This window comes from Pinus tabuliformis, chromosome 7, assembly GCF_031772625.1.
Source record: "Pinus tabuliformis cultivar Carrire ecotype Pingquan chromosome 7, CPIR1, whole genome shotgun sequence".
NCBI classification, from domain to species: domain Eukaryota; kingdom Viridiplantae; phylum Streptophyta; class Pinopsida; order Pinales; family Pinaceae; genus Pinus; species Pinus tabuliformis.
Window position 1 is genome coordinate 103,473,069 of NC_142293.1, and position 72,089 is coordinate 103,545,157.

General features: G+C 38.3%; 1 pseudogene; it reads right to left on the bottom strand.

The window, feature by feature from the left end:
* Positions 1-34,769: 34,769 nt before the first annotated feature.
* Positions 34,770-47,876, bottom strand: LOC149245484 (protein MEI2-like 4; annotated as a pseudogene).
* Between the last annotated feature and the right edge of the window lie 24,213 nt (positions 47,877-72,089).

Consider the following 72,089-nt stretch of genomic DNA (forward strand, 5'->3'; position numbering starts at 1 on the left):
CCCCCCAAGCTTCATTGCATGCACCTAAGTAAACTACTAGGTACTAACAGGTGGATGGAATGAAGGTTCATTTATGAGATCAATGATCAAGTGCTCAAAATTAGCCTCAAAACTCAAAGTGGCAGAATATCGCTAAACTTAGCTTCAAATCAAAGTGCTTGTCATCTTGATTCCAACAATGTGAACTGCACTCTAATCCGAGCTCATATGGAGAAGTTAGAGCAAGTCAAATTTCAGGTCTGACTTGGACACATGGCTAGAGTGGATGACATGGCAGGACCCTTTAGCAAATGGGGAAGCGCCAAATGGCAGGCCACCATTGGCCCCGCATTTCTCAAATCACATGTCGCAGGTGGGTCGACATTAAAGAATCGGCCCCAAAACAAGCCAGGATGCGATGCGATGAATCAGCCCCTAGCGTACCCAGGTTGCGATGTGATAATCACAATCGCACATCGCAGAAGTGTAGAGTCCCATATATCTGTCAACCCCTTGACTCCATCGATTGTGAATTATGATGGATCATGGATACGATAAGATTATGGGTCCTAGTTAATAGTTCCGTTAGGTCCGTCATATTGCAATCACATATCGCCCGCTGTGTTCACAAACCTTAAGACCATTGGTTCTCCATAGATTGCAATTTGCGATGGAACAATCTGTGTTGATAAATTATGGACCACTTCGCAGTGAAATTTTCACCCACTTAGTGCGATTTTGGAGTGAAATTGTAGGTTCGTGTTAGAAATGGTGCAATTTGTGAAGTGAATATTGGGATAACTAGGAAAGCTCATAAATTCTTCAAGTTTCCACTAAATTTGATGCAAAAAGAGGTTAGAGAGCCATTTTTAGACGTTCTAGACTCATTGGAGCAGGTTTTAGAAGAATTTGAGCATTGTAAACACATCGTTTTACACTTTTTATCATAATAGAGAGGCCCAAGCCATTAGGAGTTGGACCAAGGAGACATAGCCCAGGAGGGGTGAACTCCTTTATCATATTTCTTTTGTAATGTGTTTTGATGATGTTATATACATGTTTATGTTGTTGTTCAGTCCCTTATTTGTGTTTAATTTCTCATAAAGTTAACATAAAAACTCATTTTTCACTTGCAAAATTCATGAATCCTTAAGCACAATGAAAGAATTTTGTTTCTAATCTGAGGAGGATCTTAGCACAACAATCTAATATTCTAAATTAAATCAATTTTGGTATCAAAGCTCTAGGTTTGCTTTGTGAAAGAAGGATTTAACTATTCTCAAGTTTATGTCATGATTACAAGGTTAAAACTTAAAAGAGGAGAAGGGAAGCTGGTTGGAAGCCCTGAAGTTGAGTTAAGGGGAAGGAGAGAAAGGTTACCACAATCTCCAACATCATTTTATCCTCGAGTTGTAGTTGAGACTCCAGAGATGAAGGAGAACCTACAAACATGACAGAATATGAGAAGACCTTTAGAGAGTCTTTCTTTGATATGACAGAGATGGTAAAGGTCCTCTATGAAGAGAGGAATACTAGGTTGCAAAGGGAAAGTTCCAAACCTCCCAAAGGTGAAGGATATTTAGGAGGAGGTAATGGAAATGCAGAAAACCTCCACCCGCTCCACCATCTTCTTCATCTTATTCTTCAAAAGCATCTTCACCCTCTTCCACTAACACAACCCTTACTCATACTCATCATCATACTTCAAAAGGAACTCGTAAATCACCTTTTTTAAAACTTGATGTTAAATTTGAGCTGCCCATGTATAATGGTGAAGTGAATGCTTTGTGAAAGAAGGATTTAACTGTTTTCAAATTTATGTCATGATTACAAGGTTAAAACTCGAAAGAGGAGAAGGGAAGCTGGTTGGAAGCCTTGAAGTTGGGTTAAGGGGAAGGAGAGCAAGGCTGCCACAATCTCCAACACCATTTTAGCCTCGAGTTGCAGTTGAGACTCCAGAGATCATTTCTCATGAAGGAGAACCTACAAACATGACAGAAATGAGAAGACCTTCAGCAAGGCTTTCTTTGATATGACAAAGATGGTAAAGGCCCTCTATGAAGAGAGGAATACCAGGTTGCAAAGGGAAAGTTCAAAACCTCCCAAAGGTGAAGGATCTTCAAGAGGAGGTAATGAAAATGGAGACAAACCTCCACCCTCTCCACCATCTTCTTCATCTTATTCTTCAAAAGCATCTTCACCCTCTTCCACTAACAAAACCCTTACTCATACTCATCATCATACTTCAAAAGGAACTGGCAAATCACCTTTTTTAAAACTTGATGTTAAATTTGAGCTACCCATGTATAATGGTGAAGTGAATGCTTGATAATTGGATTCATCAGTTGGAGGTCTATTGCATGATTCAAAACCTTCAAGAGGATGACATAAATATTTAGCTAGCTTCCTTGAGAATGGAGGGTGCAACACTAGTATGGTGGGAATCAAATACCCAAGAGGAGATTAAAAAACATGGTAAGATCTCAATTTCTTGGAATGACTTCATTGTTGCAATCAAAAGATGATTCTACCCTCTATCTTATATGTAGAATGCCATCATGAATTGGAAAAATTTTAGACAACTTAAAGCTCAAAATGTGCAATATTACACCCAAGAATTCAGAAAAAGGTCTTTGATGTTAGGTGTAGATTTGCAATCACAGGACACATTGATGAAGTACATAGGGTGTTTACACAATTACCTTATGCATACTATATTAATGTTTGATCCCAATAATCTAGATGATGTGTGTGTGAAAGGCACTCATCTTGAGGCAAAGAGGATAAAACACCCCAGAAGAAGGTAGTAAAAATCCATTTAAGAGTAAAGGAAAGGAAAAGGATTTCAAAGGGAAGGCAAAGCAAAATGTGTCTATCAAAAAAGAAGGAGAGAAAATTACATGAAAATATTGTTCCAGAGAGGGTAACGATGAAGCTCATTTATGGAAGCTTCATCCTAAAATGAGACCAAAGAAAAGCAAAAGCAAGGGAAAACAAAAATCAACTACAACCACTCAACAGGATTTGGGATTCGATTTGGGTGATGAAACTAAATTCATAGCCATGGGGTTAAGAGGAAAAGAATCCATTGCTGGAACTAGTTCTTCAAACTCACAAAATGAAACTCCAAATGAAATAAGGATAATAGAACTTTTTCACATAAGGGTGATATCAAAACACAACAAGATTGATACGCTTTTCGATAGTGGCTCTCAAGCCAATCTTATCTCTTAAAACATTGTCAAAAGTTTAAACATGGAAATTGTTCCACATCATAAACCATATCCACTTGCATGGGTGTGTGGCAATGCGCAATTGCAGGTTACTAGAAAGTGTAAACTGAGATTCTCTATTATTGCAAATTTCATAGATGAAGTGGAGCTTGATGTTGTGTCGTTATATATTTGTGGGATAGTTTTGGGCAACTCAGAACTTTACGACAGAAAAGATATCTTCCATAGACATGAGAAAAATATCATTTATTCAAAGGTCGAGTAGAATATATTGTCAGAGTTCATAGAAAGAAAATAAATCTTTCGCTTGTTAATGCAGGGCATATGAAAAGACTAGTGAATTCGAGCAAGAATTTTTTGCTTCTAATGATCAAACCCAAGAATGATGTTGATAATGAAACTATTAAAAGTTTTGATTCAAATTTGAAATTTGAATTGGTTGACGTAGTTAACCAATAATGATGAGGATTTTCAGGAACCAGAGGGATTACCTCCCAAGAGAGGAATCCAACATGAGATATAGTTGCAACAAGATTGTCCTCTTCCTAACATCGGCATTTACAAGATGTCAGTGATGGAAGGCGCAGAAATGAAGAAGAAAATTCAAGAGTTGTTGAATAAAGGGATCATTAGACCATCTTCCTCGCCATGTGGTTCACCTATTTTCTTGGTGCCAAAGAAGGATGGAACATGGCGCATGTGTGTGGACTTTCATGCATTGAATAAAATTACGGTAAAGAACCATTACCCACTGCCTAGAATAGATTATTTACTTGATAAATTGAAATATGCAAAGTATTTTACTAAGCTGGACTTAAGAAGTGGCTACCATCAAATTAGAATAGCTGAAGGAGACATTTTAGGAAAACATTCAAAACAAAAAAAGGTTTGTTTGAATGGCTAGTTATGTTGTTTGGTTTATGTAATGCTCCCGCTACATTCATGCGTGTGATGAATGATGTGTTGAGGAAATTTCTTGAGGATTTTGTCATAGTCTACTTAAATGAAATCTTAATTTTCAGTAAATCTCATGATGAACATGTCATGCATGTAGAAAAGTACTTGATGTCTTGAAAGAGGAACAGTTGTATCTTAAGATGTCAAAGTCCGAGTTTAGATAAAATTGTTTAGTTTACTTGGGTCATATTGTTGGAGGAGGTGAGTTGAAAATAGATCCCTCCAAGGTTGATGTTATTGTGAATTTTCCAAGGCCCAAGTCAGTTACTGAGGTAAGAAGTTTTTTGCGACAAAGCCAATATTGGAGGAAATTCATTGCTAATTTTTCTCTTATAGCAACTCCTTTTCATGCGTTGACAAGTGTGAAAAAGTTTTTTCAGTGGGGAGGAAAATAGGAAAAGGCCTATGATGCATTGAAGGAAAAGATTAGTACAGCTCCAGTACTTTCACTTCCAGACTTGAGACAGTAATTTGAGATTCAGACTGATGCTAGTGACTACGTTATGGGTGCAGTCCTCATGCAACATGGTAAGCCTATCTGTTTTCTTTCAAAAACTTTTAGTGGTGAAATTATTAACTATCCTACATATGACAAGGAATTGTATGCATTGGTGCAAAGTGTGAAAAAATTGAAACACTACTTGATGGGTAAGGAAACAGTCATTCACACTGATTGTCAACCATTGCAATATTGCAATCTTGATCAAAGTTGCAGCAATCAAGGCACTTCCGATGGATGGGTTTTCTTGAATAATTCCACTTGGAAATGAAGTATAAGAAAGGTATCTACAATAAAGTTGATGATATGCTTTCCAGGCCTATTGTTAGTGCAACTACTTTACTCAAGCATAATTATGTTTTACATGAAAGTTATATTGAGAAATATACATTAGATAATGAATTTCAAGATGTTTATGCAAGCTTGAGTCAAGGTAACCAAGTAGAGGAATTGGATTATCATTTGCATGATAACTTGTTGTACCATCTTGGAAAGCTTTGTATTCCACAGGGGGAAAGAGTTAACATCATAAGAGAGGCACATACTTCTCTTAATTTTGGTAATTTCGGTGTTAGTAAGATGGTGGCACATCTACAGAGGTATTATTATTGGCCTAATATGATTGAAAGTGTGTCTCATTTTATTAAAGTATGTTAATTATGCGGAAACAGTAAGCCTAGCAATAGGAAGTTAGGATTGTACACACCACTTCCGGTTCCTTCACGGCCGTGGGAGAGTGTTTCTATGGATTTTGTAGGAGATCTTCCATTATCAAAAAGAGGTCATGATTATTTATATGTAGTTGTGGATAGGTTTAGCAAAATGTGTATTTTGATGCCATGTAAAAAGCAAGTTAAAGCTGAAAAAACTTCTTAGTTATTCTTTCAGAATGTTTGGGTGCATTTTGGATTGCCCAGATCCATTGTTAGTGATCGAGATTCTCGCTTTATTGGGAATTTTTGGTAAAGCTTGTGGGGATTCATGGACACCAAATTGAAAAAGAGTACATATTTTCATCCACAAACAGATGGTCAAACAGAAGTGGCGAATAGGACAATGATACATCTTCTTCATGGGTATTGCAGCAAGCATCCTAATTTTTGGGATGAACATTTGCACTATATTCAACATGCTTACAACCAATCCAAGAACTCTTCAGCTCAAACTTCACCATTTGAGGCATGCTTGGGATACTTGCCTAAATCTCCTTTGGATTTTATTTTTGGAAAAGATATTTCTATTGAAGGTCATAGCGACATAGACAAAGCAACAAAGTTCATTGAACAAATCCAATTAGTACACCAAAAGGTTCAAGAATAGCTTGAGAAAAGCCAAGGCAAGTACAAAGAAAGGCACGACAAGCCTCTTCAAGATCACAAGTTCCATGTTGTTGATGAATTTTGGCTTCACATTACCAAAGAGAGGCTCCAAGGAGAAGGTAAAAATCTAAAACCAATTAGATATGGTCTATTCAGAATTTTGGAAAAGATTGGTAACAATGCCTTCAGGTTGGATTTTCCTTCATATATGCAAATTTATGTTATTGTTAATGTTGAGAATTTAAGGTTGTATGAGCCTCCTTTGATTAAAGATCAAGGAGAGAATATGGAAAATTTTACGGGCGAATTTTGGCCCTTGGGCTAAATTAAGGGGTTTTGTATTTTTATTGGGCAAATATTTTGTACTATAGTACATTGTTACAAATCGCCTCAAATTTATTTTATAAAAAAATTAGGTATGGAGGTTAGCCCACCTTATTTTAAGGGAGAGGGTAAAAAAAGTAAATTTAGCTCTTGAAATTAAGAGTTACAATCTTCCATTCGCCCTCATTTTCAAGAAAATGTATTTATGATAGTTATAAATAAAAATATAAATACAGTGGAGGTATGGTAAATAAATAAAAAGTTCTTTTTATACTTACTCCAAAGGTATGGTAAATAAATAAAACCTCTTTTATATTTAGTCCATAACTCTCTTTCTATTGGCTCTTTTTTCTGTTATTTACGGTATCTAACTTCCATATGTGGGTTGTTTTCCTCATCGAGGAGACCCAAGAGTAGATAGGCAGGCGATCTAGAACTTGTCATTTTTGGTTTATATGGCATGATTGTAGAAAGTAACCGGAATGGGTGCTAAATCTTATGACCCAGATGTCCAGAGTCACTTCCTACTTAGTTTTTGCTACAGAGAAGGTAGACTCTTCTCTGGAACAGCTATAGGACTTGCTCATACAGCAAACTGAATGCATTTTCATATACTTATAACTTTTTATCGATTATATAAAAAGTTCGATTTTTTTCTTTGGAAAAAAAAATAACCCTCTTTCTATTTAAGAAGGCTAAAAAACGAGGTTTCATTTAAGTGAATCCTATGGGACAAATACCATATTTATAAAAGAGGTATGGTAAATTAATAAAAATATAAATAAATGAGAGGTATGGTAAATAAATAAAACATTTTTTTATATTTAGTCAATATGTCACCTTATATTTATGAACACTCAAGCGTGTAAATAAATAAAAATATAAATAAAGTGGAGGTATGGTAAATAAATAAAACCTCTTTTTATACTTCAAAGGTATGGTAAATAAATAAAAATATAAATACACTATAGGTATGGTAAATAATTAAACCCTCTTTCTATATTTAGTCCATAACCCTCTTTCTATTTAAGAAGGCTCAAAAAGAGGTTTTATTTAATTGAATCCTATGGCCCAAATACCATATTTATAAAAAACGTATGGTAAATTAATAAAAATATAAGTAAACGAGAGGTATGGTAAATAAATAAAACATTTTTTGATGATGATGATGATGATGATGATAATGATGGTTAACGTCCATTGAGACCAAACATTGGTCTATCGGACCTAAAGAAACAAATTATTTATTTTGATTTAAGATTTTATTCCTATGCTCAAAAAGCTTGGAGAGAAGCCTCCCGAGCTCACTATAATTTTGACATTGTAAAAGGCTAGGAAGGTTAGTATTGTAACAAAGATTGTGAAACTGAGATCTAATGTGGTTGTATGCAGGGCACTCTCAGAGGAAGTGGTTTTCATCCTCGACGTTCCTATTCTCACATCTATGGCAGATCCTTTCCATCCATGGTGTTTTAGGAACTGCCCAACGACCTGTTTCACTATGTAGCTCATGAGAATTCGTTCTAATCTTTGCTATATTAATTTTCTTCTTTGAGCTAGTTAAAATAGAGAGATACTTTTGATCTTCTAGGGTGGGGTTGATGACCTTCTTATAATAACTTAATTTTCTTTTAGCCGCTAAATCTTTCTCACACCACATTTTTTCTTTGAACTTAGAAGTAACAATATCTTTAATGTTATTTATGTTTTGCAATGCATCATTCTCATTGATCTCCCAATAGTTTAACCGGGCCCTTGTGTCTTTATGCCACCCCTGATTGAGCCTTAGGTGGTTTTGGCTGGAATTTAAAGCTAGCTTAGGACGTCTATGATCGTCTATGTTATTGAGTTTGTGCTTGTACAACAAAAACCTAATCATAGCTAGGCTCTCAATAGGGGAAATACCTGCTTCTATAAGGAGAATAGGATAGGGTGTATTACTTTTAATTTTCAAGTTATAAGTTATAAAACGCTTCTGGATTTACTCAATCTTTCTCCATGATTCTCTGGAGATGCTACAACCCCAAACCTCATAGCCATATAAGATAACAAGAGTGACTAAAGTTTCAAATAGGAACTTCTTTTTATCGCACATTACGAGGTTTGTTGTTTTACAATTATTTTCAAGACCAAAATAAGCTTTCCACCCCCCATTAATCCTTTTCTCAATGCTAGGGTTCCAGTTGAGCTTGTGATGAATATCAATTCCTAAGTACTTGTAAGAATACACTTCCTCCAAGTTATTATTGTCATACATAAAATTAGCATAAGGGTCCTTCTTGGATTTGATAATCATAACTTTTTTTTTTTCAATGTTAACAGTCATACCCATGGTAAAGCAAAAATCCTTAAGAAGCCTAAGTTGCTTATCAAGATCAGATGGACAACTTGCCAAAAGATCAATATCATCAGCATAGAGAAGAAGGATGACTGTTGTGTGGAAAAATGCCTATGCAGGACGATCCTATCCACCTAAGGTGTGACAGTGCCTTAGCAACAAACAGAAACAGCTATTCTAGTATTCTTCCTTTATGAATTAAGAATGAAGAGAGATGGATGGACTAACCGGTGTCTTCTGTTTGTCCCTCGATCTGGTTTCTCTTCTCTTTGGGAGCTCCCAGCTACTTGCCTTCTCGCTCGCCCAGCTTCAACAAGTTCTTGCAAGATCACAAGAAGGGAACACTACACAAAGACATAGATTCATATTCATAACTAGTTCAGGATTAGAAATAAACTAAATATACTAATGTAATCATACATCAAAGACACATCAGCATATAGGAGAAACCAAGATAGCTTTATTGATGAATAACAAGGTTCAGGAGGAGATACAACCAAGAGAGTTCCAATCCAGCATCTACCTCCCAGCGAATGAAATCCTTTCTTCACCTCCCTTCAAAGCATTAAGCACCCAATGATCTCAATCTCAAACCAACAACAATTCTTTGCAATAACAAAATTCCAGCCTCTAGATCTCATGGAGGAGAGATCTATATATAGATGTTTGGAGAGAGGATGAGTCAGCTTGAGATCTGACTAGTGTCCTCTCTCTCTGTCAGTTCTTGCTTCCACTTGGAGACTAAGAGCCTCTTACTCATCACTTAGTCGAACTCAGCAAGGCAAGTGTCATGGAGGAAGATTCTGGAAGCTTCCACAGTCTTTACACCTCGCACAAAGGACCCTGCCATTTGTCATTTCCCGCTCAGCGCACCCTGGTAGTGCTTCCACCTGCATTGCAATGCAACTAGCTAGTGTAGCCTCTGCATTTCAACGCAGGAAGCTAGTGGAGCCTCTGAATTGATCCTGAATTGACTTGTTTTTGAGCAGTTTCTGGTGGAGAACTTCTGTGAATTGCTGTGGTTTGTAAGCCTTGTTCCTCTAGGGGTAGGAACAACATGTTTAGGGACTTTGGATCCCTTGGATTATGGACATTTCATGGTTATAGCTGTAAGGCACAAAAATGTCTATAACAGTTGCCCCCTAAAGTATGAGGCCGTTTATGGGGTGAAATGCTTTATTAGGAGGATCCGAAGTTCTTTCAATGCTGGGAGGAGACCTGTAATACAATACAATACAATACATTATTTTCATACTGTTTTCATGATCTAGCTGAGGCGGGCATTCCCATGCTCAGCTTTATAAATTCATTTTTATGTACATATAACAGACAATCGTCTGATGATTCTGATAGAGCCATCATCCTTTTGGTAGGATGATTATCTATGCTGCAAAGATGTACATTTCCATGTCTTTATTTTCTGAATATATGTCGCAGCCCGGATGGATGAAACTAGATCCGGGGTCTTCAATCTCGTCCAATCTTCACTCTAAGTACAAGTCGATCCATGTGAGAATTGCTCTAAAGTCGAACGGAAAGACATCGCTTGATTACCAGTCAATGATGTAAACTGTTAACAAGCGCGAGAGGAATCACCGATAATGATGATGACCCTCAAGGTACTGCAGTACAATTCACATGGTGTGAATAGAGGACTTGTCGTCGAACACCACGCGAAATCTTTCGGTCGAAGGTCATTGATGTATACCTGTCGCCGGAAGTGAGAAACTTGCCATTGAGGCATGCAAGCTTCAAAGTACTGAAGGGGTTGTTCCTAGATCAACTTCTTGGATAATGAGCTGATGTTGACAAGAAGCGATCCGTCAAAGGAGGGCCTTAATGAATCCCACATCGATGACACGGAACGGAGCTAATGATTTTGATGGAGGCGAAAAACAATCTGATGACATATGATTCAGGGTGGCGGTCATGAAAGAGTATAATGTATGGTAGTGGATGGGACACAGGTGACTTCTCTGAACGACTTCTCTTGAACATATGGTGACACTTATGCGATGGATTGGTAGCATTACCCCAAATATGGATGGTATGGCGAGACCATGGTGATGTGACTGGTGAATGAAACAACCCAACCCGATTGTGGTACGAAGGAAAAGTGTCATGTTCAAGAGCGACTTACTACCATCAAAGTTTCTTTGAGTTTCTCCCAATTTTTCCCCAGTCATTGCTGACCAGTACCTCTTTATTTTTGTCAAGCTTGAGGAGGATAACATATGCTTTTTCTATAACTTGCCCTTCGGGCAAGCCCATCGCTATGTTTTAACGAGCCTAGCGATAGTGAAACTCGTTCTCGTCTAAAGACAAGTTTGTCGCTATTTCATGCATTTAACGAGTCTAACGACAAGGATAACTCGGTCCTTTTCATTTTTAGAGAGTCTGAAAAGGTACATAAAGTTAACTCCGAAAGTCCTTTTTCGTCATCTAATCCCTTAAGTCCGTATAAAACAATACAGAAGGGATGGATTTTCGATATCTTTAACGAGCCGAATAAAACAAGCGCTCGATCTTTTTGTGCAATAATCCCTCAGGTCCAAAAAGATTAAAATCTAGAGGAGGGATAGCTCTTCCGGTCACTTTAACGAGCTGGAAGGGCGAAACTCGGCAATCTTTTCATATTTTACGAGTCAGATGAAAAGAGCTTAAAGAAGACTCGTCTTTTGAGGAACGAGTGATAAAAAAGGGTAGCAGCTGATTCCAGGGAAGGATTGGAATTTCCAAATCACGGCAGTGCCACAAGGATGGCTAGTGAAATCACTCTTCGCAGCTGTTCCTCAAAATGGGTAAACAATCATATGGAGGTGAATGATCGGCCAATGGAAAAGTGGAGGTGATGGGCAAACACGACCAAGGCTTTAATCGCTGATGTCGCTACATTCACGGTGGTTATTTACCGGAATAGTTCATTTTTTAACGAGCTTAAACACGAGTGGAAACATTTGCTCGATCTTATGTTTATTTTTTAACGAGCATGAACTATGTGCTAAAACTGCTCTGATCTTGCGTTTATTCTTTAACGAGCATGAACTGTGTGCTATAACTGCTCGATTAATCCAGTCATATGATAAGAATGTCTCATTGAAGATGCTATTTTTTATGGAGCTTAGATCTTATAAAGCTTTGCTCCGAATCCTTCCTTTATGCAAGTTCGGAAACGACTAATCTTACGAGTTTAAAGGGTTAGCCTACAGGTTTAAAGGGAGGACCTAAAAATTTAAAAAATAAATAGCGCCCCTTGCTTGCACTCCAAAAGGTTTGCATGCCCCCAAGTATAAAACATAGTTTCGAGGTCTCCCTCTATTCGAGCTGACAAAACATTTGCTTTATCAGGAAGGGTCACCCTTTATTCGAGCTGACAAAACATTTGTTTTATCAGGAAGGGTACTACCTCTTACAGGTCACCCAAAGATTGTTCTGTTAATCTTTCAAACAAAACACTTCTTCGGCGATGTCTACCGAGATAAACAAAGGTGAGTGACGATGCCCGCCAACTCACATGACTTTGACAAAAGAATCCTATTCTAGAATAACCCCTCTTCCAATCACGGACGGGGTACAGACTAGTCATATTCTCCCGCGGAAACCTACCTTATACCCAAAGTTTTCCTGCCGAAGCAGAACAGGATGCATGCCCCCTGGGTTCCAGTCATATCCTTCCGGATTACTCGTGCTCATCGGGAGGACGGACCGTGGGTTGAGACATTTCTTGCGTGAAGAGACCATTTAGGGATGGTGTGTGACTATTTGCGATGCGTGATCCGGGAAATGAAAGCTGGTCCACGAGCTTGACCATTCTTCCTTCGTGCGGAAAACACATTACGCTAAAGAGTGAGGAGACGATGGCTCCCATGCAATATATATAGTCTCATCCAAGGAGTAGGTTGTAATCCAAGGGTCCTTGAACGACCATCACGTTCATTTGAACGGTCTTCCCTTTCAATGTTATGGGCACATTGGGAAGAATCCCCAGCGGAGTCGCCAATTTGTTGTGGGGAAAAATGCCTATGCAGGACGATCCTATCCACCTAAGGTGTGACAGTGCCTTAGCAACAAACAGAAACAGCTATTCTAGTATTCTTCCTTTATGAATTAAGAATGAAGAGAGACGGATGGACTAACCGGTGTCTTCCGTTTGTCCCTCGATCCGATTTCTCTTCTCTTTGGGAGCTCCCAGCTACTTGCCTTCTCGCTCGCCCAGCTTCAACAGGTTCCTGCAAGATCACAAGAAGGGAACACTACACAAAGACATAGATTCATATTCATAACTAGTTCAGGATTAGAAATAAACTAAATATACTAATGCAATCATACATCAAAGACACATCAGCATATAGGAGAAACCAAGATAGCTTTATTGATGAATAACAAGGTTCAGGAGGAGATACAACCAAGAGAGTTCCAATCCAGCATCTACCTCCCAGCGAATGAAATCCTTTCTTCACCTCCCTTCAAAGCATTAAGCACCCAATGATCTCAATCTCAAACCAACAGCAATTCTTTGCAATAACAAAATTCCAGCCTCTAGATCTCATGGAGGAGAGATCTATATATAGATGTTTGGAGAGAGGATGAGTCAGCTTGAGATCTGACTAGTGTCCTCTCTCTCTATCAGTTCTTGCTTCCACTTGGAGACTAAGAGCCTCTTACTCATCACTTAGTCGAACTCAGCAAGGCAAGTGTCATGGAGGAAGAACTGGAAGCTTCCACAGTCTTTACACCTCACACAAAGGACCCTGCCATTTGTCATTTCCTGCTCAGCGCACCCTGGTAGTGCTTCCACCTGCGTTGCAATGCAACTAGCCAGTGTAGCCTCTGCATTTCAACACAGGCAGTGGTTGAGGGGAAAGTACCCCTAGGGTCCTTTGGGTTAAGACTCTACCAGACTGAAAATTGCTTATTCAAAGAAACACACACACAACCATTATCTTTATTGTAAGCAAATTCTAATGTTTAGGGTACGTACCTAAGGTCCTACGTTCGAGAAGGCCTTTAGGGTCCAAACCCTTCTTAGAGTTCCCTTCTTCTCCTTTGACCTGAAACAAACAAATCAAAGAATGCAGCAATATATGGACAAATACTTATGCATAAATCATCTTCATGCTATAAAGTTAGTTATAAAAATCTTTGAGTAACTACTTGCATAAGAATTCAAAACATGAATCTCATAAGCATAAAGAAAGATTGTTTCGGGAACCAAGACGTGTTTCTTTATATAAAGGCAAGTAAAGTACATATAACGGAAAGATTTCACCTGAAACACCTTCAGCAGGCTCCAAGCAAAGCTTCCTCCCGGATTCGTTCCAGCCTCAAGCCTCCCAACAAGAGCTCCTTCCAAGTCTTACTCAATGGTGATATAAAGGATGAATGATCACCAATACACATGGAAACAAGGGTTTCCTATGCAAAGTGGGGGAAGTGCAGAAAGCACCAAGGACTTCAGACCTGGTCTAAGGGAAAAATCTCAGCATAATAATCTTGCTCTCTTTTCTCTCTCCCTTAGGCCTTCCCTTTGATGTCTTTTTATACCATCTCCAAAGTAGTTTTTTAGTTAGGAGTTGGTTGGGAACAGTTGGGCCACGGGCACTAACAGGTGATCCAGCAGGTAAAACCCGCGATCTCCGCCCGAAAATAAGGAATTATTTATTTTTTTAAGTGTTTTAATACATACACGCGGGTAGGATATACACAGACCCGCGTGTACACGCGTTTAACTCAGGGCAATGTCGCGTATAGGGAATAAAACACTGTTTTTCAAATTTTAGGACCAGGTCTGGAAGGAGGGGTTGCCCTAGGCCATGAGTGCAGCATCACAAACCATAAGAGTGAGATTTGGAGCTATAACAGATGCCCCCTAATATATGAGGTCAGAAGGGGAACATGATGGCCGAAATATATTATATAAGTACAAGGAAAGGAAGTCTTGTCGAAAAACCGAGGAGGACTTCACCGGAATTCAGCCTGCCAAGCCACCAAAAGGAGATCAGAAAGAAACACTGTCTGAGGCGGGCATACCCATGCTCAGGAAAAGTAAAGCATGTCCGCATATCAAGTACAAGCGGATCCACTAAGTATACAAGTATAAATGACTGGAAGATACATAATGGATCATCTGATCATAATGAGTAAGTACATGTATGAATATCACATATAAGACTGTCAATGATGCTGAAAGATGCAACGGATCACTGATATCAAAGACTGATCCCAAAAAGGTACCAACTGAACATGATGGAATAGGATGGTACTACACTGCAAACTCAGGTGCCAGCATATAGAATGTCGCCGTGACTGACTGCAACATATAAGGTGGAGTGGTATCAACTAACAGCAACAGGAGCAACTGTCAAGTGAACCAATGAATGCTGATACAACCTGAGGTCTTCACCGACCACCGTGGTACATTTCTACACCATGGGAATAAATGATCTGAAGTCGACCATGTGAGAAATCGTTTGATTACCGGTCATTGATGTATACCGTTAACAAACGCGAGACTACTCACCGATAATGATAATGAGCGTCAAGGTACCCAGTACAATCTAACAAGTGTGAATAGATGAGCTGAAGTCGAACACCTGTAAGAATCTATCGATCATGAGACAATGATGTTTTCCCACTGTCGATAGCGAGGAATCTGCCACTAATGACTGCAAACCCCAAGGTACTGCCAAATGGACTCTAGATCTTTGCCCCAGAGCAATGAGTCGGAGTCGATAGGGAAAGATCCGCTAGAAGGAAGGCATTAAGGCAACCTCCATCAATCTAGCGCGAGTGTAACCCGTAGGCCAATAATGTGGAAGGAATCAGACGAAAAAGATGTAGTAACCCAACCGAAGTACGTTTCCGGCGTACACAAGATGTGGCTAGCGCACGGCAGAAACCCTCTGAACCAACCAATAATGAAAGCTGACACAGAGGCGAGGTATCCACCAATAGGGTCAAATGGAAACCAAGGTACTGCACGAATCCCAATGTGTTATAATGTATGCTGACGTCGAACACAAGGGAAACCACTCAGTCAAAGACCCATGATACTGATCGATGCTGAGCACAAGGTGACCTATCAATAATGAAAATAGGGCCAGGGTGCGGCTCTAGGCCTGTCCTCAGAGCAAGGTGTCGTCGTCGATAAGGACAAGACCCACCAGCAAGAAGTCAATGGGGACCTTCTCAAACCGGCACGAGTAAAGGACCAATATAACTGATGTGATGATAGACATGATACTGACAACCAGGGATGGCCGACTGAAAAATGAGTCAAGAGACACCGCAGAAAGGCCGACTCAGGCTAACTTCCCTTGAACAAAAGCACGACTCAATGTGACTATGTGGCAGCATATGATGACTCTGTATAGGTTTGCCATGCAGGAGGCACAAACGAACCCTCCATATGACTGGAAGAGATAACCAATCGGGGGAGAACTGACTCAATAACAAGGTTATGGCATACCTAAGTCAAACTAAATCCCACCCATGCGGAGGAGACTTTGTTTTGAGTGCTTTGTTCAAGGGCGACACGACTGACTCTAGCTGCCAACAATAAATGGAAATAACGTCCCTGTTCCCGCTCTTTTTGGAATATTTAATTTTTTTGTCTTTTTCTGATAAGCCAGAAAAAGAATAAAAGAATGCTATGGTACAGTGGAAAGAACGAGTGTCGGTGAAACAGATGATCTAGTTCCTGGGAAAGGAACATTCCTATGCTCAATGTAGGGAGGTGAAAACTGGTCAGTGACACTCAGAGGTATGTTCCTTCCACGGATCAGGGTATGTCAAGCTGCAGAAGTCAAAGGTATGCAAGGTTGATTTTGCAAACGTCATGGTCAAAAGTTGGCTTAAACATGAGTCCAAGTGAAGCCGGCTCTAGGCAAAAGGTGCAAACGGTCAACATGCAATGCAGAAGTACAACTCGACACACATAGGAGCCTCTAGGGTATAAGGCCAGAACGAAGCGAAGAAGCAAAGAGGAATGAGTCTTGATTGCATAAGTCATGGCGGGACTACAGAGGACTCCCGAGCCTAGGGATGAAAAACAGCATGAGTGCCAAGTGACAACAACGTACTAACTAGGGCACCCATGATAAGGTAGGCTCTACCACACAAGTCATGATACTTATAAGCAATGAGAAGGTTCCGCACCATAACTTGGTGGGGTCGATCCTAAGGCAAAATGGGAAAGGAAACTGATAAGTGCACAATGCAGGTGGAAAAAACCTAACCTATATGCCAGTTTCGAGAACCAATACCTGTCAGAACGGACCAACCATAAACTTCCAAAGGAGAAATCTTCCAAGTTCTGTAAACATAAATAGGAACACTAGACACGAAGTTAATACATCCCAGATATAAACTCCATATAAAATCTTTGTGTTATAGGATACAAAACTTGAAAATGCGTACCTTATATATACAATATGGTACAGGGGACCACGCAGCCTTGCGGCTTACGCATAATAGTTCTTCTGAACAAACCCCTTGCAGGGCTCAGGCCAAGGGCTCCTTTGGTAGTCATAACTCATGGCTTCAAAAAGTTCCTCCTGTGAAGGCAAAACAAGATCTGAGAAATCATGAGAACTACAAGGATCAAAAGAGGGAGTTAAAGGGTCCCATGTCCTTATAGGAAGAATCTCTCGGTCAACTGCCGGGACCAAGTCCCAAGAAGGAGAATAATAAGTCAAAGGATCCTTCTTAGAAGCAATTGAACATTGAGGATTCAATGCCACATAATTGACCCGTGGCGGGGTAGAGTCTACTTGAACACTTGGAACAAACCAAGGGGTATTCTGTAGTAAAGTCGAATTAGGGTGGCGATTATCAGATGCAAGCTGATCAATAGTGACAATATTCCCGTTATGAGGAAAGCACATTACTCGAAAGAGTGAAGACACCACAGCATTCATAGCATAGACATAATCACGCCCAAGTAGCATATTAAAGTCTAAAGGGCTATCAACCACCATCATATCGATTAAGACAGTCTTCCCACCTAAAGTGATAGGCACTTGAGGAAGAACACCCATAGATTCACCAGGCCTTCTATCATAGGCTAACAACTAACTCTGAGCTGTCAACAACTTTGGGGAACCCAAAGCTTTCCAAGTCAAAGAGGATATAATACTTGTAGAGGATCCTTCATCCACCATACATCGATAGACATTTGTGGAATTAACTCTGACCTTTATTTGGAAAGGTGCAGCGGAAGGAAGACGAGGCTCAACAAGAATATCCCAATCAAAGGAAACACTCTTAGCACTTGGAGGGGGAACATTCGAAGAAATCGGAATGCCCCCTATACTAGAAGACCCTGTACTAGAGATCAAACAGACTCTTTTGTTAGGCACTTCACCTCCCAAAAGAGGAGTGTAATCGGCCAGCGATTGCACTGGCTTTACCACATTATCAACCAATGGTTGATGGCATTGATGAGAAACCATATCAGATCTAGGAGCAGAAGTACTTTCAGACTCGGACCATATCCTTTGAACCTCTAGAATACCAGGGCATAAATGAGTAAGATGGTCTCCCTTGCATATCTTACAAGGGAACTTAGGTTTAAAACTTCTACGTCCAGGTTTCTTATCAACCTCCATTCCGCCAACATGACTAGCAGTGGTTTGCGGAGTGTCCTGAACATGACTTGCAAAGGTCGGTGACTCTTTGCTAGTATGACTCGCATTGACTAGACTCATGCCCCTAGCATGACTTGCAGCGGCTGAAGACTCATCTCCAACATGACTGGCAGAGGTTGAGGATGAAGTGCTAGTATGAATTGCAGTGACTAGACTTGTGCCCCCAGCATGACTAGCAGCGACTGAAGACTCATCTCCAACATGACTCGCAGAGGTTGAAGACGAAAGGATAGACTTATTCTTCTTCTTTGACTTCCTTTTTCTCCTCTTTTTAGATTTCTTGTTACAAGAAGGAGGAGAAGAAGGAATCCCAGATTTCTCTTTGAAAGAAGATGAACAATTAGCACCCATGTGATGCCCCTGAAATAAAGCATTCAACTGAGAAGCTTCAAGAGCATTCGGAATATTCGGAGTGGACCACAGCCAAACGGGTAGTCCAACATTCAACCCAGGAATATTCAAAGTGGCCATCAAGGGAGTACCAACGTTTCCATAGAAAGGAAAAGCACAAGGATCCCCTTTTGGGAGGGCACCTTGGTTGGTTTCCACAGGAATATTGGCCATATCTAACTGATCCAAAGACCCTTTCCCTTGTGGGAATATAGAAATAACTCTTCAAGGAATATGGATAAGCAATCAAAACCTTTGCCCTTAAGGAGGAAACTCCACAACTTCTGAAAGAACGGCCAAAAGCCTTTCAAGATCAGTAGAGTGGTAAGCCAGTCACTCCGACCACAAAGTCCAAATGTGACTAGACAAAAATACCTAAAGCCAACTATATACAAGGAGCAAAGAGCACTCACTATAAAGTCCCTAAAGATACAACCAGTCAAACAACTTCCGAGTATTTCCGCTCCGGGTGATGAGGACCGGACACCAAAATACAAGAAAGTGGAGTCAGGGGCCTTCCGAAGATAGTCTGGGATAATGATGGCCCAGTCCTATCAGCGAAGGTAACAGAGGAAGTTACACTGACCTCCTAACAACAGCCTGCGCCGATGCAAGCCCCCAAGCTTCGCAAGGGTGCCCTCCAGTAGTACTGTCGAGAGTGATACAACGTCAACCTCAGGTGCCACGGGATTCCCCTCCGCAGCCACCTGTGTAGATCCCTAGGAGAGGCAACTATGGGTACCAACTCGTCGTGGAAGCCAGGCGGAACAGTCGTGAGGTAAGTTCGGACAAGTATGAGAGGGGGTATCTCTCTTCCCTGTCTTCACAGACCCTCGTGCTTAACTCCCAGATCCAGAGCTTTCCTGGTCTTCCTAACGCTATTGGATTTTCTCTCGTTATTCAGACTCTTATGTTTGACGTTTTATGTGGCCTTGGAGAGTTAACTCTCCACTCGCCTAATCCAAGGCCCTAAAATCCTAATCTTGTTGGTGTAACTGACTAAAACAAAAAGTTCTAATGGATTTTAATTAGCGCTTGATTTTATTAGGCTGTTCTTTAAGTCACAAGGTAATGGTGATGAAACTTGTGGTGTTTTTGACGCAAAAGAAATTAATAAAACTTAGCTACATGCATATGCACTTTTTGTTTTCGATGAAGAGCAATTTCTATGAGGTTCAGAGATACTTCTAATGTAAACAAATTTTCCTTTTCTTTTCAGACTCCACACTCACAAAAACTAACAAAACTATATATGCCTAAAAAGAGATGCAAATCTATCCTAATGCAAGAACTATATGTGGATGCAAGATTTAAAGACTGCTCTAAAAACAAAGAAGGAAAGTTGATGCCTTATCAAATTTGTCTTGCCACTCAAATGCTTAGATAGAAGATGATGTATTACCAATCATTTCGTCCAAACAATAAAAACAAGTTCTAAGATAAACACAAAGCACTTTCACTTCGCAAAAAAGGAAATCAAATGAAAAGCAAGTTTAAGAAAGCGAAACTCAAAACTTTCAAAAGATTTTCTTTTAATCAATAAAGAAGCCTTTTTCAAGGAATGCTCTCAAAAATATTGACACCAATGATTGAAGAAAAGGCAACCAAACACTTTTGTGAATTGACACCTTTCAAATGATGAAAACCCAACAAAAATAAATGCATTTGAAATCGCTCTTGACAATCAAAAGCAGCAATGAAAGTCCAAAAGATCAAAAGACAAGTTTCAAGAAAATGGTAACAAACAACTTTCCCGTAACGAAGGAGCAAATGGTCACAAAAATGGTTTCGTTAAGCAAACAAAAGGGTCACCAAACAAAATGAACACAAAGATTGAATCCAATCTTCCTACTCTGCCAAAACAGAGCAGTCAAGATTCTTAACCAGAAATCTTGTGTGTCAAAAAACAATGACGCTTGCAATCAACGAAAACAAGACTAATACTCCTTATAACTAGAGAGAGTTCAGAACCAGATGCCCCCTGTTAAACAGAGGACTGTTACTGGGAAATGACTGCTTAAAACTGACCCAAACCACCAGACAAACATTCAGCAAAAAGAAAATTTACAAATCTTGAAAATTATATAATATACGTGCCTGCAGTGATGTGCAGAATGCGTGTACACGCGACTGTAACTGAGGAAACTCGCGTATACGCGGGTTCACTTAGTACAACTTGTGTATATACGCTTCTGTAATCCAGAAAAACAGCGTATCTGAAAATTTTCAAGAAAAATAAAAAATACAGACTGAAAAACTGGAAAAGCTTAGAGTTCAAGAACGGATCAGACAGTCAGAACCAGCAAACAGAGAGGCTGAGCCTTGATTGGCTTGAAGACTACCCAAACTAGGAACAACAAGAGTGTTGTTCCCCAGCGGAGTCACCAATTCTGGTTGAGGGGAAGGTACCCCTAGGGTCCTTTGGGTTAAGACTCTACCAGACTGAAAATTGCTTATTCAAAGAAACACACACACAACCATTATCTTTACTGTAAGCAAATTCTAATGTTTAGGGTACGTACCTAAGGTCCTACGTTCGAGAAGGCCTTTAGGGTCCAAACCCTTCTTGGAGTTCCCTTCTTCTCCTTTGACCTGAAACAAACAAATCAAAGAATGCAGCAATACATGGACAAATACTTATGCATAAATCATCTTCATGCTATAAAGTTAGTTATAAAAATCTTTGAGTAACTACTTGCATAAGAATTCAAAACATGAATCTCATAAGCATAAAGAAAGATTGTTTCGGGAACCAAGACGTGTTTCTTTATATAAAGGCAAGTAAAGTACATATAACGGAAAGATTTCACCTGAAACACCTTCAGCAGGCTCCAAGCAAAGCTTCCTCCCGGATTCGTTCCAGCCTCAAGCCTCCAACAAGAGCTCCTTCCAAGTCTTACTCAATGGTGATATAAAGGATGAATGATCACCAATACACATGGAAACAAGGGTTTCCTATGCAAAGTGGGGGAAGTGCAGAAAGCACCAAGGACTTCAGACCTGGTCTAAGGGAAAAATCTCAGCATAATAATCTTGCTCTCTTTTCTCTCTCCCTTAGGCCTTCCCTTTGATGTCTTTTTATACCATCTCCAAAGTAGTTTTTTAGTTAGGAGTTGGTTGGGAACAGTTGGGCCACGGGCACTAACAGGTGATCCAGCAGGTAAAACCCGTGATCTCTGCCCAAAAATAAGGAATTATTTATTTTTTTAAGTGTTTTAATACATACACGCGGGTAGGATATACACAGACCCGCGTGTACACGCGTTTAACTCAGGGCAATGTCGCGTATAGGGAATAAAACACTGTTTTTCAAATTTTAGGACCAGGTCTGGAAGGAGGGGTTGCCCTAGGTCATGAGTGCAGCATCACAAACCATAAGAGTGAGATTTGGAGCTATAACAGGCAGCTAGTGGAGCCTCTGAATTGATCTTGAATTGACTTGTTTTTGAGCAGTTTCTGGTGGAGAACTTCTGTGAATTGCTGTGGTTTGTAAGCCTTGTTCCTCTAGGGATAGGAACAACATGTTTAGGGACTTTGGATCCCTTGGATTATGGACATTTCATGCTTATAGTTGTAAGGCACAAAAATGTCTATAACAATGACGACTATCCCAACTAAGATCGTGCCATCACATCCTGCTTCCTCTAAATAGCCTTCGAGCTTATTGATGTAAATGCCAAATAAGGTAGGGGAGAGGGGGCAACCTTGTTTAACTCCGATGTTACACTTAATATCTTTCGACCACCCCTCATTGCTCTTTAGCTTGGCAATTACATTCTCATATAACCTTATAGCAGCAGCTCTCAACTCGAGAGGAACCTTTAGCTCTTCTAATCTATTCCAAAGGTTGTATCTAGGAACCGTATCGAAAGCTTTTCTAAAGTCCACAAAGAAACAAAATAGATTGGATTTATCATTACAACATTCCTCCACAATGATCCTAAGCGTAACGAGGTGGTCTGTTGTTGAGTGATGCCTTCTAAAACTTGCTTGGCTTTTAGCCCGCTTACCTTCACTTTCAAGCCATATGCTTAACTTCTTTTCCAAAATACTACCATATAACTTGGCTAAGAGAGGGCTGATCATAATTGTCCGATAATTAGAGGGGTTATTTGTATCCCCACTTTTAAAAATAGGGATAATGAGGCTCTCAGTCCAAGGTTTAGGGAACCCTTGCTTGACTGCTTGATTGAAAAGCTTGTGGATGTGGGGGATGAGGACAGGACCTCCAATTTTTAATATTTCCTACTGGTAACCTTCAATGTCCTTAGCTTTCCCATTAGCGAGGTGATTAACCCCAAACTTAATGTCTTCTAAAGAGAAAACTTCTTTCGTTGTGAGCAGGGTTTCCAAATTATCCATGACATTTGGAGATTCATAATGCTTTTTAAGATAGGAATTCCAATCGTGAAGAGAAATTTTATTATTATCTTTAGTCTTCCTAGTCAGAATCTACCTCCAAAATTTCTTAGGAGCTACCTTAGAGAGATGTAAGAGATTCTCCTATCTTTGAAAATGTACTGCCTCTTTTTCCTTTATTGAGGGCTTTGTATATTTTTATCTTATCCATTTTAAGAGATTCATCAACAACTTCCTTAATTGCCCTCCTCACACTTTTACAATCTTTGTCATACCATGGATTGGTTTTGCTATTTCTTTTATTATTTGAAACTTGTTAATTATATTTACTCCATAAGCCACCTTATATTTACAAACAATCAAAAAATGTGTTATATTTAGGTGAAGCCTATGGGCCAAATTATTATTAATACCATGCAAAAAAACATTATTAACCCTAATATTAGTATTAATAAAAATAAAGATGGCACATGGTATTGACCCATAGTGTTCACATGGAATGCAACATATTTAAATGGGGAATTAAACTACCATAGATCCATCTTTACTCTGGATCAAATATCGTGATATGAAAACCAACATAGAGTGAAAAAATATTTGACCCTCTCGAGGCTTGGTAGATCAAGAGTAAAAATGGATCTTGTAATTTAATGTCACTTAAACATTTTAACTTGGTTAAAATAAAAAAATAAAATAAAAATCAATTATTAATTTTTATAAATTACTAATAGTAGGTTTTAAGCTCCAGGTTTATGATAACCCATGGTATTGACCCATGGTAATACCATCGTATTCATGTGAGCATAGACTATTTAAAGGGGAAATTATATCAGCTCAGATCCATCTTAATTCTGGGTCTACCAAGTGTTGGGAGGGATAAATAGATTTCATCCCTCTAAGAGTGGTAGATGTGGAGTTAAGATGGATATAGGTTGGTTTTTATGATAATGAAGATATTAAATAGACTTAGGAAATTATATTGTAAAAAAAATATTAAGGTGAATGGTTAAAGCTACATTTAGTCACTTCACAAATTTAGTAAAAAATATCGATATCTCCATTAATATTGGTTCTTTTGATTTAACAAAAAAAATTCAAAACAATGAAATCTCAACTCTTTTCGCATCACCCTCGTAGAAGAGAGATAGTTGCTGCCCAGATTTCCCACCATTTTTCAAACATTCTCAATATGATATCTTCATGAAAAAGTTAAGGTACTGATCTTGGATTAGTTGTTTGAAAAATATGCTGGTTTGTACAACCTTTCATCTTCTCTGCTGTTCTTAATTTGTCGTAATGATCTGTAGGGGTTGGGTTACTGCACCATATTTTCCTAAAAGGCAGAGGTTGTGCACCAGAAAGGAAATTAATCCACATGTTACAACGTTGTTAAAAATGGTATGAAGGTAGTGAATTATGCTAATAAGAAATTTAGATTGCGAGAGACGTAATTAAATTTTATTATTTAATTGAAGATTTCCAATTAAAATAATAATAAATCTACATTTATATATTTATATATTGACTAGAAGGCTTCTGACAATGGTCACTTCTTTCCATTAGATCCCCTTCAGGCCTTTGGGATACCTACTGCTTCATTATATTGTATAGTTGGGGCTTGCTACTTGTTTCCGTGTTGGGGTAAACAAACTTGATGTGTTTTCTTTTTTATCTCATAGTTGGAGTCTATGGAATAAGAAAGAAATTTGATAGCTTGGCAAAAGTAGTAGCTTGACAAAAGTGGTAGAGAAAACATTAATCTCTCCTACCATGACAAACATGGCCACTAAAACTTGCAACATTTTTTGTAGGAAGTGAAAATTATGTTTCTTTTTTCGAAACATGTATGTTAGTATATTACAGTTTAATGAATATGTTTTATTATTATCATATATGGTTTCATACTTTAAAAAAACTTTCACCAAGACATCACAATGTTTTATTATTCAGTGAAAGATTTTCCAAGATCTTACAAGATTTTATAATTCAGTGAAAGATTCGCCATGACTTTACAAGATAATATAATATGGTGAGAGATTCGCCAATATATATATATATATATATATATATATATATATATATATATATTAGTTAGTGATAAAATCGCCTCCAATTTTTCCTATGTATCATGGGGATTCGCCCATTTATTATACATATAAATTTAGGGTGGTTCTTAAAATTTTCCCTGGGAGAGAATATTCAAATTCCATATATTGAAGACTTTTCTCTGGAATTCCTTGATGAGCTTTAGCTAGACATTATACTTGATAGAAGAACAAGGACATCAAAAAGGGGAAGTATCGATTATCTTTGAGTGGGGATCAAGGGTACAAATCCTCTAAAATCCAAATGGATAGAGCTTGGAAAGGTGAGAGAACTGTACCCTCACCTGTTGGATAATTGAAAGTGATCATTTTGGGGTCCAAAAGGCTTCTAGTGGGGAGGAGTGATCAGGGGCTCAAAATTAGGCTCTAAACTCAAAGTGGCATAATCTCGATAAAAATAGCTTCAGATTGAAGTGCTCATCATCCTCATTCCAATGATGTGAACAACACTTGAATCCAAGCTCATATGAAGAAGTTAGAGCAAGTCAAAGTTCAGGTTTGACTTGGACACATGGCAGGAGTGGATGTCGTGGTAAGACCCTTCAGCGAATGGGGAAGCGCCAAGTGGCAAGATGCCATTGGCCCCGCATTTCACAAAATCGAATGTCGCAGGTGGGTCAGCATTAAAGAATTGACCCTAAAACAAGTCAGGGCGCGATGCGATGAATCGGCCCTGAGCATACCCAGGTTGTGGTGCGATAAGCGCAATCATACATCGCAACAGTGCAGAGTACCATATATCTGTTACCCCCCTGACTCCACCAATTGTGAATTGCGATGGATCCCGGATGTGATAAGATTATGGGTTCCACTTAATGGTTCTGTTGAGTCCTTCGTATCACAATCATACATCACCCCACTTTGTTCACAAACCATAAGACCGTCGGTTCTCCTCCGACTGTGATTTGCGATGGAACAGTCGATGCTGATAAATTATGGACCACCGCGTGGCAAAATTTTCACCCAGTTAGCATAATTTTGGAGAGAAATTATATGTTCATGCTGGAAATGGTGCAATTTATGGAGCGAATATTGGGAGAACTAGAAAAGGTCATAACTTCTTCAGTGTTCGATCAAATTTGATCCAAAAAGAGGCTAAAGAGCCATTTTTGGACATTCTGGACTCATTGGAGTAGGTTTGAGAATCATTTAAGCATTTTAAGCACATATTTTTAACCTTTTGAGCATAATAGAGAGGCCCAAGCCATTGGAAGTTGGACCAAGGAGACATAGCCCAGGAGGGCAAAACTCCTTTATCATGCTTTTGTTGTAATGTGTTTTTGATGATGTTTTGTACATGTTTATGTTGCTTTTCAGTCTCTTATTTATGTTTAATTTCTCATAAAATTAACAATAAAAACTCATTTTTTACTTGCAAAAATTCATGAATCCTTAAGAACAATGAAAACATTTTGTTTCTAATCTAAGGAGGATCTTAGCACAACAATCTAATATTCTAAATCAGATCATCAAGTGAAAGACTTGACTAGTAATTTACAAGATCTAATCAAAGAATCTAATTGAAAGGGGATATATTTCTTTTTTTAACATGCTTGACATAGGCAAAGAACTATGCTCATAGGAACCTATTCCATTTTTTAAGGACGTTGAAATAGTAAAAGAACTATCCTCATAAGAGATTGTTTCATTTTTAATGAGATTGACACAAGAAAAGGAACTATGCTCAGGGACCTTGTTTCATTTTTTAAGGAGCTTGACACAAGAAAAGGAAATCTACTCTAAGGACCTTGTTTCATTTTTTAAGGAGCTTGACACAAGAAAAATAACTCTACTCCAACACCTTGTTTCATTTTTTACAGAGCTTGACACAATAAAAGGAACACTTCTCCATAATCAAATCATGGCCTCCAAGAGACCATGGATTCTAAGATGTTCTCATCATATGAGAGAACAATGCTCTGGAAGGGATAAAAGAAACTAATGGAAAGCTCAGACCCAAATGCACCTAGTAAATGATGCATTACATACCCCACTAGATCTAGGTCGAAAGGAGATAAGCAGACAATGAAAGGCTCATCTTCGTCAATAAGTATGTGAATGGGATAGGTTTCCACATAATTAACCTATGGTGGGTAAGATACCACTTGCATATAATGACCATTTAGGGAAATTGGTAGATTAGGAGCCAAATTAGGACCAACAAACAAAATCTTGTCAATAGTCAAGATTCTTCCTTCATGCGAGAAACACATCACACGAAAGACTAAAGAGACAAGAGCTCCCATCACATAAACATATTCATTCCCAAGGAGTAAATTAAAATCCGCAGGGCTTTGGACTACCATCAAATCGATATGGATAGTCTTTTCTCCAAAAGTAATAGGAAACTTAGGAAGGATCCCTAATGGTTGGTTGGTTCCTCTGCTGAAAGCTAACAGATTCTGGGTAACACGAACAAGCTGCAAAGAACCTAAAGCTTTCCAATTAGTTGAGGATATAATACTAATAGATGTGCCTTCTTCTATAATTGTGCTAGGTACAGACACATTATAAGCATGTACTATGATTTTGAAGGGCACGTAAGGAGGAAGATGATATCCTGTCATTTGACACGAATCAAAGGAAGTGACCATACTACTTGGAGGGGGTGTCATCGGAATGGAATAATTTCCCCCTTGTGTTATGGGAATGGGAGAACTACTATCCAGTGTTGTTGTAATGGGAGGATTTCCCCCTTGTATTGTGGGAATGGGAGGATTTCCCCCTGTGGCATGGGAATGGGAGAACCATCCCCTAATTCATTGTAATTTGAAGAAACAAGAAGAACCTGAGTGGTATGAAGCTCACTATCTATGCTAAAAGTACGATCAGATAAAGGTGGAATCAATTCAACCATTTTCTCAACCAATGGTTGTTTGAGAACAGACTCATGGGATTCATGTTCAGAGAGAGCAGGATTGAATGGAGGCAAATTCTAATCAAGCACTTCATTAACTAGTGGAGGGTTTGGAGAAAGCTTTCAATAACCAGCCGAAAGACGAGGTTGAGAAGCTATAAGGTTTTCCAACACTTTTGAGGGTTCACCAATATGAGGACAAAGGTGAATAGGATGATTCTCTTCACATAGCTTACTGGAAAATTTGACTTTACCATTTTTCCCATGGACCTTATATTCTCTAGTTGAGGGTTTGTCACTAGCACCATCTCCTGAAGATGATGAAAAAGGCCAATGTGAGCCTGTGGACCACACTTCTAATACCTTGGTAATACCAAGACAATCTCTAAGAAGGTGATCATCCTTAAATAACGGGAAAGGGAATTTAACTTTATGGTGTTCATTAGAAGGTTTTTCAACATCAGTCGCATCAGTAACAATGGCTACTTGGTTGTCCCCATGATTACTTTTCTTCTTGTGAATCTTCCTTTTCTTCTTCTTCTTCTTCTTATCTACCTGGTTACTAACTTGCAATATTTCACCAAACGAAGAGGAAGAAGACCGAATATGCAAAGAAGGAAAATGGTTAAATTTAGGATAAACATGAGATTGATGTTGTTCACATGGAGGAGAACTTAGTTGAGAAACATTTTGGACATTCGGAATCATATGGGTTGAAAATAACCAAACTGGAAAACCAATGGTAAATATTGGAAAGGACAACATTGCCATATAAGGAGCACCAATATTTCCAAAAGAAGGAAAACGACCAGGATTCCGATCAGAGGAGTTTCCTTGACTAGTGGACTCAGGAACTGTTGCCATTAGTCTCAACCTAATATCTACTAAGGTGCTTTTTCACGAAGAGGATGTTATTTTGTGATTAATTAATTAATTGTAGAAATAAAAAAACAAAATAAAACAAATGGGTAAACTAGGAAAAAGGTTTACCAAGCAACCGTGAACTACAATATACACCTTGGAGAACCAAGGACTTAGCATACGGGCAAGAAATCTTCCTAAATGTTGTGTTCGGTGTATCACGATATAAAAGGTGGCCAACTCAGTTACCTATGGATGGATAACAACCTATAGGGGACTCACAAAACTTACTCAATGGTACATGGGAGTGAATTCTGTAGTAGTGTTGTCTAATGTGTAATCGTTTGATGAGAGCATTCCCATATACTTTATGTGCATGGAGTGCCACTAATATAACCAAAGGTATGTGGAGAACGATCCCATACACTCACATATGTGGAATGGTATTTCACCCCAGAGATGCAATGTTGGCAAACAATGACAACTCCTAGGTTAAATGACGTTGAAACACGTCTCCAGCATAGACCTCTATGTGTGTCGTTAAGTTTCAAATGATCCTTAAGCTAATGATGAATTTTAGAGTTGATCTTGAATTAGATTTCAGATTTAAGGCTTGAAACTCGATGTCACCTAAACATCCCTATAATGCAACTAATATGACAAAAAGAACTCTTTTCATTTTCCATGAAAGTTATCTAGTGTAGAGAAGCGATGAAAACAATGATGCAACACTCAAATATGAAGCCAAAAGAGCTTCCTAACTAGATCTTTCAATTTCACTATTCCAATACAATTCAAAGGATTAAAAGATGCCAAACCATGCAATGTAATCTATGCATGACTCCCCTAAAAAATATGCAAATGTAATCTATGCACAATTTCCTTTTGAGCTGTGAAAATTAGAATTATAACTATGCAAATGTGATTTATGAAAGAGAATTCTTCAAAACAAACACAAGAGGGTTCCAATTAAATCAAAAGTAATCTCAGATTTCATGAACAAATGACTAAAACTGAATTTGGGTGAAATTTTAAAAAATCAAAAGAGATGATACTCAAAGGCGATTAACACTCATACATAATTCTGCCCCCGTCCACCCCTGCTCCTCGATGACTTAGAGTGGGGGTGGGGGAGGGGGATAATTTTGCAAAAATGAAAGCAAAAACACACAATTTCACACTAGGGAATTCCAATTTCACACACAAAACCCTATATGCAAATGCAATATTTTTCTTTTCAACACACTTAATTTTCAAAATGAAGAAAACTAAGATGAAAATATTTAATCACTGATTCAAATTCACTTTTCAGAATGAGGACTAGAAAAACAATTCATCCAAGTAATCAATAATCAAACGAAACAAGTTTGCAGGCGACCTAATGATAATAACAACGAAAACTAAAAACCAATTCTTACCAAGGAAATCAAACACACATGAAAAACAAGTGGAAGCTTTAAAGAGATCACAAGACACTCAAGACTTAGGGAAGTTTAGCTGGAAGTAGGCTGACCAAAGATAAGCTCAAGAACCAAGGAAAAATTTGTGCAAAAATAGGGACCAATGCTAGTGTAGAAGAGGCACCAGTTCTTTTCAACACTGGTACAAAGTGGGCCTTGGTGAGGTGCATGTGATGCTCTGTCAAAGACATTGGGGGAGCGTTGGGCCTGGGAAAGAGGATTCTGGCACAAAATTTTCAAAAAGGGCTCAATGAAATCAATTCCTAGGTATGTTCTTGGTTGGATTATACAACAAAGGTCTGTCAAGGAGGTTATCAAACACAATGGACAAGGAAACCATCAAGGGAATAATTCGTTCCCCAATACAGCCACCAATTTATTATACGGAATTTACGATTGTGGACAAAATTATCTCCCCTAGGTTGGTGGCTAACCTAGAACAATAGAGAGATATGTAAATCAATGGTTTTCCTGAAAGAAAATAGAAGATGGAGTGAGGCCTACCTGGAATCCTTTGCACACTTGTTTCCTTCTTTAGCATGGAAGCTCCAATTCCAGCTCCGAATGCCAAAACTAGAACCTGCATAGTCAGATAACACAAGCCAAGAAAATATGATATTTATGTAGTATCATCTAAATAATTCATTCAATAGATCAACATGGTATTTAAATATATGAAATAACAACATCACATATAGGAAAACAATGAATTATTTTCATTAATATAAATGGAAGGAGATTACAACCATAAGTAGCAATTGATCTTGTAAAAGATCTCCTCAAAGTATTTGACATTTCCTTGTCACAATATGCACCTCCAATCACCCTAAATGCATGAGATAATAACCACTCACTGCAGCAGCATAAGGGCAGAATCACTCTCCAAAATCCAACCCCCAACCACATAAAATGTTGGGAATATATAGAGAAGTAGAGTAATTTGGAAGTTCTTATCCTATTACCAATCTAGGGTTTGAGATCCACCTTTCATGGGGGGATAGGATCAAAGGATAAGTGGTGAAAACTCCAAAGTAGGGTAGGATAGGATTTGAATGTTTTATCAAAGGTAAGTAGTTAAAACAACTTTTGGAAACTCCTAGAAGGGGAGCTTCCAAAATCCCAATCATTCTCCTATATTTCTAAAACCAACAGAGGTGCAAAGGGGAGCAACCTAATGGTGATTGACGTTGGCCACAGTGGAGAAACCTATAGGTGACCTCACCACAGTAGGCATATAGGGAACGTTCATCCTAAAACTAACTCACATGATGCAGTTTAGGGTTTAAATTTTGGGGGATGCAAGGAACATGCTTATGGATTTGTGCAAGATGGTGACAAGGTGGAATACGATGCTGATTTATCCCATTAGGAGGCTCATTGATTGGGTGTGACAAAATCACCTATAATAAATATCATGCCATGAAATCCAACCATGTTTTTTTGACTTAAAATACTATTTAAATCATGTTCACGCTCATCTTATTTTATCTATTTATACACATCCACAAACATATTTTATAGGGAATTTCTAGTGTAGGTAGAAATGTTGTAGATATTTCTTTTAAGAATATATTGCAAAGGGTCTGAAAAGAAGCTTCAATCTCAAGAAAAATATATGAAATGATCAATAATTATAAACTTGGACTTGAAAATGTTGGAACTATCGGTAACCTGCCAAATTCACAAAAACTAACTGGAAATGTCTGGAGAAATCATATATATGTGCAACATCGCATTTCTCTCCATTCCAAACTCCTCTCTAAAATAAAATTCACCATTTAAAAGGATGAGGAGATACAAGTAGATGAGTGCTACTAACCTTGATTGCATCAATATTTTTCTGTTTGATGTCAGCAGGAGAGTGTAAGTATCAAGGAAAATTTTAAGGATGGAAATTTATTTTAATGTTTAGAAACCTTGGCAAAAATCACTTGTTCATAATATGAAATATGTAAAAAATTTAGCAATATTTTTGTAAAAATATTCAAATTTCTAATAATTTTATGCAATCTCTATATAAAATTTTGGATATTTTTATAGTAAAACAATTTTATATTATAAATTTTGGGCAAATAATTTTTAGAAAAATGGAAATTAGTGAATCCATTTTTAGAAAAAGAATGGAAAATTAGCCCCTACAATTTTCCTTGGTAAATATGTGAAATTCTCCAAAGAAGTCACAAAAAAAACCTTGATGTGTTTGCATACACATTATAGAGGTAACATGAATGGCATTATTGAAAGCTCCAAGGAACTAGTAGATAACCACCTCATTGTCACTTTGGTCAATAGGAACATTGAATGCTCTACTAGCATTGGAGCCCAGGAAGCCTCCACCATAAATCTTAATATTGCCACATCTGTAACAACATAATATACAAACCACAACAATGTTTTTGATACATTTTATTCAGAAGACTCAATCAATAATATATTATAGATTGTGACATTATTAAATTCATTTACTCAGACTTGATAGCTTTTTCCTTAAACTACTCTTGCATGTGACGAATAAGGTCATCATACATCTCCAGATATTTTTCTTCCCCCCTTTTACATATTACAATATATATTATATTATGTAAACCTACAATTTTGTTTACATTTGTGGAAATATTATTTTGTATTGCATAAAAATATCATTCTTCATCTTGATTTCATTTTTCACAATACTATCATACAAGGATCCAATATATTCTTTTGGTAACTCCTTCCCATCATCTATACCTTGGTTATTAAGTATGAAATCTTCCTTTGACATCTGCAATAACACTTCAAGTAAGGAAAGAGGTAGTTGGATAAAGTGGTATTTTGTATATGAATTTAGTTTGTGAAATGGAGGATAATTGTGTCTTTTCCTGTTGATTTGTGTAGCTTCAGAGGTACTCCACAACCCAAGGTACTAGGTTTGTGTGAGTTTCCACCACAAAAAGGGTTTATGGGCAAAGAACTCAAGAATTGGGGTTTTGTACCCATGGTGTGGGTGTGAAATCAAGCAAAAACATTATTATTTATTAATATTTTCAATTAGAGCCTCTTTAAAGGACCAAGGAGGACCTAAGGCAACAATATGATGGCAGAGTCAAATGAAAGAAACCCTTGTCATGGTTACTTGGGGTTTTGACCAAGAAAATCATGTCAACTAGGGTTAAAAGGATACCATTGAGGGCTAACGTTCACCTCATGAAACACTATAAGAAGGAAATATTTGTGTCTCAATTGGATACATCCAAAGATGGTTTATCTCAAGTGATTATTCCCTAGAAGGAGGTCTGAGTACCTCAAGCTTCAACACCTTTAGGAGGACGAATGGAGGAGCATGAAGGGTTTGTGATAGGCCATGTTTCTACTCCAAGAAGAGGATGGTTTCCTCAATAAATTCATGCCTCAAGTAAGGTAGGATCTAGGCATGGAGAGGGATTTATTTCTCTGAAAGGTCGATCCCTATTTAGGGTATATTCCATAATACTACAACATTAAGGCTATGCTCAAAAGTCTATACCATATGCACTCAATTTGGTGATCGAATTAAGTGTCGAGACACTTAGAAACGAGACCTAAAACCATGTGATAATGTCATTGGTTGTGTGCTTGTCTCTGTGATTGGATCTCAAGTTTAGGGTGGTTAAAATCAGAAAATTGGAATATGATTTTGGAAACTAGAGAAGGGTCCTGTATAGTGAGGATTAAGGCCAACATAAGGTAGATTCTAGGCTAGATAAGAACCTAAGTGGATGAGGAAAAAGATGTCCTAAAAGGACTAGGACATAGGTGAATATGCCCAAGGTGACGCTTTCTTCTTATGTGCAAGGTTTTCCTAATGATCTATCCCCCAAGTGCCATGAATGTGTGCATTGACCAAGGTCATGACCCTTAGAAGATTTGAAGATTGGGCTGCATACCTAGACGGTTATGTATAAAAGGTAAGAGGTCTAAAGTATGTCACTAATGAACAAATATGTTTAGGGACAGATGTGTGAAGGAAGTCTTGAAGAGAAGAATAGAAAGTGTTTGTTTGGATGATTATTCATAGGTTTGAACAAAAAATCTAAAGAGTCCAAGTTCTGGGCAATTTGAGAAGCAAATTACAAAAGATAACAATATACATTCTCTACACATCATTTGGGCTATGCATTTCTTCCTTATTGACCTTGGGCCCATGGAAGAAAAATATCTTTCCTCGTTCCTATGCTTTAATGAAATCTTACATCAAAACTCCATAAAGGCTAAAACTACCACAATTTCCTTGAAATAAATACAAAGATTTTAACTAAATCTCAACTTTATGTTCCTCTTATGTCCTTGCTTCTCTGCCCTCGCCCATTGTAATAACAAGAAGTTAATTATTCTTCACCTAACTAGTTGTTGCAACATTATAATTTCTTCTTGGAATGTACTTGCCTCCTTTACAGCTAAATATGTGTTGCATACAATTACTAAACTACCACTATATCAAAAGCATATAAATATCTATTGCATAAAATCACTAAACTATTGTTAGATCAAATGCATAAGATTACTAAGGTGGAAGAAAAGCCACCCCATCTCCATTTACAATTGTATCATGTGAACAACAAGAATGATCCTACTACATGACTATTGAAATATACAACTTTACACTTAGCACATAACTAATTGGCTCACCTGCTCGCCTACATTTTGACCCTATGAATGAAAAATAATGGGACAACAATGTTTGTCCTCATTCATTAAGCTTGAATTATGGAAGTGTGAAATGAGATAAGATTTACCCTGAATTTGAGCATATGCGAGAGAAACAACCTTTTCACTGCTGAACTTTTCCCATTTCTTACCATTGAATGTCTGCAAGGAAAGGTTGTATTACCTCAGTACACAATTTTTGTTTTTGAAATATGCTTTGATTTATCTATTAAATATCCATATTAAATAGAGCATATTAAAAAAAAGTAGTGTGGGGCAGGTAAGCCATCACCATAAAGCCACTAAAGTGTGGTTACATAAATAAACCCCCCAGTAATCACATTTCCTGGATATTCAAAATCAAACAAAATCAGCCTTCAGCCACCAAAACTGTACATATTGATGAATAGTTGTCTGGAAAGTTAAAGCTTCAAAGTGCAAGCCATAGCAAAGCATACAATAATAATACATAAAATTATATAGTATATAATTATATCATTCTCTAACGCACTCAATCAAGAAAAATTACTCTCCCTAAAGACACTAATCGATAATCTAGGGTTCACTTGGCAATATGAGAATATTTTTGGCATGCCTTAATCTAACAAAATGTACTGCAACTGTTTCAAATGAAAAGTTTGGAGAATAAGAAACACAAGAAGTGTAACCTAGAAGAACAGTACGATATGTAAAGGATTGTTCATATTGATAAAGGAGTAGCCAACATTACACTTATTCTACATGACAAGGAGTGGGAAAAATAATTAGGACAAACCCAAGGATGTGACTGTAGATTACATATCATTTGTATTTGACAAAATTCTAGATAATGAACCATAATAACATATGATGTTGTAATCCCAACCAATTAAGGCTTCCTAAAAGAAAAAAATAGATTGATAGTAAAGTCTTACCCTGAAGACAATATGTAGGTAATTGAAATCAACTTACCTTGAAGTCAATAGGTAGGTAAATGAAATCATAAGTTCCATGGAATTGTTCATCTATAGCAGCCAAAAGCATATTTTATGTGTACCTACAAAGAGGTTCCTTTGAATTCTTAGCTGACCCAAAATAAAATTTCAGCAAGAAAATAATATCACTAAACATTTGGTGAAAAACAATTTTAGGTATTTATATATTTAACAATTGACTCACTTGTTAGGAATGTTCTTGATCATAAGTCTTTTCCAAGTGTCTTATCCACGGAATATTCAGTCAATGTCAAGTTGATATTGTTTCTGTTATCAACTTTATTTTTATTGTTGTCAATTTTATGGCTACTTCATTAGCATGCTCTAAGGATTCATGTATGTACATTGATGACCCATTTTTAGGAAAGACGAGAGATCTTTGTTATGGAGACATTCCTCCCAATTTTGGAGAAGAAATAGCAGGATCTACAACAACATTGACACTCGTATGATACATAAGAGTGTGAGTGCCAAATGGTAGCATATGCATTCCATGTGTACCAAATAATCCTACAACTCCAAGTGAGTTAGGAGAGAAAAGTGTTCATTTAGGAGACTCCCTAACATATCCATGCCTTATGTCTAGATGTGAGTGATTGGTATTTAGAGTTGAACCAACATAGTGATGTTGTGAAGGTAATGTTGTGTTAATCAGATGACTATGACTACCTAGAAGCAATGTGGTTGTGGTTGTGACTATGATTGACGCCATATATGCACACACCATATGCATATGGAGATGAAGTTGGCCACATAACTGGACTGTGTAGATGATGATGGTATGAATTACAATTACCTTTACTAAAGTGGTGGGCATGTAAAGATCCATTTCCACTTGGACTAGAATGTGGATTCAACAAGGAACCATTCCCTGCTACTCCAAAAACTACCATAAAATTTTCAAACTATAATTAAAAATTACAAGCAATATACCAGTAACTGAATCAACAATCCTCTGCTTCACCTTAGATATGTTCTAAACAGAAAAGAAGCCAAAAAAAAATCTCAAAGAATAAACTCACCACTATCATTATGATCAAAAGATAGGTTTTTCATGTTATTAGAACTGGCTCAATGCAAATACCTGGATTCAATTGGTTCAGCTGACCTTGAAGCTATGGTTGTTATCATTGTTGAATCTGTAGCAAATGGATTGTAAGACAGAATTGATAACACCATCGTTATACTTTAGAAGTGACTGAGGATGGAAAGATAAAAATCTTTCTATCTCGAGGCTCATACAACCTAATGAATGACCAAGTTCTCCTTGAACAAATTGACCTCCATGGTTCGAAATAGCTGCAACTCTAATAGGAGATGACAAATGGTGGGGACCACTTGATGATGCTCCATGCAATGAACTATCCATAAATAAACTCAGTGCTACCTAGCTACTAGAATGAAATGTCTCTATATCTCCACTATCAATCAAACAACTTCACATTCCCCAATGTGTGTCAGATCCTAGAACCATATGGAAAAACCATGCAAGTTTAGTAATATCCTCACTGATTCATATAAACACCAAAATAATTAGGTTGCACCAAAGCATAAAAGAAACAACAACATTAATTGGAAATCATGACATTCTGGACATTGCAAAATACTACTGCTTCTATCTTCATGACCTAGTGAGACACAAACTAGATGGTGAATTATTTGTAGATGAAGCTCCTTGTTTCCAATATGTGTTCACTTATTCTTACTCCAACTCCTGATGCAACTACTATCACAGATTTAGATTGAGGCAATGTTCTCTGTTAGAACTAAACTCACGGCCACTTCCAATGAGCACTTAGGAGAAGGCCAAGTATGGAGGAACAACATTTGAATCGATGTGTGTACACATGATATCAACAATAGAAGGTTAAAATTGTTGTATCTAGGCTTCAATATTTTTCTCTTATATTTGGAAGCTAAGATCGACTTGAAATTTGCTTTAACTTGATGAGTAACCCCTATCGTTGCCAAATACTCTGACAAGGTGATAATTCAAACAATTCACTCCTTATAAATTTGTTTAAAATTTGCACCAAATTTTATCTGCAATAACGTGTATGCAAAATGACCAATAATGTTTCCTTTGGTCATTTTTAAATGTTTTAACTTATAAAAATTTATGAGAAAAAGTGTTTTACATTTAGTTTTGGCTTTACGAGAAAACACAGAAAATCCTCAAAAGACATTTTATGATGTTGAACTAGGTAACATCGTCTCACTTCTTTCTCGTTTCTCTGATGGAGGTTCACAAGTTTATTTCTTAGCATACAGTTGCAGATAGGTGCCAAAATTCAATCCAAAGTTGCAGGATGCTTCCATCATAGGAAAACCCTAGTGGAAAATTTATTAGAACAATAGAAAATCAATAAAGTTTTGAAGTAAACTAGAAAACAATTAAAGATTTCAATAGATAAGGCTAAGGATTCATGTTACAACAGAGGTGTAATGCCCTACTCGATCCTATAATGCTAATTTTGATTAGTGTTTAATTAACCTGCAAATATTGAATTACAATTATTAAGTAATATTGGTATATATCTACACTTGTGAATTCATATGTAATTTTCTTTTACTGATATGACTTTTATTATTTGTTATTATTCAATTCCCAAGATTTCTTGTCAAATTTCCTTTTGGATAAGATATGGTCTTCTCCAATTTATTTCTAAATTAAATATCCATATTTCTATTCCCAAGATGTCTTCTCAAATATACTTTTGGATAAGATATTGTCTTCTCCAATTTATTTATAAATCAATATCATATTTCTATTCTATTCCCAAGGTGTCTTCTCAAATCTACTTTTGGATAAGATATGGTAAGGAAAGTCAAGGTTATTAAATTAAAAATATGAGGGGGTAGTCATGAAATTAATGCTAAGTGGTTGAGGTGGATGAGAGGAAGAAACATAAAGGGAAGGAGGATGAGAGGAGAAGGGGGGAGATCCTTGGTCTTTGTTTTGGCATTGGAGGATTTTATTTTGGGGAGGAATGTGGAGAAGGAGAAGGGAGAGAATGGAGATAAAAATGAGAGAACTCAAACTTGGATCTATTGGAGAGTGTTGGTTTTAACTTGGACACACTACAGTTGGTTAGACTTGGGCTCGGAGAGCTAGGGAACTTGTGGAGACTCCTTGGTCTAGGAAACCATTCATAGTTGGCTAGGAGGTAAAATCAGTCAGGTAACCCGAGAGGAGCATCTCAACAGAGTTAGAAGCACCCCAATCAAGCCACTGGAACATGTATTCTTCGATTTGTTGTTTTATGTAAATTTCTGCAAAAAAAATAATGAAACTTCTTACATGTTTAATATGTTGTTGAAAATAAATTTTACTTGTATGCTTTTTTTATCATGTAAAGTTATAAACACGTTGTTTTTATTTTTATTACAATTAAATTAAATGAGAAATTTGGTTTAGTTTGAAGACCTAGTTTAGGTCCCCACATGTGGTGTCAGAGCTAGATTCAAAATCTAAGGCCTAAAACCCATCAACCCATTGTGAAATTGTATTTTAAAAATATATATATGAAATAAATAAACAAATAAACTAATAAATACAAATGCCAAATAATATATATTATAAAAATTCCAAAAAAAAATTCTCTTTTTTAGAGAAGATGTGAGAGTTTCAAACATAAATATATTTTGTCATGAAAGATTCATGGAGGACGAAACTATCTTACTGAAATCCATTCCTACGTTGTCTTGACTGGGGTTGATCACCTATATTGCAAAATTATCACATTGCTTTGGTTTCTATATCACATGCAGATGAGAAATTTCATTTACTTCATTCATTGAACCCTCCCTTTCTAGAAGCGTTTATATATATATATATATATATATATATATATATATATATATATATTGTAGAGCTTGTTACACATTAAAGGTATTTCAACATCCATGACCATGAAATCAAGAAACTAGTTTTCTTTAATATTTGATAAACATTTGCACTAGTCTAGATATAAGGTCAAGAATATACTTGAACACCCAACATGGATCACAATCACAATTTATTTAAGACTTGATAATCATTATACCATGGTATTTGTGTGTAAGTATTTTCGAAACTTTCTCTAAAACCTGAAGATTGTGATCAGGGGTGGAATTTTGAGTACTTTGCAGCCAAACCACCTATAGTTGTAACTTGGAGTGACACCTAATTCTTAGACTACCCTTTTATAGGTAACAATATCATGTTATCACATGCTGGAATTAGTAACATGTGATGTTTTTCTACATATCAAATCCCAAAATACGATATCATTTGCAAGAACCAACATAAGTGGATAGGCAAACCGACTAGTGTATGTGAGCCCACATGTGGAAGGTTTTATTAATAATTAATCCCCTTATAATTTTTTGGAGGGGGGTAATACACTCCAGGTAAGATCTACTTGATACAAAAAGGCTCTTATCTTTGAATAAGAGTGTTGATTAAAGGGTATGCATTTAACAAAATCATCCAGGACATACAACTTTCTTGAGATGCTTTACTCATAATACCATAGTGTTAGAATGGGGAGTGAACCTGTCGAGATTGAACCTATATCATCATTGTTGCAAGCATTCCAACTTGCTGCTAGACCACAACTTGACAGGTGAGCCTAAAAGAATGGGCATAATCTCCTAGATAATTGTTGGCTTTGTTTACAGGATATAACATAGATCCTATGATATTTTCTTTCACTAATAATGTCATGAAATAATACTTGATGGTTCAATTAGACATATTCCTACCCATATCATCTCCTTATATAACACATTGTCGGGATTCATATAACAATTAATGTTGTTCAGTTGTACATCTGAAGACTCCTAAGCCTGTGTACCAATCTTAGTATACGTGTGTATATTTCATATTCTTACATGTCTAGTTTTTGCATCAATTTCAGCTACAAATGTCAAGTCATATCGACTCTCAACTCCACTTTCTAACCATCTTGCAATCAAAAGAAATGAAACTTGAAAATGACAGATATTTTGTCACAAGTACAACTACCCTCAATATTGAAGCTAAGCACATCAATGATCTGTAACCCATATAATTAGGGTATGATTACTGACATGTGAGGAATTGGGATGAATTGAAGATAATGAGCATATGGTTGGTTGTATTGCTAGGTAACCTATAATGGATTTGACCACCTCTTTTTAATTGTTGGTATGATAATAAAATATAATGGCCATAATCCCAAATTTGTATGGCCTCTCACAACCCATTTATTTGATGGTTGTGTTTCTAGAGTAGCCTTCAACACTACCTTTTCACCAAAACTCATGGTATACCGTGTTAAACGTGGGGGGAAATCATCCACAGAGCAACGCCCTCAAGTTTGGGAGCCTTGATATCTCTTTCAAATCTTTAATAGTTATCTTTGTACTGTGTAAAAGTGCCACGAATAAAGAACTTTTTCAGTAGAGCATTTCCTCATCACGTCATAAACATAATGCTTTACCTTACCAAACTGTTCCCACTTTCTTATTTGTCTTATGCTAGAAGTTGTGTTCGATATTTTGTATGTGGAACCCCACATTCAAATTATTTCATTACTGAAATGGTCACTGGAATCATTTTTCAACATCTATAATATTCATTTCCCTCACATCAACGTGTTGGAAACTACATGCACAACCATCGGGCCAAGAATTCCAGCACATAATACGCTAACTTGTTATGGTCTTCCTCCACTGCAACATTTGAGATATAACATTCAGCATATAATTCAAAACCATGACAATTATAGATGGCCCTGAAAGAATCCATAGCTTCTTGGACTTAATAAAAGTTGCTTTTCCCAATTCTTGACCATGGAGCATGTGGCTGGGACACTAAATATTCTATAAGGACTGATTGTTCTTCAGACTATTTAATTTTCTACAGTTCAGATATTTGGTGGAATCAATGGCTCTGCAAGTAAATTCCCTTCGAATTCCTTGCAAAAGAAAACGCAAGTGAGCACCTGCACCTTCTGGTAGAAGTTCACCAACACATTCTGTGGCCATCTTTCCTTCAACTTAATTAATCTTTAAACTCCCTTCTGTGCAAAAATGCTTGTCATATAACTGTGAATGTTCCTAACTACCATTCCAACTTCCAAATTTAAATGTCTGAACTTTGAGTTAAACAATTATAGTCAAGTGCTTGAAAGAAAAATAGTAAAAACTAGAAAAGGAAGAAAGAAAAAAAAAAAAAAAAAAGGTTTAGGGAAAGAAAATAGTAAAAGGAAAAAACAATAAAAGGAAATTTAGGAAAAGAAAATAACAAAAGCCAAAAAAAAAAGAAGTTTAAGGAAAGAAAATAATAAAAACAAAAAATTAAAAAAAGAGTATTATCAAAATATTAATATATATGTATATATATATATATATATATATATATATATTTATATATATATATATATATATATATATATATATATATAAATTTATAAGTTGTTTATGTATTGTATATTTTTATAAATTAAAATTCTCTACAAAGGGTATTAATTTTTTTAAGAGTATTATCCATCATTGGAGTTGGCTTTCATCATGCATTGCTTAGAGACAATTAATGAGACTTTAAGAGGACGCCAAACAACTGAGGTGGAAGTGGAGCACCCTCTATCAAGGCTGGAAAATCTTGAGGGATTAAGAGACTCTGATAGAGGACCTCCAATCAAGGAAATTACTAGGGAGCTCCAAAAGATTAAGCTCCCAGAGTTTGTTGGAGGTCGTGCCAGCGAACGAGCAAAAGATTGGTTAGAGGGAATGAGAAGGTGCTTCACACTAAGAGATTATGCTTCCAATTCAAAAGATAAAATAGAAATATTCCAACTTAGAGATAGTGCCCTGAACTGGTGGGGTAAATTAGAATGACAACTACACCTCACTCCTGACACAATTACCTAGAAATTATTTGAAGAGAGATTTAGGAAAAAGTACCTACCAACATATTATGAAGAACAACAGGTGGGAGCATTCCATGCTTTGGTACAAGGAAACCACACAATAGAGGAATATGAGATTAGATTCATGGAATTGGTCAAGTATGTCTCCTACATGGATATTGATCATCGCAAATAAAATAATTTCATTTATGGCTTGAACCCTAATATTATGGCAATGGTATGGATGTGGAAACCATCCTCAGTTGCATAAGATATTGAACATACTCGCTATGTTGAAGATAACTTAGACTTAAAAGGTGGAAATAAAACCATTTTTCCACAATTTCCAAAGTTTACGGGGAAGGCCCCTCATACATTCTCAAGGGGAGGAAGTTTGAGGCCACCTCCATATGGAAATAGGGTTGTACCCATAGCACCAACAATGAGGATGTCATTGGTTTCATGTGCAGCTTCACCAGGAACTGAGGACTCATGCAAATCATGGTTAGACACAAGAATCCACAAGCAGGGGTAGGGGTCTCAGGGGAAGGAGATATTTCGAAAGAACTCCACAACATTGTATTCAAATTCTACCACACATCACTTGTTGGGGATGTGGGGGGCCTCATTACTAGCGCGATTGTCCTAGGTTATGGACTGGTAATAACCGTAGAGAAGGAAAAGCACCAATGGGGTATGTGAGAAGCCACCATCAGATCCATGCAACAGTTGATAACCAACAATTTGAACACCAATCTGTCATGGTAGAAACCTCAGGTATGATAAACAATAAAAATTAAAAATTTGTTTGATTCTGGTGCTACATATAGTTTCATTTCACTAATTGCATTAGAAAAATGTGGGTTGGAAGCCTATGAGCACGATGACTTTAAACAAGTTGAAATGGCTTCCGGGATAAATAACGTAGTAGGACCTAGTGTTGACTAATGTCAGGTGAACCTTAGAGTGTGTACAACTAAGTTGAAGGCATATGTCACAGCGTTGGGGATGTACGATGTAATCATCGGAATGGACTAGCTAGAAGCTCATTGTAGTGTTGTTTTATCAACCTTAATTGACTCAGACTACAACATTAATTGTCAACCCAGGGTAGGTCTTACTATTTCAATGGAGTTCGCACTATTTGTGCCGATACACTCCATCAAGCATAAGAAAATGCAAAAAAACTGTAAAATATGTTGCTAATCTAACTTGATGAATCAATCATGCATGCAGATATAAAAACACTCCACATAATTAATCACAACTCGAAGCTATTGAAGTAAAGGCATGCCACAACAGAACTAACATCCATTCCAGCTGGTTACTATTCCTCTATTGTTTAACTCTGTGTAGCAACATAAGATAAATAGAAACAACAGCGAATGCAATCCACGATTTGTACAGCAATAGCAAGAAACCATAAATCAATAAACTGAACTGAAATGTACACTACCTAATCACTGCAATCCCTGCTAAAGAGGAGGGCCCTTCCTCCTCAGTAGGGTGCAAGAAGAATGCAAAAAGTGATTAACAAATCAGTTGGAAAGCAATAACAGCATCACCGTGCCAATTGATATTAAAATAAGTTCAAAAATTACAGAAACAGAGTAACGATACTCCTCTATATGTCACCTTTGATACATAAAAAGTCGAGTCTTTTATAACTATTACATCCCAAAAAATAGAAAACAGATCAGTCACAAGAATCTTTGATTCTCATGGTGATCCAAAAATAAAGAAGTTGCAACCTACTGCTAATAAATATACATTAGTTACAACTGTTTGAGTCTTGTTTTCTCAAAAATAAACAATCCTACTGCCGACAACTGTTGTGTGGAATAGTACCCACATTTCCAGCTTCAGTGCAACAACATTGAGCAAATGATGGTTTGAGATGATGCGGCATAACTGATGACAACACTGTTGGTGTAACAGTGGATCCACAATAGGTGTAATGGCACCCAATGTGTAACAGCAACCTATAACAGCACTGATGTGTAGCAGAAATCTATAACAGTAGCCACCTGTAACAACAGTGATCTGTAACAACACCTAGTATGTAGTAGCGATATGTAACGACACTCAGAGTGTAATAGCAAAATGTTCTACCCTTTCCTGCAATTAACTTCTACTACCTATCTACTTCCGTGAGCCAACACCTAAAAAGGATAAACTTCCCAACATGCTCCTTCAATGCTCGTCTAGTTAGCCACAAAAATAAATAAAGCCTCGTATTTAGTCAGTAAAATATAGCAAGGTAACATGACAGTAAAATGCATTAAAAAAGGTACGAAAATAGGGAGTTTGGTCATATAACGGCATAGGTCTGAAGGATGGAAAGGTCAAAACAAGGGAAAGAAGGTGAAGAAAATAGGTGAAAAACCACACCCAAAATCTCCCCCCGATTGAAGCCTCTCCATGTCCCTATGTAGAATCTTATACCCTTTTATTGTGCCCCTGATGGAAATCTGTAAAATTGTATGCAACAGTAGTATCATCGCCTAAAGCTCTGAATCCTTGATCAACCATTAACTCACATGGCCATGATTCCTCTTCATAATCACATAACTGATAATTGGGTTAATACTCCTCCAATGGCAACCATATCAAAGGGAATCTAAACCTGAGGCCAATCCAAAATGCCCCTAGTGTTAGCACAATCTGGGTGTATTCCGACACCCGTGAAACAATAGCCACAAAGTTCTTATACTCAAATGGGTCCCCTTCCGGCAATTCTACACTACAAGCCTTAGTGCGCTTGAGACATCCGACTAGCGCTTGGCTCCTCATGTTTGCAAACAAGTTGAGGTAGACCCTCACGATCTTTCTTCTGTAGATGGCCAGCTGATCTCTCCTTTCCGGAGTGCTCAAGAACTACTTGAAATCTCGTTCAAATTCATAGGCCATTCCTGTTTCAGCCCTGACCCATAGTGTTGTCCTTTCCTCGTTGGTCTCTATTGTCTTCTTAGACAATTGCCACTCAATCTGATTCCTCATAAATAAGAGGAATGCCCGAAACTGCAAATCTCCCATGAAAGAAAGGATAGTCGCCACCATCTTTGTGCTCACGTATTCGCACATCATGTTGTGCAAGAATAGCTCACACAACAAATTCTAATCATCAAAATCACAGGACTGAAAATTTTCCAAAAAGGTGTGGGTAAAAGAACCCAAATAGGACCTGTTCTCATAAACTGCCCTCAACTGAAATAAATAGTAACGTTCCCATAGGAACACAGGGTATGACGAGGATGGCCACCTACATGCTAGTAGGTTTAGAGTGAGGTCGCAGAGTTTGGTCTTATCAAACGTTAGGTCAGAGACCTCCCGATGCAGCTGATACAATTGTTCATCCTTTTTCTTCATCATTTCTTTATGCCTCCATGCCTCCTCTTTTCTTTCCCATTCTTCCTTCAACCATTTCTCTTGCAGGGAATCCATCATATTCTTATGCACATTGAGTGGAATCACTCCCTCCTATAGAGAGAGTGTCAGCTGCTTCCACTTTTGCAGCTCTGCCAATAACAACATTTTCTCATAATTCCATCCTTCAACAGGACTCGACGTTCTCCCACACGCATCATCAACTAAAGGTGTATCGTCCTCCTGAGGGTGAAACTATCCCACCTTGGCTATTGGTTCTTGTGTAAGAGCAGCTTCGTCAGTGTGTTTGACCACAGTTTCTTTAATTTCATGGTCAGCCTCCACTCGTACCATTGGTTCTTATGTGGCAGTAGTAATGTCCACAGGTTTTTCTCATCGTTTACCTTCGAACAAACTTCGGTCTCTGTTGTTGGCTCTTATGTAACAACAGCAGTGACCATCGTCTCATGGATATTATCTTTCTCTTCCTCCACTTGGTTGATTTCCTCCTCCACTGTTGTTCCTGGTGAAACAACAGTGTTAGCAAAGGGTTCTTGTGTATCCATTGCTTGATCACTCTCTGTGGATTGTGTTGTCTCGGTTGCTAGTTCTTCTGTATCAGAAATGTCCTCAACAAGTTCTGGTGTAACAACTTCCTAGTTTTCAGTTTGAGTCTCCCTCGAGGTAGTCTCTGCTTGCACAAACTTTGAATCTGGCTTCCACCAACTTCTTAGCACAGGCTACACACAGAGCTCCTGGTATTTCTCCCCTTCTAGCCTTGTCCACAACCTCTACCAAAGTATCTAGCCTTGGGGCTCTTGGCTCTGCCTTTCCTACTGCTAGCTATTCCCTTAATTCCTTAATCTCTTTTTCTAAAATTTCAATTTTCAACAGCAAGGACTAGGTTTTGCTCTTACCAGGTGAAGGAGGTTTTTCTGGCTGAGCTTGCTCCTCATCCTTCTGTTCAACTGCCTCATTGTTCTTTCTCGACGCAGATGGGGACTTTTGGTGTCTGTTGACCCTTATCCTCTGCTTCGGCCTTCTGTCGCCAATTGGTTTATCAACCGGATTCTTGCTGATCCTCATTGACAAGGACTGCGGTTGCTCCTTTGTTACCTCTGGAGTTTCCCCAACCATCTTTGTTTGCCTTCTGCGAGTAGTCCTAGGCCTTTTCTGCATGAACTCTTCCCAATTCTTGCCCTGTTGGCTCAAGGCATCCAGCACGATGATTTTAATAAGGCCATGGTTTGTAACACACGTTTTGAGATGTGCAATCATTTTCACAGCCGGGACCATGTGTCTAATATTTCCCAGCATGTAATATGGCAGGTTAATCCGTTGCTGATGGTAGAGATGGTTCAACGATGGGAAATGGTAATTAAACACAATTGTTGTTCTTCCCTCACAAGTAATGTACTTAATGAGGAAGAGAGCAACATCTGCCCATGGTTGGGGGAGTGACAGCCTATCAATTCCCCTACGCTTCTTAACCAATGACTCACTTTCTTGAAGAAAATCCCCTTTTAGCGAGGGGTCATTAACCTTCCTGGTAAACCATCTCTTCCCTTCTACTGGCAATCCTGTTACTCTAGCAATAACTTCTTTCGTGACCTCCAATTTCAATCCTCTGACTTCTGTCTGGTTTCTTTCCAGGTTCTTTGTGAATTCCATGGCCACACCATTGTCCGATCCTTCTAATTTCTAGAAGAATTCGAACTAGCCTACATCTTTGAAGACCTGGCATGCCTCAGGACAGCCTTCCAAGGCTTCTGTAGTTCCTGGTTTGTGTCATATTGTTTCTCCACCCATTGCTTCTGCAATTCAATGTTGTTTCACCTACTTATCTTCCCTTTGGCACACACTCTAGTTGTTTTAGCCTGCACTACTACCTTCCTCCTCTCCGAGCACTCTGAATAGGGATTTAGTGCTTCTAGCAGGGGTAAATGATACGGTGGTAGGGTGGCGTAGGTGCATATTTGGATTAAGATTTGGCAATGCATGGTTCTTACAACTTAATGAATTTTTCTTTAATGGTGAGTCGTTGGGAGGTCTCATCAATAGTACCCTTACCCTTTTTGGTATGATTTGGTATTAAGTAACAATAACTCCCAAGTCGTGTGACTTAATTGCTGGATTTTTCCAATAATTACAAATCACGCGACGGTCATGTTGCAACATGATTCGTTCCCACCCTAGCTTAATTATGACAGTCGTCCTCGATCATCAATTAGTCATGTTAACTTACCATAATTACAAAATAAATCGAATGCAATATTACATTTTTGATGATGTACTTGGGTGACGTGGGGCATGGTAATGGGCAGCACGACGTCGAATCATACTTAGGCAGCAGGACACACAAACTTAGATCTGATGATGAGACTCACGGTGATTTTTTTGTTGTTTATTACAATAAAATATCTCGTTTTATTCCTAAAAAGTCGTCGGTTGTTACTGGTGTAGCAGCCAAGATGGCTGGTATATATTAATTTAATTTTTACAAAAAGTTAAAGAAAAAAATATCCTGTAACAACACTTATCATATGATACACTTTGAAGTAACAAATGTTGTTGCAGAGGGTGTAACCGCACTTATCGTATGATACAGTTTGAAATAACAAATACTGTTGCAGAGGGTGTAACAGCCACCACCTAGTGTTTTTCAACTGTTACAAAAAGTGTCTGTCTGTGCTTGAAAAAGGTTTTCACAGCTAGATTATTATTATATTATTATATATATATATATATATATATATATATATATATATATAGATAGATATTGGAACAGTGTAATAGCCGCCACCAGGTGGCTTTCAGCGGTTACTGTTATTGGAAAAGTTAAAATTTTTGTAGCATAGGGGGAACTTCCCTTGGTCCCGTAACCTATAGATCCGAATTTGTGACAATGTTGACAAATGAACCCTTCGAAGTAGGTTTGTGATACAACCAAAGATGGTTCCCATTTGCAAGTGTAATAGCCGCCACCGGGTGGCTTTCAACTGTTACACTTATTGAAAAAGTTAAAATTTTTGCAGCATAGGGGGGACTTCCCCTGGTCCCGTAACCTATAGATCCGAATTTGTGACAATGTTGACAAATGAACCCTTTGAAGTAGGTTTTTGATACAACCGAAGACGGTGCCCATTTGCAAGTAATGGTGTCCTTGCACTGTCAATGGTTACCAAATTTACAGTCCCATTGTCAAAGACTGCATCTACCTCGTAAGGACCTAACCATCTGATGCGGAGATTACCCTTGAAGTCCTTAAACCTTGAGTCATATAAGAGAGCCCAATCTCCTTTCTAGAATTGTTTCTTCTTTATAAATTTTTCATGCCACTTAGCTCTCTGCTGTTGGATAATTTCTGTTTGTTGGATAGTAGCCAACCGTTTCTCCTCCAATTCATTGAGATGGTTCAATCTCTGCCTTTGTGTTGTATTCAAATCCAAACTGACCTGTAATGTTGTCCTTAGTGTATTGATTTCAAATTCAATCCATACACAAGTTCATATGGTGAGAATCCAGTGGTGTTCCTCCATGTAGTCCTATATGCCCATAACACTTCTGGAAGTTTTTTAGCCCAATTTCTTCGATGACTGGCCACAGTCTTAGTAAGGATCCCCTCAATGACTTTATTAGTGCTTTCCACCTGGCCATTCGCCTGTGGATGGTAAGGTGTTGTGATTTTGTGATGGATTTTATATTTCTCGACCAATTCCCGGATCTTATGAGATGTGAACTGCGGCCCTTCGTTTGTGACTATCTCCCTAGGTATGACACACTGGATGAAGATGTCTTTGGACAGAAAGTCTGAGACAACCTGCTCTGTGGCTCTGGTTAGTGCCTTTGCCTCGACCCATTTCGTGACATATTTAGTACAGACCAAGATGTAGGATCTCTGTCTAGATGAAGGATTGATTGGTCCTACAAAATCTAGAGCCCACTTCTCAAAAGGTTCTATGATGATCTGGGGCTGTAACGACATCTCATCTGATTGCAGTGGTTGGCCCATCCTTTGACAACTATCACATCCCTTCACAAACTTCTTGGCATCCTGAAATATTGTTGGCCAGTAGTACCCTATTGAAAGGACTTTGTATCATGTCTGTTTATATGCAAAGTGTCCTCCGCAAGGTTCCTCATGGAAGGCTTTGAGGATATCAAAGACCTCATCCTCTCTAGCACATTGTCTGATCTCGAAATTAGGTCCAGTGTGGTAGAGGTTCCCATCTATCTAGGTATATATAGGACTTTGTTGTATGATTTTCTTTTTCTCCCAGAAGGACAAATACTGGGGAAACTTCCCTGCATCAAGATAATTGGCTATATCTGCATACCAAGGTGAGTAAGTAGAAATAGAAAAAGGATATTCATCGGGGAAAGAATCTTTAGTAGGAGTGCAACTGTCATAAATAGTTAGCCTAGAAAGAAAGTCAGCTACTACATTGTCTTTTCCTACATTGTCTTTTCCAGGCTTATCTACAATAGTGATATCAAATTCTAGTAACAACAATAACCAGCGTGTAATCCTACCATTTATAATTGGTTTATTCATTAAGAAACGAATGGAAGAATGGTCAGTGCGTACAAATACTTGATTTCCGGTGATGTAATGTCGGAATTTATTGATGGCGTGCACGACTGCTAAGAACTCATTCTCGGTCACTGTGTAGTTGAGCTCAGTTGGAGTTAGATTTTTACTTATGTAGTAAATAGCGTAAGGTTTCTTATCCTCAAACTGGCCCAGAACAACACCTATAGCAATATCCACTGCATCCTGAAATGGAAGTTCCCATTTAGGTCCTCGCAAGATCGAGGCTACTAATACACAACCTTTCAACTTTAAGAAGGCTTTCTCACACTTCCCTGTCCACAAGAAATCAACATCTTTCATGAGCAAGGAAGATAATGGTGATGCAATTCTTGAAAAAGATTCTATAAATCTTCTGTAATACCTTGCATACCCCAAGAAACTACGTACCTCTTTCTACATCTTGGGGGTTGAAATTTTTAGGATTGCCTCTATTTTTTTAGGGTCTACCTTAATTCTGTCAGTAGAAATGTAATGTCCAAGAACGATCCCTTCAGTCATCATCATGTGACATTTATCCGTGCTCAAGGCAACATTGGTCTGTACACATTGTTCTAACACTTTTTCCAGATTGACTAATGTTGCTTCAAAACCATCTCCATAAGGTGTGAAATCGTCCATGAAGATTTCCAAGCAGTCATTCAATAAGTCGGAGAAAATTCCTAGAATTTCCCTTTGAAAGGTTGTTGGTGCATTACAGAGCCCAAAAGGTGGCAATCTGTATGGGTAGGTCCCCCAAGGACAAGTAAGGGTTGTTTTGTCCTAGTCTTTCGGGGTGATCTATATCTGATTATAGCCATTGAATCCATTCAAAAATGAAAAGAATTTCTTTCCAGAAAGAGTATCAAGGACCTAATCTATAAATGGTAATGGAAAATGGTCCTTCTGAGTGGCCTTGTTGAGTTCTCTATAATCAGCACAAACCCTCCACTTGCCAATATTTTTAGGAACGATGACAAGTGGTGACACCCACTAACTGTCAGATATTGGATAAATAAAATTAGCACTCAAGAGTTTTTGTAGTTCCTCTTTCACCACTTCCTTTAGTGCAGGGTTCATGCGACGCTGTGGCTGTCTGATTGGTTTGCAGCCATCCTTCAAATAAATACGGTGAGTGCATAGGTTAGGGTGGATCCCTTTCATATCCATATAATCCCATGCAAATGCCTTTTTATACTTCTGCAACAACTATAACAGCCATTGATTCTGTTCAACAGTCAAATTGGGGTTAACATTCAAAAAATTCCAACCTCAATCTCAATTGGGCTGCTAGCAATATTCGGAGTTGTCCTCATTTGTTCAAAATCTAGATCTTCCACTTCTTCCTCCTCATTTGAATTTTTAATAGTAGCAATAGACATGAATTACTAATAAAACCATTAATAACATCATCTTCTATTTCATCTTTATAATATTGGGCTTTCCCCAGAGTGAGGAGTGGTAGGGAAAGATCAGACTTAGGCTCAAACTCATCCCGCCAAGGATTGTACACATCAAAATTTGGTTTTGGGGGATAAATATTAAGGTTTTGGGTTTCCTGGCTATTTGAGATCACCATGGATCTCACCCTGCAGCCTATAAATGCATCCGCAGTGGCTAGCCAAGGTCTCCCTAGGATCAAAGGATGCCCCCCCAAATTGGATTTGGGCTGTAGAATAAGGAAATTAGCTGGGTATCTCCAGGAAGCTATCGTAATCACTATATCTTCTAACATCCCCTCGGGTTTAACACGAGACCTGTCTGCCAATTCCAGCACAGTGGGAGTGTGTCTAAGTCCTTGTAGCCTGAGAGTGATGAAGAGATCTTTCGTCATTACATTAATGACAGCCCCAAGGTCGATCAATGTATTGGATATGGGTTGATCATTAACGTAGACGGTGGCTGTAGGCTTACCTGGATCATTTTTCTTAGTAAGGAGAGGTTGAGCAGACATTAATTCGGATAAATTTCCCATCACATGTATGGTAGTAGGGTCTTTAGGCTTTCTTCTAGGTTTCTTGATGCACAAATCTCTCACTGTCTTTGCATAGATGGGTACTTCTTTAAGGGCTTGCAGTAAAGGGATTCACACATAAATATTTTGCAACTCCCTAAGGAAATCAGATTCAGGCTGGGAAGTCATCCTAGGTTCAGCCAGCCTCTGAGGATACGGGGGGTCCTGCATAACAATAGTTGAATTTGTTGTTACAGGTGTATCAACCTTCCTTGAATTAGCTATTACAGATGTAACAGTTCTTCTCGAGTTGGCTATTACAGATGTAGCAGCTTCCTCTATATCAATTGTTGTATACGCAGTAGCCACCTCAGAGCCTCCAGCTTCTCCTCTAGATGGTTCACTATCTTTCTCAATGATAGGGGAGTGATTGGGGTTAATTACCATGCCTGATTGTAATTGTATTTCATTAAATTCTAGGGGGGTAATAAGATAGGTCTGGAAGGTTATAGGAGCCTCTATGCCCTAAGCTATTTTATTGTTTGGGTTTGGGTCATCTTGCACAGGTAGTTGAGGTCGCAAAGGTGGTGGAGGAGCAAAAGCTTGGAAAGGAGGTAATTTTAGCTGTTGCTGCATGGGTGGTGCAGGCAGAGCTGAATTTTGGGAATTTCCTCCCTAGTTCTGGTTCCATGGGTATGGTTGGGATTAAGGATATTGGACAGGAGGAGATGGAGACCATTGGTTCCAGGGTGAAGGGAACTGAGCTGAAGGAGGGGCAGAATATTGCCATAGATATGGTTGATTATTAAACGCATTGTTCCATGAATTGAAAGAGGAAAAGTCTTGAGACATACCTGGAGGTCGTGATTGCCATGCCCTCCATGGTGCAATGAAGTAAGAGGATTGCACCTCTTTTCTTGATTCTCTAAGTGTTGCCTTTAGTCTAGAAGCTTCAGACACTTCTTTGTCGAATGTTCCAACTCCCAGATGTTGCAGAGACTGTTGTTGTTCAATTCGCATTCCCTGTAAGGATGTTTCTTCCGACAAGTCAGGCATAACACAGCTAGGGGTGTATCATCTTCTGGTTTTGTATTTTTTATCTATGCTATTGTTATCTGGGTTGGGAGAGTACTGAGGATATCGGTCTTAAAATTTTCAAACAAATTTCCAATCTCCACTCTAGTTACTCCTCCGCCTGCAGATTTTTGTATGCGAACAGAGGCATCCTGAATTGTACTCCTTCCTCTAAATGATCCTCAAGAGCATCGTAGGTAGAGATTTATAATTTCCGTGAATGGATCTTGTGATATATCCCCCTTTCCTAATATGTTCAGGGTGTCAAGCTAGTCATCCCTCATTCCTCTGATGAATATAGTCTTCAAGATTTCCAGGTCTAAATTGATGTGTTTAGACCTCTGCAAATTGTAGTGGAACGTTCCACATAATCTTCCAGGATTTCTTCCTCCTTCTATGTCATTCTAAATATCTCTTCTCTTAAGTCCATGGTCCTACAATACTCTTGGTACTTTGATAAGAACATCTCCTTCATAGCATTCCATGTTGAAATGGAAGCGAGACCTAATCCCATGAACCATCTCAAGGCTACTCCTTTTAAGGTAGCATGGAATAGCTTTAACTTCTGAGCATATGTTCTATAATCATAACTTCTACACAAGACATCAAACTCAAATATAAATGTATCTGGATATTCCACATTCATCACCTGAAATGATGGTAAGGATGATATAGGAATATTCTTCATAGGAGCTTCACCCCTGAGATTCCCAATTGGGAACTCAAAGGTGGTGGTAGTGGTGTATGTTTTAGCATTGTTATCATTGTTGTCCCCCATGATTAATTCTTCTAACCCTTTCTATAGTAGACGTTCTTCTAGCTGCGTTTGTGATGGCCCTGCAGATGCAATTAATGCCTCAGATACTCCTGGGGTTGGTTGTTTCACCGCACTACCTGTATCCAGATATTGATAAGTCTCTAAGTTCTTCTCCGTCTCGGGTGTCTGATGTTCCCCCTCGGTTTCCCCTTGCCCTCAATCCTCAAATTCTAGCTACTAACTTCCCCTTCCTGCTCATGAATCAAATCCTTGATCTTGAAGGTATGAGTGCTGGCCTTAGAATGATATGGTCCCGAGATGGAGGGATTGGAGGTTTCTGCTTTCACTATGGGAGTAACAGCCTTCTGCGGCCCTATCTTCCTTGCATTCCTTTGAGAGCTAGACTGTTCTTTTTCCACCTTGGAGATTAATTCCTGGATAAATGTCTTCCTTCCCAAATCTTTACCCTTCATTTCCTTTTTACGACCCGTCGTTCCTGTGACTTATTAGAGTGGGGGTGATTTCAGTATCTTTGTAAGTCCTAAAAAGTGCACACATGGACCCTATGTGTATCAAATCAAACTCTAAGTATCTCAGCCTTCGACAGTGGTGAGCCCACCTAGGTATGTTAGAGCGATGCACAGGTTCTTACCTATGATCTTACCACCCAACAACTGAAGAGCTGAATACACACTAATCAAAGCATCAAAATGTCCTAAGTGTCCTAGTGATCACAATGGTGATCTCGCCTAGGTATGTTAGAGCGATGCGCAGGTTCTTACTTCTCATCTTACCGCCCAACAACTGTGGACTAGGAGCACTCTATATTAAACAAACAACTTGGCTGACTGTATCGTCAAATTTCCATCCCCGGCAACGGCGTCAAAATGTAGCGTTGTTTTATCAACCTTAATTGACTCATACTGCAACATTAATTGTCAACCCATGGTAGGTCTTGCTGTTTCAATGGAGTTCGCACTATCTAGGCCGATACACTCTAGCCAAGCATAAGAAAATGCAGAAAAATTGTAAAAGATGTCGCTAATCTAACTTGCTGAATCAATCATGCATGTAGATATAAAAACACTCCACAGAATGAAATCACAACTCACAACTATTGAACTAAAGGCGCGCCACAACAGAACTAACATCTATTCGAGCTGGTTACTACTCCTATGTTGTTGTGTAACAGCATAAGATAAATAGAAACAGCAATTAATGCAATCCACGATTTGTACAACAACAATAAGAAACCATAAATTAATAAATTGAACTGAAATGTACACTATCTAATCACTGCAATCCCCGCCAAAGAGGAGGGTCCTTCCTACTCAGCAGGGCGTAGGAAGAATGCAAAAAGTGATTAACGAATCAGTTGGAAAGCAATAATAGCATCATCGTGCCAATTGATATTAAAAAAAGTTCAGAAATTACAGAAATAGAGTAACAGTACTCCTCTATATGCCGCCTTTGATACATAAAAAGCCGAGACTTTTATAACTATTACATCCCAAATATAAGAAAACAAATCAGTCATGAGAATCTCTGATTCTCATACTGATCCAAAAATAAAGAAGTTGTAACCTACTGCTAAATAAATATACATTAGTTACAACTGCTTGAGTCTTGTTGCCTAAAAAATAAACAATCCTACTGCTGACAGCTGTTATGTTGAATAGTACCCACATTTCCAGCTTCAGTGCAACACTATTGAGCAAATGATGGTTCAGGATGACGTGACATAACTAATGACAGCACTGTTGGTGTAATGGTGGATCCACGTGAGGTGTAACAACACCTGATGTGTAACAGCAACCTGTAACAGCACCAATGTGTAGCAGTAATCTGTAACAGTAGCCACCTGTAACAACAACAATCTGTAACATCACCTAGTATGTAGAAACAACATGTAACAACACTCAGGGTGTAACAATGAGCTATTCTACCCTTTCCTGTAGTTAACTCCTACTGCTTGTCTGCTTTCGCAAGCCAACACCTGAAAAATATAAACTTCCCACCATACTCCTTCAATGCTCATTCAGTTAGCCACAAAAAGAAATAAAGACTTGTATTTATTCGGTAAAATATAGCACGGTAACATGACAGTAAAATGGATTAAGAAGGAAAGAAAATAGGGAGTTTGGTCATATAAGGGCACAATTCTAAAGGATAGAAAGGTCAAAACAAGGGAAGGAAGGTATGGAAAATGGGTGAAAAACCACACCCAACACTCATCAAACTTTGGTAGATTGTTTCAAAAAGAAGGTGATTTGTTTAGATGATGAAGGTAGGTCAATTGAGATTTGTGGTATTAAGATAGGAGTGTCCCTATGATTCATCTCCACGATGAAGGTAAAACGTTGTCTCTGGCAAGGTTGTAAACTATACGTGGTTGAATTTGTAAGTTACCACAAAGGACCCTCCCTAGATTAGCACCAATTTTTGTCAGAATTTGAGGATGTTTTCCCTAAGGAATTTCCTAGGCTATCACCTGTGAGGGAGATCGACTTTAAAATCAACGTAAAACCTGGTGCAGAACCAATCTCCAAGACACCCTATAGTATGACATCTCTAGAACTTTGTGAGTTGCAGATGTAGTTAAAAGAGATTTTATATTTGGAATTTATTAGACCTAGTATTTCACCATGGGGTGCAATAGTGATTTTCATCAAGAAGAAGGATGGTCCCTTAAGGATATGCATAGATTATAGGGAATTTAATCGAGCCACAATAAATAATAGGTACCTGATACCTAAATTAGATGACCTATTTGACCAGATGAAGGGAGCAACAATTTTCTCAAAGATTGGTCTACGATCTAGGTACCACCAATTGAGGATTAAGGAATATGACATCCCAAAAACTGTATTTTGGACTCGGTTTGGACACTACGAGCTCGTAGTTCTACCATTTGGTTTGACCAATGTCCCAACAATATTCATGAGTCTCGTGAATGGTGTGTTCAGGAACTATTTGGACCAATTTGTGCATCTTTTTGAATGATATTTGCATCTATTCCAAGAATGAAAAGGAGCATGAAGAGCACCTAATGGTTGAATTGACTTTCTTAAGGGAAAATCCATTGTATGGAAAATTGTCAAATGTTCCTTATTTCAGAAGAAAAATCATTAACTTGGGCGCATCATTTCAGGAGAAGGGATTTCAGTTGACCTAGAAAAGGTAAAGGCCATAATGGATTGGCCAGTGTCGAAAAATTCTCATGAGATGTGAAGCTTCATGGGGCTGGCAGGTTATTATCATAAATTTATGGAAGGGTTTTCAAATATTGCAAAATCCATCACCACATTACAAAAAAAATTGGTTAGGTATGAAAGGACATATGAATGTGACACTTCATTCACCGAACTAAAGAGGTTACTAACTAGTGCATCAATCCTTCGAGTTCTTGACATGGAAAAGGACTTCATTTTCTGCATAGATGCTTCAAAGCAAGGATTGGGAGCATTATTGATGCAATAAGGTGGAATAATAGCTTACACATCCAAAAAGTTGAAGAAACATGAAGAATTTTATGCTACCCATGACTTAGAGTTAGTAGCAGTGATGCTAGCTTTGAAATTGTGGAGACATTACCTCATCGGGAGAAGCTTTGAGTTAAGAACCAACCATAAAATATTGAAGCACCTCTTCACTCGGAGGGGTTTTAATGCTAGACAAAGGCAGTGGAGTGATTGCATGAGTCAATATCATTTTTGGATCTCATACATTAAGGGAAAGGATAATGTAGTGGTTGATGGATTAAGAAAGAGGCTACAAATCTTCTCCCTAGTACCGTTGAGGGTTAATTTGAGGGAACGTGTGTTGGAAAAAATCTTTGAAGATAGTTGGTATCTAAAGGTTATATCAGCACTCTAGAGTGGGAAGAACCAAATTTTGTTGGTTATGTCCTTGAACCAAATGGACTATTGATATTTCAAGGGAAAATGCACATCCCTAAGGAAAGGGGTATAAGAAGAACCATACTCGAAGAGTCAAATAGAGCACTATATTGTGCACATCCTAGAGTGAAGAAGATGTAATAAGACATGAAGAAACTCTTCTTATGGGAAGGCATAAAGCACGACATAGTCCAGTTTGTCGCCAAATGTCTTGAATGTCAACAAGTGAGGGTTGATCATCGCCATCCACCAGGACTCCTACAGCCGCATGACATTATTCTATCTAAATGGGAGGTCATTTCTATGTATTTTGTTGTGGGTTTACGACTCACTTAGTTGATAAATTGACCAAAAGTTCCCATTTCATCCCATTAAGAGACACTTAGGATGTTACCAATGTGGCACAAGTTTTAATAAGCGAAGTTATTTGGTTACATGAATTACGCAAAAAGATCATTTCTGATAGAGACTCTTGCTTTATATATAATTTTTGGACAAGTCTACAGTCAGTGTTGGGGACTTAGTTGAACCTTAGTACTACATATCATCCAGAAATGGATGAGTAGACTGCAAGAGTAAATTAGGTTATGAAATACATGCTTAGAATATATGTCATGGATAATTAGACTTAGTGGGAAGGTACTTATCATTGTTATATTTTTCCTATAATAAAAATTACCACAGTGTTGAAGGCTGGAAAATCTCTGCATCAACATCGGGGAATACCACCTAGTCAAGAACTTAAGGCAACTCCTTTTCTATTGGAAATGGTGGGTCCAACTGGGGATAAAGGGGCCAGTTTCCCATTTAAAGAGATATAATAGAATAATAGAAACACGATGAGAATAATGGAATGATTTAAAATCTAGAGATGATATTCGTAATTAAAACTTATCCTACTTACTTCTCGCGAATAATATCTCTTTATATGTGATTCATAGAAAGATTTCACAAAGCATGCAACAATATAGATCATTAAACACTTTATGAAAGGAAAACAAATAAGACTACTGCGCTGCGAGCCTGCTCAGGCTTGACCTAGCCACCCCCATCAACAAGCTGCCTCCTGCGGCCTCCCCGCCTGGCAGCCTTCTGCTGCTGGGCTCGATCACCTACCTCGACACCCCTGGATTGCTCCCAACTGTTGTCTAAACTCGCTGAAGTGATACGCATCTCGGACAAGGGCTGGCACAGGCCCCTGCGCTGTTGTGCTCAGCCATGCCTTCTTCTGACCACCTGAACAATATGAATCTGCCCCCGCCTCCCCCCCGGAGGTTACAACATTCAAAGAAATGATAGCAGCTGGAAATAAGTGCCCGCCATTAGCCATTCAACAGAAATTTGTAAAAAATCTAGAATCCATACCTTCGGTAGCACTCCCGAAAGGAGAAACGTGCAAGGCAGCACTGAATCTAGCTGAGAGAGGACTCATAGGCTAGTTCATGGGCCTCTGGCCCTCTCCCAAATCGGTGGAGGACTGGACCCAAAGGAACTGGAAACCCTTAATCAAAGAAGGTATAAAAAGTTACATCGTAGGCAAAGGTTTCTTTGTCTTCGTTTTCGAAAGTGCAGAGGATAAAAGCCTAATCTTCAGAAATGGACCCTATTTCATGGGTCCCCAAGGACTATACCTCAACAAATGGTCGCCAGACTTTGATCCAGCCCAGGATGTCCCATCTGTTGTTCCGGTGTGGGTGCGACTCCCCCACCTCCCACTCCATTGCTAGAATCAAAAGTCTCTCCAGATTATTGGCAATGGACTAGGCAAATACATAGACCAAGCCGTAAGGAAAGATCAATATTCATGCGCTCACATTTGTATTGAAGTAGATCTGGAGGAGGGCCTGCCGGAAGCCATCAATCTTACAGTCGCAGGATGGACGCATGTACAAGAGCTGGATTATGAACAACTTCCCTTTAAGTGCAGACACTGCCATGGCTACGGACATTTCGCCAAACACTGTAAGAAAAAGGCGGAAGAACAACCAGAACAACAAAGTGGTGAACAATGGACCCGAATCCAAAAAACTACTAATCACAAAAAAGGCAGCGGGAAAAGTATCCAGAAAGAGGCACCAAGCAACTCCAATCCCACTCAAGAAAAGAACCAAAAATCCAAAGAAAGCAGACATAGCACCCCAGTTACAGTAGTTACTAAAGATATGGAACAGATAGATCCCCACATCACCAACAAAGAAGACGGTGAAATGGCACATCAGGAAAATCCTCAAGGGAGACCTTCTAATCCTTCATATGCAGAAATCACTAGGAAAAAACTAGCGGACAGTTCTGGTTCATCGGAGGATGAAACCTTCGAGCAGCCCACAAGAAAAGTTGGCAGGAAATCTCGCAAAGAAATAAGAGAAGAGGAAGAGGAAAGGCTTAAAACACAAGGAAGTCAGCCCACAATAGAGATGTCTATTGGGAGAAACTCCAGGACTAGGCCCCCTAAGGGAGGCTCTCAACCCACCTCTGGTAAATAATGTGTCTCGTCTCTTGGAACTACAGAGGACTAGGGAATCCCTCGAAAGAAGAAGCGGTCAAGGACCTCCTCAAAATAGAACCCTCAGACATCCTCTTGCTCCAAGAGACCAAGATAGAGGGGAATACCCTTCTAGATATCAGTAAGAAGAAATGGAAGAAAAGCATGGGAAGAGCAGTCAGCTCAAGAGGCTCAGCCGGAGGACTTGCAACCCTTTGGGCAGATGATCTCTTCCTTCTGAACAAATCCCACGAGACCCAGCATTGGATCTACACAGAACTAACGCACTACACAAGTAAGTTGACCATCTCCCTTTTCAATCTTTATGTACCTGTTAATTATTCTGAAAAGAGAGACTGCTGGAATTCTCTCTTTGAATTCTTAGAGTAGCGATCCCCAAACAACATCATCCTTACTGGGGATCTAAATATCGTCTTAAAACCCAAAGAAAAAAGGGGAGGAACTAACAACAGAGATCCCATGCTCCCCCTGGTGGAAGACCTTATACAGCAGTGGGAATTAATAGATTTTACTCCAATCAGAGGGAAATATACATGGACCAACAACAGAGTGGAGGTAGATCATATCGCGGCCCGCCTAGATCGATTCCTAGTACAAGGCACTCTGATGATGAATAAGAAAATTATCACCACAAAAATCCTCCCCAAGCTGACCTCAGATCACAAACCAGTCCAGCTCATATTGGAAGAGGAAGAAGATTTGGGTCCAATCCCCTTTCGATTCAGTTCACTCTGGATAGAAAGGAATGGATTCATGGATACAGTGAAAACAACGTGGGCCAAACCAGTCACTGGGTCCTCTAGCTATGTATGGGAACAGAAGCTCAAAGCTACAAAGTTAGCCCTGAAGGCTTGGATAAGGAAGCCTGCCTCGAATCCTACCAGTCAAAGAAAAGAAGCAGTTCAGACATTAGATGCATTGCAAACTGAAATGGAAAGCAGAGAGATAACCACATCCCTGCTAGATAAAGAAGTCAAAATCCAATGCTCAACATTCCGATCCTCCAGAACAGAGAAAGAACATTGGAGAATAAAATCCCGAAGCCTGTGGCTGAAAGCTGGAGATCGTAACACCACCTTCTTTCACCGTCAATTTAGAGTAAGACTCTCCAGGGACCACATTTCTGAAATCACATCAGCAGAAGGACAGCTATGTAAAGGCTTCAGTCAAATAAAAGAGGTAGCTGAAAGACATTATAAAAGTTTGTATACCGCAGATAATCAAGGCATCGAGGAAGATACTGCAGATCTACTCTCAAACATCCCTCTTTTGGTTAGCTCCGAAGACAACTCAGCTGTCAACCAACCTATCACGGAAGAAGAGATCATCAAAGTAATTTGGTCTATGGATCCGGATAAGGCCCCTGGGCCTGACGGATTCACCATTCATTTTTATATGACTTGTTGGGAAATCATCAAAGAAGATCTATTAAAAATGATAAAAGGTTTCATGAAAAAAGCCAAGGTAGGAGGAGGAACCAACTCCACCTACCTCACCCTCATCCCCAAGGAAACTAACCCCGAAACCTTTGCCAGATTTAGACCAATTTCGCTTTGCAATGCATCTCATAAAATCCTGGCTAAGCTCCTAGCTACCAGGATGAAACCATTGCTTAGCAGGCTGATCTCTTGCAATCAAGGGGGTTTTGTAGAAGGCAGACACATCCTGGACAATGTCATTCAAGTCCAGGAGACTATTCACTCCAGCAATTAGCGAAAGGAAAAAGGAATGCTGGTAAAGCTTGACATGGCCAACGCGTTCGACCAAGTCAAGCGCTCCTTCCTGTACAAAGTCCTCCTCTCCTTTAGCTTCTCCTCTCATTTTGTCAATCTCATCACTTCCTGCACTCAGAATCCCTGGATTGCCCCCCTTGTCAACGGATGCCCCACCTCCTTCTTCCAAGCTCAGAGAGGTCTCAGGCAGGGATGCCCGCTCTCTACCTTCCTGTATATTCTAATCGTAGACTCCCTCAGCAGAAAGTTATCCTTTGAAAAATCCTCAGGCTCCCTTCCAGGCCTCAAACCATCAATCAGTTCCCCAGCTCTGAATCATGCCCTTTTCACGGACGACTCTCTTCTCTTGGGAGGGGCATCTACTTGAATTGCTAAAGCTATGGATTCAGTCCTCAAACGTTACTGCAGGGTATCGGGCGCCTCCATTAACGAAAGGAAAAGTGAAGTATATGGATGGAATATTGGGCAACAAGAACTCACAAGCATAGCAAACATTCTGGGCTTCAAAGGGCATGCCCAATGGGATATGATAAAATACCTCGGTCTCCCCATTACAATTGGGACCAATAAGAGGACGTTGTGGATGGATATCATCGGAAAAATTAAGTCAAAAATTACTTCCTGGGGTGGACACTGGCTCACAAAAGGAGGCAAGGTAATTCTGATAAAATCCGTGTTATCGGCTCTCCCTATCTATCAAGCAGCATACCTTATTGCCCCAAAGAGAGTGACAGATCAAATATCAAGAATCCTGCGTGATTTTCTATGCCAAGGGGGAAAGGGAAACCAGCAAAAAATACATCTTGTCAAATGGGAGACGGTGAAGCGCTCAATTTCAGAAGGCAGACTGCAAATATGTGACCCAGCCTTGGAAAATTTGGCGATGGGAGGGAAATTACTATGGAAACTTTTTAAACAATCATCGCACCCTGTAAGCGTAACGCTGAAGTCCAAATATGCCTGTAATGTGCCGCTCAGGAACCTTCAGACATGTCAAATTCCCAACAGCACACAAACTTGGAAACTCTGTAATAGAAGCTTAAATTTATTTAAAGGAAGGGCATATAAAATTCCAGGAAACGGCAAACGCACAAATCTGTGGTTTGACTGAATTATGGATCAAAATCTGCTCGCGGATATAGATGAAATTACAGGGTTAAAAGAATGGCTGTAACGCGCAGGGATCACCAGCATATTCGACTTATCCAAATGGGATAGGCACGGAGATTGGCAGGGATGGGACTTCCTTGGAGTTCCTGAACGACTTCAACAGCAGAAACAGATTCTTGAAGAATTGTTGGAAGATGCGGCCCCAGTAAATAGAAATTCTAAATACGGTTGGGGATGGGGGCGCTCTAGAACATACACCATAGCAGAAGCGTATAACACCATCCAACCAAACAGGAATAGCAACAGAACACTTGAATTCTGGAAGAAAATTTGGGAACCGCTCACCTTGCCCAAAGTAAACTTCTTCTTCTGGACGCTGGCTCATGATAAGCTCCTAACCAGAGATAATTTAATGAAAAAAAACATTGCAGGTCCACACAGATGTGAGCTATGCAGAAGCAGCTTAGAAAGTGCCAAGCACCTTTTCATAGACTGTAAGTTTGCGAAAGAAGTATGGGGACTCTCCCTCCATGGGCTACAAATCACAGTTCCGACTCACAACTCAATAGCTGATCTTTTCGACATATGGAACCACTATTATCCCAACAAAATTCCTGTCAAATCCATCTGGAGGAAGGTCTGGAATGCCATACCCAAATTTGTGTGCTGGCAGATTTGGCTGTCCAGGAACGATCTGATATTCAATGAAAAGGCACACACTCCCCTCTCCGCAGCGGTAAAAGCCAAGTATTTTCTCCTAGAAGCAGTGCAACAACAAAACTATACAGGTGATCCACTGCTCCTCCCGGAAGAAGAGCGGTGGCTGGGTCCCCTCCACCCTCAACCATGGAAGCTGCTATCAGTCCCTCAAGAAGGAAATCAGACTTGGCGCATAAGAGAATCTGAAGAAAAATTTCAAGAATGGTGGAGAATGCAAAAAATTACAATATTCTTCGACGGAGCCTCCAAAGACAATCCCGGGGCAGCAGGTGCTGGAGGGGTCATCTTCGCTCCGAACGGAATAAAAAGGGACAGTTTTAGTTGGGGCATTGGGCAGAAAACGAACAATCAAGTGGAGATACTAGGCCTTCTCAAAGCTTGTCAAATTGCTAGGGAAAGAGGAGATAAAGAATTCCAAGCTTTTTGAGATTCGAAGATCATAATTAAAAAATTAAATACAGGAAATCTGTTCACTAATGCATGCCTCAACAAAACACTAAATAGGCTGAAGAGAGTTTTGCTCGATTTTGACTCCTACAAATTCTTCCACATACTCAGAAACCTGAACAAAGAAGCAGATCTAATGGCAAACAAAGGGTGCACCCTCCGGAAAGACCAACTTCTCACAAACGGTGAGAGCTCATTTCATCCCTGCAATCCTTGAGGAAATGGAATTTTGCAACAGCTCAAAAGAAAGTGTTAGAATCAGAAACAGAAGATATGTAACATTGGCTGCCATGGTGTAATTCTGAGTTTCTTATCAAATAAATAAAATCATACCTGTTTGAGTTAAAAAAAAAGAAAGAAAGGAAAACAAATAAGATAAACTAAATTAATTAAATAGTTAATTAATTTAGTTGATAAAAACTTAATCACATATAAGAATTCATTATCTCATATACAATCACAAATGATACAATCCTACACATTAGTAATGACAATGCATGGTTGGTTTCAAATCATTTATATAATGAAACAACTTATAAGAAATTCACTATCTATTTCAATGAAACATAGAAGTAATGTAAAGATAGTAGTACCTAATACATCATTACTCTGCTCATAAAAAGATAGCTTCAGGTACTGCTTCTCAATAAGATAACTTTATATTTAAACAATATTGCAAGTTCAAAGTTGTCTTTCAAAAATTTAGGACCCCTTTCTAAATGCATGAAAGGGGTTTAAATAGCCTATTAATATTACAAAAATATTAAAACAAAATTCTTCAGAAAAAAAATTTAACAAAATAAGCTAAAAATAAAGCAAAGCTAAAGATAGTCATCTGTTGCAACAAGAAATTCATGATTGTGCTTCATTCGTTCTCTAATTCCACATATGTCTATCATTGGCTTCAGTTAGGGGGGAGGAATCGACTACATGAGAATCTATCTCGTGAATACTACATCAATGAGTGATGGAAGGAATTGAGTCATTGCATTAGAGAGACACCTCAGCACTAGCCACTGACTATGTGGTTTCACTAAGAAATGTCAATAACCTTCAAGGTTGAATTTTGATAAAATTTGGATATCATTGACCTTTTTGTTGGATGCTTCTTTCCATGACTACTTCAGAGTTTTGACATCTGGAAAAGTGTCCTTCAGGCCTTTATGTATTAGATTGGCCTGCCATAAGGTATCAGTGATATATTTGGTGAAGTTTGAAGCAAGATTTTTGGCTCTAATAATAACCATTTCTACTTGTTTCATTATGGTTTCCCAGTCACCGAAAATGATATCCTTTTGAGATTCTTCAATTCGAGGAAGATCAACTGATCTTCCTTAAACACTTTCCTGCCAATATATATGCTCAAAGATTTTCTCTTCAATTTCTTCATAAACTATCCACAAATTGGACAACTAGTTAACTAAATAATTACTAGTTTTACACAAATCACAAATTAAAGTTAATTTGTGACAAAAGACAACCTTTTTCTTAGTGAGGAGTGTATCTAGTTCTCCTTCTTCCTTTCGAAATTCATTTATTTTTGGACAATCCTTCAACTAGATAATATTTTGTTGCAGTTGTTGTGCGTGTGCATGTTTGTCTTTGATTTCAAATTCAAAATGTATTTTCAAGTTATCAAAACTTTTATGTAACTAGGAAACTTTTGCTTGCCCTTGTTGCTCAATCATTTGCCTTTCATTTTGGAAATCTTGCTCTAATTCAATAATCCTATGGTCTTTTTCCTTCATAATAAGTCATATTGCTGCTGCTTTGTCTGTAGTATAACAAGCATAAGCCCCCGCAAACTGTGAAAATTCGTTTAATTCTTCATGAGGAGTTGTTTCGGATCCTTTCCAAAGAACTTAAAAAGGAGTCTCGTCTAAAATTGATGCTTGTGTTTGTTCTAGCTTTCTTTTCTCTCTTGACATTCTCATTATTGCTTTATGTTTTGGACTGTAGAATACATCCAGAGGAGGAATTTCTTCAACCTTTAGGACTATTTCCGATGTGGGAAATGTTGGGATAATTTCCATATCCTCAGTAACAATAGTTTTATTGGTAGCCTCATCAACATTCATTTTTCGTGTCTTAGGAAAAACAATATTTTTTGGAACCTCAATATAGAATGAGTTTGTCCCTTCAGTTTTTGTGACTTGTTATGTTTCTTTGTTGACTATTGTATTTGCATCCTGAGTTTCTTCAGTAGATAAAACACGATTAAATTCCTCCCATACTTCATCCAACTTATTTTCTTCTTTGATTTTCATCATTTTTTCTGCAGTGGCTATCTCTGAAGCTTAGGAATAACTGGATTCTTTAAGAGGAGGTTGATGTATTTGAAACTTCAGGCTTTTGTCGAGACTGTCTTAACAAAATTTCTGGCATATGTGCTATTCTCCACTCTCGATATTGATTAAAATTAATCAATTATTCAAGATTTAGGCGTTCTACTACTAACTTTTGAACCATAGAATATTCTGGAACCATCTCAAATAAATCATAGAACTCATTAGGCTCGCTTGAAATTGCCTGATTTGGGCCTATGCCATGACATCTTTTGCAACACCATTGTGATCATATTGTCTGTTTGGAATGGTTGGAAAACTAAAAGATTTAATTTGGTCAATTTCAAGGTGAGCATGCCAGAAATTTTCCAACACATAGGTACCACAAGAGATAGGAAAGGAAGGCCAAAGAATTTTCTTGGCATGCTTGAGCACTTTATTCAAGCCATTACCAATTATTTGGTAGGAAATTTCTTTGGCCAGTAATTTGTTTGGAACAAAAAGAGGCAAAACATGAGGATGGGAAAGGCTGCCAAAAACTCGAATATAAGTAAATGTTTCTTCCCCAAACCACTTTCCTAATGGCTTTAAGTCCTTATTAGCTTCAATGGATAGTCTAGGCACTTTACTGCCAAAGACCTCTTGGTGGATGGGTAGGATAATTTCATGATAGATTTAAGAAAAATGAGGATGATACCCTGTTTCCCACAGGATATCAAGGTAAAAAAAAGTAGGGGTAGGGTATTGAATTGTCCACTTCCAACCTATAGATGGAAAATTATAAGAAAAAAAATAGTGTCCATGACATAGGCACTCATAAAGAAAGGGGGAGAAGTTCTTTCAATAACATTGTGCTTCTGTCTGTAATTGCAAATTTGGGTAGTTAAATTATTGGACAAAATGTTTTCTCAATCCATGATATAGCCATTAAAAGCGGCCTCTATAAGCGGTACCCATTCCTTTGAGTATTTATGTGTATTTGGGTAACCATAGAGACGATAGATCATAACAACAATATGAGAGAAAGGACCAAAAATAGAGGCTAATGGATACATACCCTTGTCTTCTCGTTTGTGTTTGCTTGGGTCCCTCCTCCATTCTCTGTTAATATCTGCTGGGTTCGGATTCTCCTGCATGAACTTCTGTGAAAATTGAGTATCATACCTCTTCTTTGGTGGAGGTATATGATACATTTTCCTTAAATCCTCTTCCTTGAATGATCCAATGATTGTCTTCTTAGGAGTTAAAAACACTCTGTCTATAATATCTGGGCTATCAATGACCCATCTTACCATGTCTATATAGGGTATAATTTTAGTACGGGCAGCAATTCTATGTAAAAACGAATTAGCTACATCATTCCATGCATATCTAGCATTCGGAGTTGGAGCATCAGCAGTAGCACTCTATTTCTCAATTACCCTTGGGCTTTCATCCTCGAACAATATGTATATGACCTGCCAGGAGGAGGACCTTGCATCTAGAGTGCATGTAGTATATGTAAAAGATGGTGCCATCTTGTGAAATTCTTCAAGGGGAAATATCATCTACGGATGAACTATAGAATTTCTCCTCGCTTTGATTATCCTTGAAATTCCCTTTAAATATTGTTTATCGGAATTCACCTATTTAAGAAGAAAACTAGGATGAGCAGTAAGAACTCATAAAACACAAAGAGTCTTATCAATTGAATGCAAGTTTTAATGAAAACATGCTTCTACATTATATCAAAATCATTGCAAATCATTTAAAACCTCAAAACTATAAACACACAGAGTGAAAATTTAATTTTCAAACACTTGTTCACGTGATGATGACACTTGTCATTATATCAAAGATTTGCTTTATTGATGTTTCAGTATCAGACGGTATGAACATGACTTTGCGATATGCCATTTTCTGATATTACGTTGATATGGTCACAAATGGGGATGCAGAACGCATGATATCAAAATTTCGGGACTTAACAAAATGCGATATCGACATTCGTCAATTTACAAAATGCGATGATAAGTGGCAAACTGCGATATCACAATCGACATTTCACAATAGGAACTTCACGTTCGGAACTTTGAAAGCGGTACTTTGTGATCGGTGATATCATTGTCGGCGTTTCGCTATCAGTGATGTCATTATTGGTACTTACTATGAAATTGTCGACGCCGATAAGTCGATAAGTACTTACGTGTAGTTCTTAGTGGGACCAACATGTATGATATTTCCACTTATTTATTCAAACAACCTTTAGAAACTTTCAGTGATGTTTTATTTTTGCTTAAAAACTAAGGAAAAGTTCCTAAGCCTCAAAAGGGTTTTATTTTAGCAATATATCTACTTAAAACATTTTCGTTAAAAGTTAAAAATCTAAAACTAGTCTTATTTTATTAAAACAAGAAAGGACTCTTTCCTAAAAATTTAAAGGGTCCCCATTATTTCTTATTCTAAGTCTAAAGATAATGGGGGTTGTTGAGTACTACAACAATTGGCGACACACTGCACGAAACAATAAATATTTATAATAATAAATAGATTTTAATCTTTATCAAGATTTTTTTCAAAAAGTTAAGAATGATTGAAATTTAGATCGCTATAGATAACTTTGAAGTGAAACAACTTATTTTATCGTAAATATTCTCAGAACTTGCTATAGATAAAAATATTAATTGTGTAAATCAGTCACTAATAGGTTGAAAAAGTAAAGTAGAAAATATTAGAAGCTTAGCGTATAGAATAAACTTATTTGTCATTGGTAGAGCCACTGTTGTAACTAGGCATTCATAGCCTCGACATGGTCACCATTTAATGATCTGATATTGATCCAGGACCTTAAGGACCAATTAGGTGCCGACATGTGGCAAGCTTGGAGGCCGCCATGTGGCCCTGGAATGGTTATGTAAAATATGTTGGGCTCCAACAAAATCGAACCCATGACATTCGGCAAGACAGGACAACGCTTTACCAACTCTGCCCAATGTGTTTCTTAACAACTTAAGGTTACATTGCATATTTATGATGTAATAGTTTGAGGTTTGTTTTATAAATCGCTTCAATCTACGTCGTTAATCTTACCTCTCCAAATCCAATGGATATCACGTCGTCTTCTCCAAACTAACCAGACAATCTCAACCGTTGATGTATTCCACTCAATCTAACATTTTTTGCGCAATCTCGCGCATATTCATGCACGACGGCTAATACTCTGAGAGCACGTGATAAAAGCTATTTTGGCATGCTACGTGTCGACCGCTGAGTGTAATCAAGTGATTTTGGTAAAATACAACTTGCAGCCTTTTTCCCGCACGAGAAACTAATCTTAGCTTATCAATACCGTAGTTGAAGGATTAACCACGACTGCGAGATATACGTGTGATAAGGTCTTATCCATAACCGCTGGGGTATACTGCCCATATGTGCGCCAGGAAGTTAATGTAATGGCGACCTCCAATGGTCAGCCTGGCGGAGCGGATAAACTTAGGTGGATATGCTAAGTTTAGTTGGAGATAAGTGCAATTCACCAATATTGGTGGAGTATTCCTAGAGGATATTGTATAAAAGCACTCCAAGAGCAGTTTTTGAGAGAAAAACAAAGAAAACAGAAGAGAAGCATAGAAGCAACGAGAGTGGAACAAGAGGCTCGCTAGGCTAATTAGAGCCTTATGAAGCTGATGGGATAGTCTAGAGAAGCTGAGGAAGTCATCTTCATGGATATTTTCATCCAAGAAGATTGATCTTGGAGCTCAAAGCCACCAGAGGTTGGAGGCAGTTGTAGGAGCTACCAGTACTTGTTCTCAGTGAACCGACAATCGTTCCTGACTATAATGAGCATTTTGAATCCATTGCAAGGATTTGCAGAAGCATTTGGAGACTTATAAAGTCCAAGATGCTACATGGAAGTTTCAGGCAACAAATGATCAGTTTATTGTTGGTGTCTAATATGTGCTGGAGACAGAAGAATAATTTTCAGAGATGGTTGAAGAATTATGAAGGAGTTAGTGCCATCTAGAAGCTTAAGGTATCTCAGAGCACTGATTGAAGAAATCAAGTCTAAGGAATCTTAGATCTGTTTGCAGAGTGATGAAAACCATGACATGGATATAGATGGTATTCTAAGCCCACTAGTTCAATTCAATAACCTTTGGAGTTAAGTGTGGAACTTGTAAAAGGAACTTTACCATAATCACAATGAGCCAAGTCAAGATGACAAAAGCTCAAGGAGACGTAACCCACGATATTCAGGTGAACTCGTAGATTATATATGTGGTTAATATCAACATAAACACATAAGCACTTAAACAGTTAAAAACAAACAACATACACCTATCTCAAGTATTTAATTCCGTAAATGTCATACATAAGCTAGATCAATTATTTATTAAGATTTGGAGTGGGAGGTTCTTGTAAGCATAAAAATTTGTTAATCCCCCATTTCAGATCAAGTGGTATTAGATCAGGATGCTTGATTGACAGAGCAATAGGTTTCTTGTTTGACTTGAAAGGTGTTTAAGTAGTACAAAGAATTTGACTGTTTGATTGTTTGTAAACTGACTATTGTTTGAGTTTGCAAAGTTGAAGGGAAAGCTACTGATAGCTAAGTCTAGGAGAGGACAAGAAGGAAGAAGGGCTGAAGGCATTCTCCTTACCCGAAGGACCTAAAGGAAAAAGGCTACTTGAATAAGCTTTGTGAATTTGGTTAAAGTTCTTTTGTTCATTTTGATAATGACAACTTCTACAAGCGAGTCTTCAAAATCCTCCTCCTTCAAAAGATTCTTCGATGAATACATGAAGTGAGACTTGTTCATCATGATGGATATGGTGAAAGAAATGTAAGAAGA